General features: G+C 49.7%; 4 protein-coding genes and 1 long non-coding RNA gene across 7 annotated transcripts in view; 4 read left to right on the top strand and 1 right to left on the bottom strand.

Annotated features, from left to right (window-relative positions):
- Positions 1-1,877, top strand: part of KRT4 (keratin 4) — a 6,352-nt gene extending 4,475 nt beyond the window's left edge. The window contains exons 5-9 of the mRNA XM_007518311.2: positions 1-75; positions 341-466; positions 628-848; positions 1,062-1,096; positions 1,193-1,877. The exon at positions 1-75 is cut by the window's left edge and continues 90 nt beyond it. Coding sequence (XP_007518373.1) covers positions 1-75; positions 341-466; positions 628-848; positions 1,062-1,096; positions 1,193-1,374 — 639 coding nt within the window. The 3' untranslated portion in view covers positions 1,375-1,877. The remainder of the gene's footprint in view (positions 76-340; positions 467-627; positions 849-1,061; positions 1,097-1,192) is intronic.
- Positions 1,878-7,015: 5,138 nt separating this feature from the next.
- Positions 7,016-18,438, top strand: KRT3 (keratin 3). 3 transcript variants are annotated; one of them, XM_060195308.1, is made up of 10 exons: positions 11,710-12,378; positions 13,325-13,545; positions 14,125-14,185; positions 14,350-14,445; positions 15,619-15,783; positions 16,213-16,338; positions 16,633-16,853; positions 17,183-17,217; positions 18,055-18,153; positions 18,190-18,438. In XM_060195308.1, the coding sequence occupies exons 1-10, from the start codon at positions 11,755-11,757 to the stop codon at positions 18,375-18,377; spliced, it is 1,836 nt and encodes a 611-aa protein (XP_060051291.1). In that variant the 5' UTR covers positions 11,710-11,754; the 3' UTR covers positions 18,378-18,438. The 3 variants fall into 3 exon arrangements, with proteins under 3 accessions (XP_060051292.1, XP_060051291.1, XP_007518269.2); XM_060195309.1 differs by lacking the exon at positions 11,710-12,378 and adding an exon at positions 7,016-7,110 and having other exon boundaries at positions 18,055-18,438; XM_007518207.2 differs by having other exon boundaries at positions 18,055-18,438.
- A 9,133-nt stretch (positions 18,439-27,571) lies between these two features.
- On the top strand, positions 27,572-36,300 carry LOC103109174 (keratin, type II cytoskeletal 2 oral). Its single transcript, XM_007518209.2, has 9 exons — positions 27,572-28,217; positions 29,677-29,897; positions 31,417-31,477; positions 32,850-32,945; positions 33,521-33,685; positions 33,793-33,918; positions 34,810-35,030; positions 35,247-35,281; positions 35,640-36,300. Exons 1-9 carry the CDS (start codon positions 27,594-27,596, stop codon positions 36,110-36,112), a joined length of 2,022 nt encoding a protein of 673 aa, XP_007518271.1. The 5' UTR covers positions 27,572-27,593; the 3' UTR covers positions 36,113-36,300.
- A 9,696-nt stretch (positions 36,301-45,996) lies between these two features.
- On the top strand, positions 45,997-55,272 carry LOC103109269 (keratin, type II cytoskeletal 3-like). Its single transcript, XM_060195307.1, has 9 exons — positions 45,997-46,788; positions 48,599-48,819; positions 49,853-49,913; positions 50,844-50,939; positions 51,135-51,299; positions 52,336-52,461; positions 53,076-53,296; positions 54,552-54,586; positions 54,914-55,272. Exons 1-9 carry the CDS (start codon positions 46,030-46,032, stop codon positions 55,228-55,230), a joined length of 2,001 nt encoding a protein of 666 aa, XP_060051290.1. The 5' UTR covers positions 45,997-46,029; the 3' UTR covers positions 55,231-55,272.
- Positions 51,478-55,027, bottom strand: LOC132539515 (uncharacterized). The gene is made up of 2 exons (XR_009550849.1): positions 54,892-55,027; positions 51,478-51,787 (listed from the first exon to the last, which is right to left on the bottom strand). It is a non-coding gene; the product is annotated as an uncharacterized LOC132539515 (long non-coding RNA).
- Positions 55,273-68,715: the final 13,443 nt, after the last annotated feature.

Consider the following 68,715-nt stretch of genomic DNA (forward strand, 5'->3'; position numbering starts at 1 on the left):
GCTGAGGTGCGCGCCCAGTATGAGGAGATCGCTCAGAAGAGCAAGTTGGAGGCTGAGTCCTTGTACCAGACCAAGGTGGGTGCTGGGAAAATCTCCCAAGAGGTGGTGGTGACCTTGGGGGCTCTGCTTTTTGTGTTTGTACACAGCTAATACACTTTAAGGGGTGTGAGAGGAGTGTTGATTTCTGGACATTGCTGCTACAGCCCTGGCTTGAGAGCCCCTGGAATTTTTTTTTTAGCATCCCTACTCCTCATGGCTCTTCTGGCTGAGTCCCCCTGGGAGTAGATCCCACCCAGGCAGGACCCCGAGCCCTGGTTCCCTGTGTCTCCCTGGGTATTAGGTACAGCAGCTCCAGACTTCAGTTGACCAACACGGTGACAGCCTGAAGAATACCAAGAGTGAGATCGCAGAGCTCAATAGGATGATCCAGAGGCTGCGGGCCGAGATCGAGAACGTCAAGAAGCAGGTGAGTGTCTCCTCTTTCAGGAAAGATATCAGAGTCTGGGTAGATGGGCAGGAAGACAGACAGATCTTGACATCTACACACAAGCAAAGTGGGCACTGGAGGTGGCAGGAGGCTTGGCAGCAGGACACTGATGGTGATCCACCCCGTTTCCTGTCCAACAGTGCCAGACTCTGCAGGCGTCTGTGGCTGATGCGGAACAGCGTGGGGAGCTGGCTCTCAAAGATGCCTACAGCAAACGCACAGAGCTGGAGGCCGCCCTGCAGAAGGCCAAGGAGGAGCTGGCCCGCCTGCTGCGTGACTACCAGGCCCTCATGAATGTGAAGATGGCTCTGGACGTGGAGATCGCCACCTACAGGAAGCTGCTGGAGGGCGAGGAGTGCAGGTGGGGTGTGGAGGGGGGACAGGCAGGGAGAGGGTCAGTGCCCGGGTTTACACCTCTGCAGGGTCACTGGCACCTTGCAAAGTAGGAGGGTGAAGAACACAGAGATGATATTCAGACCTTCTAGCTGGCTGCCTGGGGAAGGGGTGGGTGCTTGAGAGGCTGATGGAGGGCAGAGTGAGTCAGCACTTTCTCCCTCCCCCTTCTCGCCTCCAGGATGTCTGGAGAGTGCCAGAGCTCCGTGAGCATCTGTAAGTATCTCCCACCCTGCCCTGGCCCTGGCCCTGGCCCTGAGTGGCCTAGCAGTGGACTCTCTGGAGTAACTGTTCTCTGTGCTCTACCTGCAGCCGTGGTGGGTGGCAGCATCAGCACTGGAGGCCTTGGTGGAGGATATGGAAGCAGCTCAGGCCTTTGCCTGGGCGGTGGCTTTGGCTCTGGTTCTGGAAGTGGCTTCGGCTACGGAGGCGGTGTCCACAGCAGTTCCAGCGGCAAGATGATCTCTACCAGCTCCACCTTGAAAAGATATTAGAGGGGAAGGGCTGAGGCCCCCATGGCCCTCTGACCAGCCAGCTCTCTGTGCTTCCGTCACCCTGGCTTCCACCTTCCCTTTCTGGGGATTGTCACCTCCACGCTCCCCCCTGGGTCCTCTCTGAACCCAGCTGGTGTTCTCCGCCAGGTTGTGGACTCTGCCCTCTTGGAGTCTGGTAGCTTCATCTGGATCTGGGTCTGGAGATCCACCTGACATGGGGAGGGATGCCAGCAGGTGCGTCAGCACCTATGGACTGAGGAGATGCTCACAGCTCCATCTGCAGAATTATCTGGTCACATCCGTCCCCTCCCAGCCCAGTGCTATCTCCCACCAGATCCTTGCTACCCCACTCCATGGGGGGGGGGGGCAAACTCACCCTCCATCACTTGGCAGTGGCTGACCCTGGAGGTCAGGTCAAGAGCCACTCAGCTTCCTATTCAAGCTTCTCTCTCTTCTTTTGTCTCTCTCCTCGGGAGTTTTCAATAAACTGCTTTCGTCATTCATTCTGGGCAGTCGTCTTTGTTCCTGGGGGCGAGAAGTGTGGGAGGCTGGGTCTGGGGACTCTGTGCTGATCCAGGTCCTTAACTAGTCTTTTTTTTTTTTTTCTTAGTTTCTTTTTCTAAACTGCCTGGATTGTTGAGGGGGGGTGGGTGGAGAGTGCTATACGTGGAGCTTAAAGGCCACCAGCAGAGCAGGCCATGCCAAGCCTGCAGGAAACCTCCAGGCAAGGGTGGGATGACAGGAAGGTGGAACAGTTGGGGTCTCTACTGAGCACAGGACACAGGAGCTTTGGGGGAAGCTGACAGTGTGTGTGTGTGTGTGTGTGTGTGTGTGTGTGTGTGTGTGTGTGTCTGTCTGTCTTGTTTCTCACTCCAGGTGTGGGGTTAAACATCCCAGGACCCAGAGGTCTCCAGGAACTTGTTCCAATAACCAAAAAGGTCATGGTTGTTGAAGGGAGCAGTGGGAGATTTATTGCTTCGCTTACTCCCCATGTCCTGGGTGGCTCTGTCTGTCTGGGTGGCTACTCTGAGGCTGAAGAGAGGGTGGGCCAGGCAGGTCTTCTGGAAGGTGGAGGGTGAGACCACTCAACTGGGCCTGGTTCTGGTGATTCTGGTTGGTGACATGCGGAATGAAGGAGACAGTCAGAGATGGGGGATCCTTTGAGGATGCCCTTTTCCTATGCTGGACACACCCCCAACCACCCAGAGCAGCATGGCATCCCCTCCTCCAGAGTAAAGGCTGGTCTAGACCCTCCTAGGGGGCATGGAGCATGAGCGGTTATTTGGCCACCCAGCCTGCCAAGGAGCTGGTTCATTCAAATGCGAATCCCTCCAGCAGGTGCCCATGGCAGCCCTGATTGTGTGCAGATGGCAGAATCCAGGGCTTGACCTCCCTCAAGTCCCTGCCCATACAGCCTTCCAGGAGGGCAGGCTGCAACTGCAGGGCCAGGCAGTGAAGGGTTAACCTCAGAGGCTGCCACTCCCAGGCCTGAGAGATTCCACCCCACAAGCCCTGCCCTAGTCTCCCCATTGTCTCAGGGCTCACCTGGTGTGTCAGAGCAGGAAGTCTTCACCTGTCAGGTGGCTCTGCCATCTTCTCACCACTCCTCTCCTTCCCACCCTTTGCCCCACTCCTCCCCTGGGAAAATACTGAGCCAGCACTTTGCTGAGTTTCTGGAGTGAGGAGGAGGAGTCAAGGAGGTGAAGGGGGTGAAGCAAGTCGCTGGTTGTGGTTGTGTGTGCGATTCAGGCTGGGGACTGCACAGGCTAATGACTTTCTCATGTCCTCTGAGCAAAGGGAGCGTGGGAGCAGCCAGCCCAGTGGCACTGCAGGTCTCCTGGGCCCTGGTCAGTGGCCATACCACACAGCTGGGCTGTAGGTTGTACCTGTGCCTCAGAAGCAGATGTCTGTAAGCAAGGGGCTAGGTCATGTGTGTGTGTTTCTTATTTATAGAAGAAAGCTCCTGTTTTACACAAAAGAGGAAGAACACTTGTTTCAGTCTCTGTTTCCAGTCCAAGGGTGAGGCCCCTGGCTTTGATGCACAGGTCTGTAGTTGGTTGGCTTGTCAAAAGGGTTTATTTGGAGTGTGAGTGGGAATCTATTTCAGAGATAATAAGCAGCACTCTCTCTCAGATGCTTAGAATCTACATGTTTAGGGGAGCTGTGCACCCACATGCTACATTGCGAGCCCTCCTTATGAGGATCCCCCCCCACCCCGGCTGTGGGCCCAAGTCTCTTAACTTCAGCTAATTGTTTCCAACACTTCTGAAGTCTCCTTCCTTTGCAGCTCATAGCACCAGGAGGACAGAGTGAAAAGGGAGAGAAGGCTGCCCCATGGAGGGATCTGGGTTTAATTCAATGTTGGATGTTAGATTCCAAGACCAGAGAGCCTCAGATTAAGGCAAGTTCATTTCTTGGGTGTGGGGTCAAGGTTGAGCAAGGCAGCTGCCTGGAAAAATAGGTGGGGAGCTGTGTTCCCCATCACAGTTCCTTGGATCGTGGGGTTTCAGGCCCAATGGCGTGCCAGTCTAGGACAAGGGGAAGTGGCAGACTGAGGGAAGAGGCTCTCTTGGAACTAGTCCACCATTCACTGTGCTGAGAGAAGGGATGGAGAGTCGTCTACTCCCACAGGGAGAAGAAGACCAAGGGTAAGGCTGGGGCTGTGAATGGTGTTGGGCCCCAGGACTGAGGCTTGTTGCTGCCACGGGATAAAGAGATGACTGTTGCATTTCTTCCCTCCATGCAGTGGGCAAGGGCAGGGGATGTGATGTCCTTTGGTGACCCCAAAGCAGCTCAGCATCCTTCAAGGTGAAAGGACAGAGAACGGTGCAAGAGGAGGCTTAGAGATAGGAGGACCTGGCCTGGCTGTGCAGGACCCTGGCTTGGCCCACACTACCTGACTCTTTTGCAGCTTGGCCTTGGCGTTCCAAGACTAGACTGGCTCAGAACAATGTGTGTCTGAGGGGGCAGGCACTCTAGGACACCTGCCTGCAGGGTGTGGCCATTAGGCCCAGGATGTGCTCTGGACTCTGCACCTGGATCCTCGTCCTGCGTCTGCAGTGCTGAGCCTTGAGGCTGCCCCGCATCTGTGTCCGGACGTGCTTACCAAGAGGAGGTGTTTCCAGGGACTGCGAGGCTCCTTGCCATTTCTTCTCCCTCCCACGGAAATCATTTTTGCTGATTTCTGCTGATCACCTTCTGCTGGGGGTTGTGAGCAGCCACATCTAAGCCTCCTCTGGCTGCTTACACAGGAACTTGAAGCTGGTTCCTTGGATGTGGGTAACATGTGCACTCAACCGGGTCCAGCCTGTTGGGAAAATGAATTTGTTTCTTCTGAAGCGGCCATGAAGGTGGTGCAATGTATGGACAGTGGGACTTGGAAATCTGAGGTCCTGAGTTAGATTGCCAGTGTCTCGTGTGCTGGAGTGAGGCTTTGGTTCTCCGCCTCTCTCCTGTGTTAATCAATCAATGAATCAATCGATTAAGTATTTTGAATCCTCAGCTCCACCTCCTTTTTCTTATTGCTTCACTGCTCCAGGCTGACTTTTTCACATAGCAAGAGAGATACCTACAGAGATGGAGAGACAGAACAGCACAGAAGTTCCCCTCAGTGCTGCAGTGTTCTCAGGTGGTGCCTCCATGTTGCCCAGGGGCTTGAACCCTGGTCTCACACATGACAAAGATGGTGCCCCCCCCCTCCCCGTGAACTATCCCTCTGCTCTCTTCCCCACATGAAATCATCATCAACAGCTCTTCCCTTCTTCAAGTAACTTACTTGGCAACTCTCTATTCTTTATTTTTATTTTTTTGTGGGGTGGGGGCTCTCCCAGCAAGGACAAAGTGAGATTTCTGTTATTTGCAACTCTGTCCTGAGCAGGTGTACCAGACAGTCATCATTCAGCACAAACACAAGAGAGCCACTCTCACAGGGCAGAATGGGATACAAGGGCTCACCCAGGCTGAACACCCCTTCCAGGCTTCTTGTCCCCATGGAGCTTCTCTCCAGGGCTTTCATGGGGGCTCTTCAGTTTGTTCTGATGGCAGGACCTGGAAGTAAGCTGTCTAAACCAGAAGGCAAGTTTCGGTTTTGAAAGCTAAGGAAGGTGGAGCGGTCTCAACATGCCTCCCTGGGGTCCCTGAATCTACTGTCTACACAGCAGCCAGACTCATCCTTCCAGCCATCAGCTAATGTCCCTTGTCAAAACCCTAACTCTAGGGGGAGATAGTATAATGGTTATGCAAAAATGATTCTCATGCCTGAAGCTCCAAAATCCCAGGTTCAGTCCCATGCACCACCACAAATCAGAGCTGAGCAGTGCTCTGGTAACAAAACAAAACAAAACAAAACAAAACAAAACAAAACAAAACAAAACAAAACAATTCTTACTGAAGGCTCTCTCATCATGAAATCTGACTTTATTCATCGACGGGGCAGCCCAGGCGTTTGCCTCCCAGCTGCCTCACACCCCATCTCTGATGACTCTGCTCCTCCCCATCTGCTTTGGCCCTGCTGGCTCCATGCTGCTCTTTAAACAGTGCCCACTCTTCTGCCTCAGGGCTTTTGCACTTGTGGTGGCCCCTGCCCAGATGTGTGACTGTTTCACTGTGTTCAGATTTCTGCCTTGGTCTCTTACCACCCTCTACGAGACACTACCTAGTATTCCCCCCCCCCCCCCCCCCCCGGTTAACACACACACATACCCTGCATCACCCATTATCCTGCTGAGTCTACTTGCTGGTGTCCTTTAACCACCTGGCCTGTTGAGTGTTCTTTTTTTTTAATTTTTAAAAATATTTATTCTCCTTTTTGTTGCCCTTGTTGTTTTATTGTTGTATTTATTATTGTTGTTCTTGATGTCATCATTGTTGGATAGGACAGAGAGAAATGGAGAGAGGAGGGGAAGACAGAGATGGGGAGAGAAAGATAGACACCTGTAGATCTGCTTCACTGCCTGTGAAGCGACTCCCCTGCAGGTGGGGAGCCGAGGGCTTGAACTGGGATCCTTACGCCGGTCTTTATGCTTTTAACCCACTATAACCCACGTGCACTTAACCCACTATACTACCGTCCAAATCCCCCTTGAGTGTTTTTTAAAGCCTAGCCGAGCAGGGGCTTTATCTCCTCTGTGCACTAGTGAATTCCTGGTGCCTAGATCAGTGCTTGGGAACAGCAAGTGCTCAGTAAGCACCCCAGCATAAACAGATCCAGGGAGGGGTGGGTGCCCTGGCGATGGTGGGCAGTGGCCCCGTGAGAAGGAGCAGAGTGGCACGGCAGCGGCAGCAGCAGGTAGGGAAGCCAGATCCAGGAAGCCCTTCCTGGGGTCAGGGCGGTGCTGTGCTGGCCTGGGCAAGCCAGGAGATTTGATGAGTTGCTCTCTGCAGGGATCCTGAAGAGTAGCCTGCACCCTATAAGGCTCAGATTTCTCACATTGCAGCCCTGTGACTCACTGTTCTCTCCAGGGAGAAGTACTTAGGGTACTTTAGTTAAGCTTAAAATCATCTGGGTGTTGGGGATAAGTGTAAGCCAACTCTGTTTTTTTGTTTTTCTAAAATACGCAGAGTCCCCCCAGTCCGGAGGGCTGGGCCTGGTCACCAACAACTGTCACTAATGGCTACTTCCCCTTCACCCTGTGCATCACACAGGCCTCTCCAGTCAGAACCCATCCCAGTGTGCCATGTGCTCCCAGTCCTTGTCTACTTTCCTGTTCCCTTGTGGACAATGTCTTTTGGTCACAGGTAAGGGTGGGTTATGCCTCTCTTCCACTACCTGCTACAGTGTTCATTTAGTTTTCCTGAGTCACCAGCTGCTTCCTAGTGGGGAGGGTGACCCTAGGCCTAGGTCTCACTGATGACAATGGTGGTTGTAGCTTTGCTTCTCAAAGATTCTTCTCCCAGTTTATTCTCTAAAAGAGTGATGAGCCTGGCTCAGAAATCACTGGGCTTTGGCCAGGGCTGATATCTGTCCCAGTGAGGTGCTTAAGTTCACTATGGGCACTCATTGTCCTGGACTTAAGGTCTCTTATCTGACTACACAGTACCCACATTTCTCCCCGACACAAAGCTAAGTCCTCATGCTTCATTCCACCCACTCCCCCGGAGCATTTTCCTATAGCCTCTGTTCCAGCTGGGCCTGTCTTGTTAATATATCAGAGTCCATCCTGTCTAGTGTCAGCTGAATGTCATGTATTAAAGGCCATGGTTGCTCATGGCGTGTCTGGGAGCTCTGGAAACTAGCATCACAACCAGTACACTTGTGGCTGCTCTGCTGAGACGCTGTGATTGCTGCCTCTGTATCCTGATGCTGGGAGCTAAACGTCAGAACTTCCTCACTGTCTGGGGGCCCAAGTGTCTCCATCCTTGTGTGCTCCAGGAAGATCAGCAGCTCTCTCTGCAGCCACCCCTTTACCTAGTCAACAGCAGAGTCCAAGTCTCAGAAGGGTTTCTGGATTTGGCCCCAAGAAGGTGGGGGGGGGGTTTTTCACAATATCAGAAGTGAACAAATGCAGGAAGGTGTTCAGATGTGTTCTGTAGTCAGGAGAATCAAACTCATCACAGACCCCTGCAAGCGTCAACCCAGCTTTGACCTAGCACGTTATGATTGGGCCCTCCTCAATCGCTATCGAACAGGCCATGGCCGGTGCGCCGCTATGTTCCATCGCTGGGGAGCCAGAGACAACCCGAACTGCCCCTGCGGCTACAGACAGACTATGACCCACATAGTCAACGACTGCCACCTCTCCAAATTTAAAGGAGGTCTCGAAACTTGACATCAGGCTCAACCTGACGCTGTTGACTGGCTACGGAAGAAGGGCAAACGCTAGAAGAAGAAGGAGAATCAAAGTCCACCATGTACCACTCTGTGAGCCCTCTTTGAAGCTCACCTCCTATGCTGAGCCTTCCTGGCTCACGACTGCCTGGGCCAACATGTCTTCCCTCCTGCTTCACTGAGTCCTGCTCTCTCCTTCCAAGTTCTAGCTCATGTCTCTTCGCAGAAACTTCCTGAGGGGCTCCATGTAATTCCATTATTTTTCTGACTCTTCTTGCTTTCTCCCCATCTGTAATGGAGCACATGGCTGTACAGGGCTTGTATTGTTTGTCTTGTCTGATGGTGAACTCTTTGCAGACCATTCTTCCTACTGTATCAAGGCTCTGTGAACACTTAGGTTGACTCACTGGCTTTCTCTTTGTCAGCGTGGGGGCTGAGGCCTGTCTGCCCTCCCCCCCCCAACTCTGCACATTTCCCTTGAGGTCTCAATTGGTGAGTTGCAAATAGAATCATCACTTTATCGAGCTGATTCTTTTGACAGGCCAGGGCTGAAATCTCTTGTGACTTGGAAACAAAACTAGCCCAGAATAATACTGATCACTGACTGAACTTCTGTGGAGTGCTAGGTAGTTTTTAGGCATAGCAACAGCTTCATGCCATCAATAACTTCTTTTGATAGATGGGGAGACAAGTGCATAGATTCATTAAAGATCTTGGGTCTGATCGCACTCTTAAATATTAAGAGGAAGAAGCATGGTTTGACTTCTTTGTTCATTTTTTATTTGGTTAAGAGTAGGCTACAAGACTGTAAGATTACTGTGTAGAGCTCCACACCACACCCACCACCAAAGTTCTGTCTCCCCACCCTTGACCTCCCAAAGATAACCACCATCAATCATTCTCTCAAGGCTTAGAAACAGTTTGCTTCTGTTTCTTTTCCTTTTAAGTTCATATAGACTAGATCCCTAGATTTCAGGTATGAATGAAACCATTCGGTAGTTGTCTTCATCGCTTTACTTATTTCACTAAGCATAATTACCTCCAGTTCTACCCACGTTGTCCCAAGGAACACAATATCATCTTTTTTGATTGCAGAATTGTATACCATGGTGTATATATTGTATAACTTTAGCCAGTCATCTGTTGATGGGCATTTCGGCAGCTTCCACTCTGGTTATTTATTGTGAATAGTTCACCTATGAACATAGGGGTGCATATGTCCCTTCAAATCCGTGTTTGTGTGTTCTTTAGCTAAATGCATGGCTGAACTTCTGTGATACATTTTCTATAACACCTGAGGTTTCATTCATCCGGCTATGTGGGATCCAGAAGGACAGAGAGCATTGATCATCACATATGGTCAAAGATGCTGAAACACAGAGAACGCAGAAGCCTCGGTCATGGTTAGTCATGGGGAGGGGCCAGGCAGTACTGGGCTTGGTTTATTCCTCAAGTGCTGGATCCTCAGAAAGATCAGAGAGGAGGATGCCTATGTGTGGCCACCCTCTGGGCCAGGGCTGATTTCACATTCCATTATGGCTTGGGTAGCTGCTGTGGAAGGTCAAGCAGATAGGTGAGACATATTGGAGAGGGAGTCCCAGGACCATGAAGGAGTCAGATTTTGTGGCTTGAAATGTCAGTCAGTTTTCACTTGACTCTATGATCAACTGAGTTGACTCTGCAACATTTCCCCCCAGGCAGTGGAGTGATACACATTTTGCATACACATTTTCTTACATCTGAACACCAAGTCTGAGAGGGCTGGATCCCTCAAGTTATGAAGAGCTCAGTGAGCTTGGGCTTCCTAATGGAATTAGCCCTTGGCCAATCTTATTTGGTTATAATCTAGTATACAGGTTTCAGTTCTACATTACAGCACTGACTGATTAACTCAGTCAACCAGCCAAGTTTTATGAGAGCTGATTGTTGTCAAAACATTGTGTCAAGAACCAGGGGATCTGGTATAAGAACAGAACTGCAAATCCTTGAAAATTCATGACTATTTCAGTAGAGGGGCCCAGTTACTGGATAGCCTATCAGTACCTTACAGGGAATAGAAGGACCAAGTGGGAGAACCAGGCTATTGAAGAAACTGTCACTTCCTCTGTTCCTGGGCCATCCCCAGCCTGCCAGTGAGTGTAGATAAATCCCCTGTTGTTCCTTCTTTGCCCACGCTGAAGCAGAGCCTGCTGAGGTCACATCATTGGTCCAGTCCACAGTGCAACAGACAGAATGGAAAAAGGCTGATCCTGGAGAGACAAGTAGCTAGCCTGGAAGCCCCAGAGTGGTGCAGGCTGGCTTTCCTCCTGGAAGAGCCAAGTCCAGGTCATGGGACTGAGGGATTCCCAGGCTTCTCAAATCAGACACAGTGCTGCTAACTCTGCCAGGGCAAGGGTGGCAGTGGTGACTGAGATACTGGGTACTGAAGCCACAGACCTCCCAGGAACATAGCCCTCAGCCAGAGTGGTCCTGGCTCTCACCCCTTGTCCCATATATCTTGCTCACAACTGGGGGTCCAGGAACTTGCTCTTTAAATACTGGTCAAACTGGCTGCAGAATTGATTGATGTATGATTCCCCAGTTCCCTGGAACTTGGACTAAAACTAGGAAAGTTCCCCAAATGTGACGGCAGGAGAAGAAGTCAAAGTATGTAGAAGCATATATTTCTTTCCTTGGGAAGCTTTCAAAACACACACACACATGAACACACAGTTTTGGCAGGTTGAGTTTTACTGGTGTCTCCTAAGGCATGTTTGCGTTACCTGCCCCTCTCCTCTGTTGCCTCTGGAAACACAGCCTGGGAATGAGCAGGAACTCGGGAGGCAGATCTGTGAGAGCTCTGGGCTTTGTTTCCAGGAGGGGAGGAAGAGAGCTCATCACTTGGTCTCCAAATTTTTCACAGGGTGAGAAATAGAGGAGACACCTGCATATACTGAGGATGGAATGAATGGTGTCACTCCTTTTAAAAAAAATGATTATTTATTTTAATGAGATACACACACACACACACACACACACACACACACACCCCAGAGCACTGTTCAGCTTTGGCTTACTGTGATGCCAGGGATTGAACCTGTGACCTGAGAGCCTCAGGCTTTTGAACAACTATTATTCTGTAGCTGTCACTTCTTTTATTGAGACACTTCCCAAGACCTTGGTGGACTTCCCTGTCTCTGCCACCCAGACCACCAGAACTGAATCTGGCTCTGGCTGGTGCAAGGGACCATCTGTCGACAGATGGCTGCTGAGCATCTGATGGGGAGGAATGTGCCTTCTGGGTCCCTTCAGGCACAGCGAGGCAGCAGCTGTGTCTGAGTGTGGGGCCGAGCCAGGCACCGCCCCCTGCCAGGTAAGTCTGCCACCTTAGCACTTTTACCATTTCAGATTATTTTCAAGGTGTGTTTAGTAGCCTGGAACAAACTTATTGCCTTGGAGGCAAACCCAACCCACAACTATTTGGGATTATTTCTCCACCGCTTGAGCCCAGCAGCCTCCCCAGATGTATATAAAGGGATTTATTCTGCACAGGTCTTCAGTTCCCTTCCCTCTTCCTCTGACTGTCACACTCCCTGCTTACCTTTTGAACTTTTCCTCCACCAAGCCCTCTCACCATGAACAGACAAGCCTGCAAGACGACCTTCAGCAGTGGGGGCCGGGGCTTCTCCGGCCGCTCAGCTGTGGTCTCCGGCAGCAGCAGGATGAGCTGCGTGGCCCGCTCTGGGGGAGCCAGCGGTGCAGGGGCCTGCGGCTTCCGCAGTGGGGCCGGTGGGGCCGGCGGCTTTGGCAGCCACAGCCTCTACAACCTGGGCGGCACCAAGAGCATCTCCTGCAGCGTGGCTGCTGGCTCTCGGGCTGGGGGCTTTGGGGGTGGCCGTAGCAGCTATGGCAGTGGTTTTGGGGGTGGCTATGGAGGTGGCTTTGGTGGAGGTTTGGGTGGTGGCAGAGGAATGGGAGGTGGCTTTGGAGGAGCAGGTGGCTTTGGTGGGGCTGGTGGCTTTAGGGGAGCTGGTGGCTTTGGGGGCCCAGGTGGCTTTGGTGGGCTTGGTGGCTTTGGTGGCCCTGGTGGCTTTGGTGGTCCAGGTGGCTTCCCCGGGGGAATCCAGGAAGTGACCATCAACCAGAGCCTCCTGCAGCCCCTTAACGTGGGGATTGACCCCCAGATTGGGCAAGTGAGGACCCAGGAGAGGGAGCAGATCAAGACCCTCAACAACAAGTTTGCCTCCTTCATCGACAAGGTGATGAAACTCTTGCCTGGCCTCCCATTCCTGGGTGGATTTAGACACAGCGTTTAAGTTCTGTCCTGTGAAGGCCAGCAGGCTGGAGGGGCTGAACAGCACTCAAGGGCCTGGGAAGACCTTCAGGGCAGATGAACTTGTCTGTATGGGCATGGGAGTAGCAAGGACCATATCCCCAAGTCCTGCTTGAATGATGCCTTTTTTTTTTTTTTGTCTTTTCTCTTCTCTTCTCTTCTTTTCTTTCCTTTCCTTTCCCTTTGTTTTCTTTCTTCTTTCCTTCCTTTCTTTTTTTTTTTTTTCTTTCTTTCTTTCTCTCTCTTTCCTCCTTTTAGCCATTTGCCTTTTGTAGGCCTGGGCTGGCAGAGCTTGTACCCACAGCAAATGTAGGGCCCACTGGCAGGAAAGGGCTGGTCCAGACTGGGGGATTTTCAAGCATAAGCTGCCCTTTGAGGCATCCCAGGAGGCCCATTCCTTCCATGTCACTGTGCCAGAAAGAGGAGGCACACTCCAGAGAAGGGATTAATGAGGCTTACAAGGAACCTTAGTCTCAAGGGGCTGCAGGGAGCCTGGCCACTTAGACTGCACTCCAAGCAGTGTATTTACAGAGAAAAGAGCTTGGTGATCTCCAGGCCAGGGTGGCTCACTCTGTTGTTTCTAACCATCACATCAATTATGATGTTTTAATCAGTGCCATTTTGGTTCATTCACATCCTTTGAAGGAGTGGAGCATCAGTGGAACCTTAGCTGAAACTATGCCACTGAGTTTAAAGGCTGGTTTTGTAGAGTGCAATATAGTTGTGGAGTTGGGGAAGTCCTCCTGAGAGCTGGCTTCCAGGCCTCTGTGCTGGGGCTGGGGAGGCGCTCTGTGCAGGTACCTTGGTCAGTCAGGCCTCTTAGCTCCTCTGCTCCAAATGTTGCCTCTTGTTCCTCCCACAATGTGCTGCAGGTACGTTTCCTGGAGCAGCAGAACAAGGTCCTGGAGACCAAGTGGAACCTGCTCCAGCAGCAGGGGACCAACTCCATCACGGGCACCAACAACCTGGACCCCCTGTTTGAGAACTACATCAGCTCCCAGCGGAGCTACCTGGACGGTGTCTTGGGGGAGAGAGGCCGCCTGGAATCAGAGCTGAGGAACATGCAGGACCTGGTGGAGGACTTCAAGAAGAAGTGAGTGGCAGGGGCAGAGCAGGGGCAGGAAGAGTACATGGTGTACCTGGTCTCTGAACCCCCACTTCTTTACATTCTTCCTGCTTGCTGGGCAGAGGGTCACTAAGCCTGTGTTCCTTTCCTTGTCTTCGGGGAGGACAGCCCACTTGATTAATTTTGACATCACTATTGTTATCTTTTTTATTTTCTTCTTCTCTCCATTTTTTTCTTCCTTCTACTTTCTTTCTTCATAAAGAAAATTGTAGTAGGAGTTGAGGAAGTTTTTCCTCAATAGCCAGGTTGGTGGCTCTTTGGTCTCGGTCCCTGAGGGAAGCTGGGCCAATGCCCTGTGCTCTGAGCAGCCATCTTGGTTTGCCTGGACAGAGGTGTTTTTCTAGGATGTGAGACTTTCTGTGCTATAATTGGAACTGTCTCCTTGGTCAGTCTGGAACAGCTGCTTCTCCTGACTGATATGAAGGCAAAACAGAGGAATGGCTCATCTGAGAATAGTGGGCTAGGGGCAGAGGGTTGCAAGAGGTAGATTTCCAGAGACGCAGAGAGTGGTGGTGCCACTCAGTCACATCCTTTTCACCCGTACAGATATGAGGATGAAATCAATAAACGCACAGCTGCTGAGAATGAATTTGTGACCCTGAAGAAGGTAAAGGCTGCCTGTAAGGGCACAGGTTTTTGGCAGCTTGGGGGACCTCCTTCCTTTACTGCCACTGGGCTGCTAAGTTCAGGCAGTTGGGAGCAGAGAAAGAAAGCCAGATCTGTATCTGGAAAGATCCCCCAAAACATCAGTTCATGCTTCTGCCTCTCTAGGATGTGGATGCAGCCTACATGGCCAAGGTGGACCTGCAGGCCAAGGTGGACACCCTCATAGATGAGATCAACTTCCTGAGGGCCCTCTATGATATGGTGAGGAAACTTCCCCTTAAGAAGGGAGAAGGGTTGGGAGATAGCTCAGCCAGGAGTACATGGGTTTTCCTATGCTCTTGGCCCTGTTTGGGTTTGAACCCTAGCCCCACACAGAGCATCATGGACAGCACTGGAGTGGGGGGGGCTCTGAGGATAACAGAGGGGTGCTAAGGTGTTCTCCTCTCTCTAGAAGTCCAACTCGCTAGCCACTGTGCCAAGGAGCCACCTAGGTGTTTCTCTTCTCTTTCTCTCTCTCCCTCTTTTTCTTCCTTACTTCCTTTTCTTCCTTCTCATATTCCCTCCTTCCTTCCTTCCTTCCTCCCTTCCTTCCTTTCGTTCTTTCATTCTTTCTTTGTTTCTTTCTTTCTGTCCTCTTCCTCTAAATTACAATGAAAAAAGTAACCCTCAGAAGGTGTTCAGTGGTATGGTGCATGTGTGAGGCTCTGAGTTCATTCCCTGGTGGTGCTTAAAAAAAGAAAAGAGGGGCCAGGTAGTGGCACACGTGGTTAAGTGCACACGTTGCAGTGCTCAAGGACCCAGGCTCAAGCCTGGTCTCCACCTGCAGGGGAGAAAGCCTCACAAGTGGTGAAGTAGGGCTGCAGATATCTCTGTGTCTCTCCATCCCCTTTCTCAATTTCTTTCTGTCTCTACCAAATAATAAATTAATAAAAAACATTTAAAAATAAAAAGGAAAGAAAATAAAAGAAGAGGAAAGGAAAGAAGGGGGCAGGCTGAGTGCACACATTACAGAGCCCAAAGACCTGGGTTCCAGCCCCTGGTCCTATCTACAGGGGAAGCTTCACAAGTGGTAAAGCAAGTCTGTAGTTCTCTCTCCCTCTTGTTCCCTTCTCTCAACTTTCTCTGTCTCTATCCAAAATAAACAAACAAGTAATATTAAAAAAAAGGAAAAGGAAAAAGGGGGAGAGTGAGATATTTTCAGATTGGTGACGGGCATTTTGACATCTAAGGACCCAGGCAGACTGAGCCTGAAGGGGAGGCCCCTTGGTGAGCTTTAGCAGGACAGGGCTGCAGGCATGGGGATTTCTGAGGGGTGGAGGAGGGAGATGAGCTTTCCCCAGAGAGTTAGTGAACAGGATACTGATGAGGAGTCTCTCTGGGCCTCTTATGCTTGTTGGGATGCCCCAGAGTGAGCAGTTCCCCCTGTGTCTGCAGGAGCTGTCCCAGATGCAGAGCCACGTCAGCGACACCTCTGTGGTCCTGTCCATGGACAACAACCGCTCTCTGGACCTGGACAGCATCATCGCCGAGGTCAAGGCCCAGTACGAGGACATCGCCCAGAGGAGCAAGCTGGAGGCTGAGTCCCTGTACCAGACCAAGGTGTGTGCTAGGTACCTCTCAGAGAACCCCACTGAGGCTCTCAGGAGGCTGTGTCCTGTGGGTCTGCTGGGTGGTAAGCCCTGGTGGTTAGTGGGTAGACCCCAGCTGGTTCTTCTCTGGAGACATCCCTCTAGTGCTTGTTGGGTTGCAGAAGGTGCTTCCCACCAAAGGGAGGGAGATCCATAACTCCACTGTCCCCACTGCCAGGCCCGACTATAGCTTGCTCAGAGACGGCAGGGTGGGAGAATGTTCTATCATGCCATCCCACCTGCCGTCCCAGAGGTGTCCCTGCCAATACATAACTCAACAACATTTTAACTAGTGCTCACCAAACACCTCAGGGTGAGGTGGACCTCAGTAGGAACAGAGAAGCAACTCAGGCAGAGCCGCAGAGCTGCACCAATATGCCTCTCCCCTCCTGCTCCCCAGCTTGGGGAGCTGCAGTCCACGGCAGGCAGACACGGTGATGACCTGAAGAGCACCAGGAGTGAGATCATGGAGCTCAACAGGATGATCCAGAGGCTGCAGGCCGAGATCGAGAACGTCAAGAAGCAGGTGGGGAAGTGAAGGATGCAGGTGGAAGCTGGAATGAGTGCCTGGGGTCATCTCAAGCAGCACCTCCTTCTAGGAAGCTCAGAGACCAAGCCAGTCTGGGTGGCTGCTAATCCGGGGGGGACTACGTCTGTGGACGGAGACAGGCTAGAGGTGCCGGGGGAGGCTGGCTGCTGCGGCCTTTAAAGCGCCTGCTGTGGGGGTGACCCAGTGTAAGGCTCAGAGCTGAGGACTCTCAGACAGCACTCATCTCTTCTCCTGTTTCTCTCTACCCCAAATGTCTCTCCCCCCGCCTAGAACGCCAACCTGCAGGCCGCCATTGCTGAAGCTGAACAGCGTGGGGAGCTGGCCCTCAAGGACGCCAATGCCAAGCTTCAAGAATTACAAGCCGCCCTGCAGCAGGCCAAGGATGACCTGGCCCGGCTGCTGCGGGACTACCAGGAGCTCATGAACGTGAAGCTGGCCCTGGACGTGGAGATCGCCACCTACAGGAAGCTGCTGGAGGGCGAGGAGTGCAGGTGGGCTTCAATTCCCTCTCCCCACGCCTCTGGCTTGTCAAATGTTGAGGGTCGGGGAGGTAAGCAAGTGGGCGAGAACTCAGGGCTGCTGTGTACAGAGAAGTGTCACCCTCCACGGCTTTGCAGAGAAGCTTTGTTATGACCACTCCCTGCTCAGGCAGCCACAGTGCAGCTGCAGCCAGCATGGGCCTCCATGGACGGCAGAGACAAGGACTAATCTGCCGGGCTGGCTGCTGAATTCACTCTGCTCGCTGTCCGCCATCTTCATTCATGGGGCTTGTTGGAGATTTGCTTGGCAACAGGGCTGTTTCTCTTTCTTTCTTGTACAGGATGTCTGGAGAGTGCCAGAGTGCCGTCAGCATCTGTAAGTAGCTAAAGTAACATTGGCATTGAGTGCTGCTTCTCAATTGAAAACTAAACCAAGACAAACAATTTCTGTGGAAGTTGGCAGGGGTTGAGGGTAGAGAGGGACAAAAAGATGAGCATTTGCAACTGTACTGGGCTCAGACTCATTGGTCCCTGTGATGGGACAGGGAGTCTGCGAATGGGAGGGGTCTGTTAATAGGAGGAGTGTCAGGAATTGAGTATAGGGGCCAGGTGGTGGTGCACCTGGATAAGCGTACACATTAAGTGCACATAGACCCAGGTTCAAGTCCCTGGTCCCTGTCTGCAGGGGGAAAGCTTCTTGAGTGGTGAAGTAGGGCTGCAGTTGTCTCTCTTTCTCTTTCTCTGTCTCCCTCCCCCTCTCAATTTCTCTCTGTTTCTATCCAATAATAAATAAGTAAAAATATTAAAGAATATGAGTTGAGTATAGAGGACTGGGTGGTGGTGCAGCTGGTTAAGCACACAAATTCCAATGTGAGAGGGCTCCAGTTCAAGACCCCAGTCCCCACCTGCAGCAGGGCAGCTTCACAAATGATGAGTCAGTGCTGTAGGTATCTCTCTGTCTCTCTCCCTGCCTATCTCCCCCTTCCCTCTTAAATTCTCTGTCTCTATCTAAAATAATAAAAAAGCGTTAAGCACAGAAGAAACCATTGGGTGTCTTTTAACCTGACCCAAGTGAGGCTTTGCGACATCAGGATGGAGCACAAGAGTTGCCTTGCGGCCTGCCCATCAGCCCTGGCCCCCGGTGGGGGGTGTCAGTAGTCACAGCTGCAAACAGACCTGGGTGGGAGGGGGCTGACGGTGGTCTCTCCTGCAGCCGTGGTCAGCAGCAGCAACACCACGTCGGCCAGGGCTGGCGGCTACGGTGGAGGCATCGGAGGAGGCATCGGAGGAGGCATCGGAGGAGGCATCGGAGGTGGCATTGGAGGAGGCATCGGAGGAGGCTTTGGAGGAGGCTTTGGAGGAGGCTTTGGAGGAGGCATCGGAGGAGGTCTCGGAGAAGGCATTGGAAGCATCCGACCAGGAGGGGGCGCCGGCAGCGGCTTTGTCCCGGCCAGGCTCAGCGGCGGGGGCTTCAGCTCCGGCAGCAGGGGCAGCACCGTCAAGTTCTCCCAGTCCTCCCAGCGCAGCTCCAGATAAACAGCGCTCACCTGCACGCTCACCTGCACGCTCCCCTCAACCACGCCCCTGCCCTCCAGCACCGCCCCGCACCCCGCGTGGCCCCCCTCCCTCGCTGGGCTCCTCCAGGCAGAGCTCCTGCCCCCTGGCTGCGGCCTGTGCCTGGGGCTGCGGGGCGCTGACCTCAGCCCCCCACTGTCTGTGACCCCTGATCAGCACAATTCTGATGTACATAACCCGCAGCCCCCTCTGCTCACCTGTTCTGTCGCCAATAAAGTGTACTGTTCACATCTGCAGTCTCTTTGCCCTAACTTGGATCCCCAGGGACCAGGCTGGACCCCCGCAGAGTTGGGGTCCTACTCCTCTCAAACCACCCTCCGTGTGTGCGTGTGTGCGTGTGTGCGTGTGTGCGTGTGTGTGTGTGTGTGTGTGTGTGTGTGTGCCACCAGGGTCATGGCTGGGGCTAAGTGTCTGCGGGATGAATCCACAGCTCCCAGTGACCATTTTCAATGTCTTCTCTCTTTTCTTCTTTTTATTTATTTTCTTTATAGAAGTTGAGAGGGAAGGGGGAGATAGAGAAAAAGAGCAACGCCTGCAGCACTGCTTCACTGCTGGTGAATCCACCCCTCCCAATGCAGGTGGGGTATCTGGGATTTGAATCTGGGTCCCCTGTGCCTGGTAATGAGTGTGCTGTAACAGATGTGCCACTGCCTGGACACCATCTGTGTGGGGTCTCAGTGGAAAATATTTGGCTCTTGATTCGTTCTCTGAGCCCTGAGGAAGCAGAGAGGGGCTCACTGCAGGAGACTAGGAGACTTCACAATTCTCAGAGGGATGCCTGGGACATGCAGACCACTATCTCTTCCTTACTTACCTTCTCTCCTTTGGGGGAACCTAGGACAGCCTTGTGTTATTGAGGAGCTCGGGGACATAGGGTTTCTTCCCTTGGTGCGGGTTCCCCCTCCAGTTGTCCTCTGGATAGTCCCCATCTCATCAAGGCACATCTGGTTTGAAAGTGTGAGCTGCTGGAGCCCCAGGGCAGCAGGCATTCCTGAGAAATCGCCAGGTCACAACCACTGACCCTCAGTCCACTAGGGCTGGTGGTGCTCTGCAAAAGGGTCCCAGGTCTGCAACACTTCCTTCTTTGAAGCTCATAGTTGAGGCTTTGAGAAGTCAAGCTGGCCTGAATCTGGTCTGCGTTTCACAGCATGTGCACTTAACCTGCTGCGATACTGCACCCCCTATTACCATTTTGGAGGTTGGTTACTTTCCAGGAAACTCATCCTGATTCTGAGAACACTCCTTCCTTTTTCCTCAGCAGCTAGGCAATTTCTTTGTAAAAATCTGTGCTGATCTGTCAAGTGCTCCTAAGTCACTGGGCACGGATTTGTTTTCTTTATTTTTATTTTTTAAAATTTTTATCTTTGGGAGTCGGGCTGTAGCGCAGCGGGTTAAGCGCAGGTGGCGCAAAGCACAAGGACCGGCATAAGGATCCCGGTTCGAGCCCCGGCTCCCCACCTGCCGGGGAGTCGCTTCACAGGCGGTGAAGCAGGTCTGCAGGTGTCTATCTTTCTCTCCTCCTCTCTGTCTTCCCCTCCTCTCTCCATTTCTCTCTGTCCTATCCAACAACGACAACAACAACAATAACTACAACAATAAAACAACAAGGGCAACAAAAGGGAATAAATAAATAAAATAAAATATTAAAAAAATTTTTTATCTTTATTTTCATTTATTGGATAGAGACAGCCAGAAATTGAAAGGGAAGGAGAGAAAGAGAGGGAGAGAGACAGAGAGACACCTGCAGCCCTGCTTCACCACTCATGAAGCTTCTCCCCTGCAGGTGGGGACCAGGGGCTTGAACTCAGGTCCTTGCTCATTGTAACGTGTGCTCAACCAGGTGTGCCTCCACCCAGTCCTGATTTGCTTTCTCATGCCTGACTTTTCATTCTTTAAAAAAATATTTCTTATTTGTTTTGGATAGAGACAGGGAGAAATTGAGAGCAAAGGAGGAAATAAGGAGAAAGAGAAATACCTGGGCTGTTTTACTGTCTGTGAAGCTTCCCCTCTTCAGGTGGGGGCTGGGGGCTTGAACCTGGGCTCTTGAGCACTATGATATGTGTGCACCACCAACCTGCTCCTTTAACTTAAAGTAGGGAGCTAGTTGATGCAGTGCTCCCCATTCTCTCTCTCTCTCTCTCTTTAAATATTGTATTTAATTTAATGATAAACACACACACATAGAGGAAGATATATAGAACACTGCTCAGTTCTGACTTATGCAAGTGCTGGGGATAGAACCTGGGACCTCGGTTGCTTAGGCATGTGAGCCCTTTGCAGAACAATTGCACTGTTCCCCTCCCCCACCCCGTGTTGTCCATTCTCTTTCTAACTCTAAGGCATATTCTTTCTGTATGCATGTATTCATGCCTGTTTTGTCATCCCAGGACTTCACTACTCTGAATGAATTTTTTTCAGATAGAGACATAGACAAAGGGACAGAGGGAAAATTCCACCACACCCAAACCTCCTCCAGTCCAGTGGGAGATGGGCTTGAAGGCGGGTCGCAGGCATGGCAGAGCAGGTGAACTAGTTAGGTGAGCTACTTGCTGTCTGGAGGTGTTTTTTTAATTGCAATTATTTACTACTGAGAAAGAGAGAGAGAAAGAGAGAGAGATAAAAAGAGAGAGAAAGGGAGAGAGAGAAAGAGAGGAGAGAGAAAGAGAGAGAGAGAGAGAGAGAGCGCTAGCATTATTCTGGCACTTGCAGTTCTGGAGATCCAGCTAGGATCCCATGCCCTGTGCTCTACAGCTGAACCCCCCCCCCCCCCCCGCTCCGGTCACCTATAAGGCACACTGATTCTCCCAGAGGGGACTCACTAAGTAAGACCACTGACAGACTTGTGTGCCTAGATTCTAAAGTGGGGCTCGGGGTCAATGGCCAAGCAACTCTTTTGCTCTCTCCATCATGTTCTGCAGCTCTCTTCCTGAGTGTGGAGTGGTATATCCTCCCACGATGACACATCAATGCCCCCCTCCCTAACCCAGTGCCGCCATCTCTGCTTGCCCCCTCCCGGGCCCTTCCCTATCCTGAAAGGATGTTATAAACAGCACCCTCCTGTTCTAAGAGCTGGCTGACACAGCCCTCAGTGTGAGGAGTCAGATTGTTGCCATCTCTCTCCTCCGGGCTGCAGGCTGCAGGTCAGAGCAGGTAGCACTGTGATGTTGACACAGCCACAAAAGACCCAGCTAAGGAAATCAAGGGGTTGTTTCTACAGGCACCTACCGATGGATAATCCAGGCTCAACTACTGCTGATGGAGGTTCGCATACAAAACTCTGAGTGATTCTTTGATAAACTCTGTGTGACTCAGCTGTTTGCCTAGAGTTGGTGGGTACTTATCAGCCCACCATTAGGAAGTGCCTCTTTTGGTCTCTGGGATGTGCTTTCTCTCTGCCTTTTAAGCTTTCTGCTGACAAAGATAAAAAAATGGGACCTCAGTCTTGGGGTGATGGAGAAAAATTCATGTGTGTTCTGAAAATGCTTTTACATACTTTCTCTCTATCTTCTCGACTCTCCTCATATGCGCCTGTGGGCTGCTCATCCCACAGTGCATAAGCTGAAGGTAGGCACGGTGACACCATGGGCCCAGGCTGAAGTTTAGTTGAGGGAGGTATGATGGGAGCCGTCTGACACCTGGGGATCCGTGGAGACTTCCTCATATGGTGGCAGATTCACCTACAGTTGGGGCAGAATAGGGCGGGAAAGGAAGGGGCCAGATGTCATCATGACAGTGGTTCCAAGTAGAGTGACTTCATTCCTCCCTGGGAAAAGAAATTTTTTCTTTTTCTTTTTTTATTTTCTTTCTGCTATCATAACTGGGGGTGCACTAGAAACACCTAGGGATGAGAGGGTTGTTACTAAACATCTTATAATAACGCACAAGGTAGCCCTGCTGTAAAGAGCTATGTCACTTGAAACAGCATTTGGAGCTGCTGCATAGCAGGCGTGCCCCAAGGCAGAGGTGGCTTGTGCCCTCATCTGCTGCAGGAAGACTCCTTGGAACAGGTGAAGCTGGTAATCGCCGAGCTGCACTGAGAGCCTTCTAAATCTGAAGGGAGGTTACTCATCTTATTTTTGGGACTCAGTGTCTGCACAACTCCACCATTCCTGGCAGCCATTTATTTTGCTAGGAGGTGAGAAACAGAGAGAGAGGGAGAGACAGAGAAAAGAACTGCTCCACATTCATGAAATTTCCTTCTTGTAGGTGGGAAACACATGAGTTCTACCTGGTAAGCCACCACTTGGCCCTGGGAAGTCTGTTTTCAGAAACTTGCTCCATGTTAACGTGGAAATGCCCTTTCACTCTGGGAAAAGACACAGGAAATGGATCAGGCAAACACTGCAGCTTTATGTGGGTATTTCCAAGACCTGCACTAAGGCTCTGGGAGGGATGTGGTCCAAACGGGGCTGCTCTGTGCCTGGGAGAATCTGCCAGCCTTGCCAGGTGTGCTCCCCTGCCTCTAGCTGCTGAGCAGCCCAGACTGCTCTGTGCAGAGCCCTCAGCTTCTCAGGGTCCCCATGTGGCACAGAATGGCAGCATTCCCATGGGACTCTGTTCACACCTTCCTGCCACTTACCATGTTTTGTTAAAATGACTGGCAGGGGCTGGGCAGTGGCACACTTGGTTAAACATACACATTATCATGCTCAAGTTACCTGGGTTTGAACCCCTCCTCCCCATTTGCAGGGAAGACAATTCAGGAGTGGTGAAAATAGGGCTATAGGTGTCTATCTTTCTCTTTCCCTCTCTATCTACCCCATCCCCTCTCAATTTCTCTCTGACCTATCAAATGAAACAGATCCTCTGCCAGGAGTGGTAAATTTGTAGTGCTGGCACTGAGCCCCAGTGATAACCCCAGTGGCAGTTTAAATAAATAAATAAATAAATAAAGGGCTGGGCAGTGGTGCACTTGGTTAAGTGCACATATCACCAAGCTCAAGGACTTGGGTCTGAGCTCCCACACCCCACCTACAGGGAAAGCTTCACCAGTAGTGAGTCAGGTCTGCAGGTGTTTATCTTTCTCTCGCCTCTCTAACTCTCCCCTCCTCTCTCCATTTTTCTCTGTCCTACCAATAAAGTGATTGACTTCAGCGTCTGTCCAGTGTTCACACCACATTCACCTGGAAGTTAATTGAAGGGACTGAGGCACGTCTTTCTCTGTGCTTCTCTGTGCCGGGCACACAGTGGGCACTGAATCTCACCAAATCTGGGGAGGGCATGAAGAGGATGGGGTCAATGCTGATGGGCAGCTGTTGTCTTGGCAGGCTCAGCAGAGGCAACATGATTCAATAGCCCGCTTTTGTTTGGGCATTCCGCACATATCATCTCCTCTAATCCTTGTAGCTACCTGAGGAGGCAGGTGGCAATTATCCTCATCTTCCAGAGAAGGAAGTGGGGTTTAGAGAGGCAGAGTGACATGCCTGGCACCAACAGAGGAAGTGGACAATTTGGATCTCAAATCCCAGGCCCACACTCATAACTACTGTGCTATGTGTCTGGACAGGGCCAGGGACTTCTCAGCCTTCCTGGGGGCTGGCTCTTGGCCCAGTCCTGTCTTGAGGTGCCGGCAGCCCTCAGGAGCCCCGAGGAGCCAGACCCTAAACCTATGTTAGCAGGAGTTAGGGGGGGCACATTCAACTTCTCATCACCTGTCATCCTTATGCCGGTCCTTGTGCTTTGTGCCACGTGTGCTTAACACGCTGCGCTGCCGCCCCACCCCCCCTCTAACTTATATTCTTAAACCACCAGCACAAGTGTGTGCATGTTACATATCCTTCTTTAAACAATGATTTATTAACTAATGAGAAAGAGAGGGAGAGAGAAGCAGAGCATCACTCTGGCACATGCAAGGCCAGGTGTTGAAGCTGGGACCTCATATTTGAGATTCCAATGTTATGTCACTGAGTTACTTCCTGAGGCTGCTTTGTATTCTACTGATCATCCATTGTTCTGATCATTAAAGCTGAATCCCTCTTTAAGAAGAATAAAGACATGGGGGGAGGTGAAGAGTATTTTAACTAAGTCTGGAGAGAAGACCTGAATTAGAATAAATGACAATTGCTATTAGAGTAACACAAGGATTTAGCTATACCTGTATGTTTACCTCTTTATCAAGCTTTACATGCAAAAGGAACTTCCTCTATAGGGTGATACAGTTTTACTATTCATTGGTTAAACAGAGCTATCTCAGGAGTGATGAGTTTTTATTTTGACATGGTGGAAAAGGAGAAAATGACTTAGTGGTTCACAGGCAGCAAAGCCAGAATAGTTTTGAGTCCACAGGCAGCATAGCCAGAATGACCATTCATTTTTTAAAAATGTATTTTCCCTTTTATTGCCCTTGTTTATTTTATTGTTGTATTATTATTGTTGTTGTTATTGATGCTGTCTTTGTTAGATAGGACAGAGAGAAATGGAGAGAGGAGGGGAAGACAGAGAGGGAGAGAGAAAGATAGACATCTGTAGACCTGCTTCACCACCTGTGAAGCGACTCCCCTGCAGGTGGGGAGCCGGGGGCTGGAACTAGGATCCTTACACCCGTCCTTGTGCTTTGAACCACCTGCACTTAACCCGCTGCATTACCGCCTGACTCTCCATTCATTTTCATTCTTTGTAAAAAAAATAATAATGATTTTCCTGAAAATCCACATAGAAAAGGGGATGTATCCTGGAACATGATGGCAGAGGAGGGCCTAGAGGGGGTTGAACTGTTATATGGAAAACTGAGAATGTTACACATGTACAAACTACTGTATTTTGCTGTTGACTATAAACCATTAATCCCCCCAATAAAGAAAAAAAAAGAAAAAGAAAGGGGGACATGCCCCTCACCCCCTCATCTGCAGCAAGGAGTCTGCTCAGTTTGAGCCACTGTCTCGTGACTCAGTCCTGCATTCACAACGCCATTACCAGCAATCCTTAAGCATTCTCACTGTAGCTAGGGGCAGGATGCTGACACACCTGGTAGAGTGCACATATCACCATGTTCGAGAACCGATGTGCAGTCCCCTGGCCTCCATCTGCAGAGGGAAGCTTCGAAAACAGTGGAGCAGTGCTGTAGGTGTCTTTCCACCTCTCTCCCTCTCTAAACCACCTTCCCCTCTAAAAAAAAATTACTGCAGTTAAGCACCAGAGAACACCAACTGCTTGGTGACAGTTGTGCCTATTTCCTAGGTCAGGAAATAAGGATCCAGACTTCTCTGCTGCTTGGCAACCTTCCTATGGAAAGCTCTAGCAGACAGGGAATTAGCACTCAAGACTGCTGACGGTAGGTAAGTAGGCAGCCCATTTAGATGCCACTGATCTGAAAGATCCCTGAATGAATAAAAGAGTTCTTGCCAGAGATGCTAACTCTGGATGCTTTCAGGAGCTTCAGTCCTCTGCTTGAGAAAACAACCCCGACCTGCTAAATCAGGTGGTGCTTTGGCAGGTGCAGGAGATGTGGATTAGGGGAACCAAACCCAACCCGTGCTCTGGTGATCTGCCCACGTCTCTCTCCATCACTCTCACCCAGCCTGTGCCAGGGTAGCAGGTGAGCCACTGGAAGGAGGGAGGGGAAGGCCATCAGAGGCACTGACTAGGGCTGTCTTCACTTCAGGTTCTTCCCAGAGAAGACATTTCATTTCCAGCTTTAAAAGGAAATCCAAAGAATGAACTGACAATCCAATTCATGGATGAAGAAAATGCCTCAAAGAAGAACCCAGCACTCTCATACCTGAAGCTCCGAGGTCCTAGGTTCAATCCCTCACACCACCATAAGCCACAGTTGAGCAGTGCTCTGGTTAAAACAAAACAAAACAAACAAAACCCAAAAGTAAATAAAACAAACAAAACAAAAAACAAAAGCAAACAACAAAACACAGAATCCTTTCTGTAGCATGTGGATATCAGGAAGGGCAATGTTGATTTAAATGTTCACACTAGATATTTGAGTCAAAAAAGAATCTTGCAAGTAGGGTACAATTTTGATTTTATAAAAAGGAAAAGAAAGGTTCACAGAAGTTGTTCAAGAGAGAGGCAGATAAGGACTTTGAACGTAGGTCTTTGGAAGTCCATGAGGACAGGCTTTCTGCTTGGCCCTGGCCATCACTATTCGTGTGCAGCACACCGCAATTTTCCAAGGACCCTGACTTACATCATATCTTGTTTACTGCTCCACTACCATGCGCCCAGCCCCCAGTACCCAGGCTCTCTGGAATACTCAGAGTCCAGACCACAGTCTAACCCCCCCCCACAACATGAAGATTACCTGGAGGGATGGTTAAATGTATAGACACTCTGGCTCTTCCCTGGAGATGTTTCTTCCCGGAGACTGGGATAAGCCCTTCGTCTAGATGCTTCTGTACTAGAAACCTGCCCTTGCTCAGCTAATTCACATTTGCCATGTGCTTACCCAAACTAGCTGCTGCTGATGTTTGATAAGGGGCCTTAAGGGGGCACTGCCAAGCAGAAGTATTGTCTGGGTCAGGGTTTATGGTGGGCACACTGCACTTGCTGCCTCCACATATGACCTCACTGTCCCACGGGTCAGACACCTGTCTCCAATTAGTCTCTCTCCCATGATGGATGTTTCTTGGCTTAAATGGCAGCTGGATCAGAAGATGACTTTGGTTCAGATGGAACCAGAGTGGACCTTGTGGGGTCACTGTACCCCTGAATGTTTCTCTGATGAGGTGGCAGCAGATGACATGGCACTGGGCCGTATGCAATGCACTGGCACTGCAGAAAGGGCCCTGGCTCGCCTGGGAGGGACTGTCCACGACTCCCTGTGTAATGGGGTTCAGTGGCTCCTAGTCCCCTGGTGTCAAAACCCTATTCATCCTTCTGGGTCAGGTGCTGCTTGAGTTCCCTGCGACCCTTGAGGAAGTTGTTCAGAGGGAGGAGAGTTTCTAGCTTTTGTCAACTGAGGCAAGTTTGGGTGATTAAGCTAAGAAAGCAAAGTCATTTTGCTCCTGAGGATTATTTTTGAGGTGTGTTGGGAACCTCGAAGCAACTTATTGCCTGGGAGGCAGACCAAACCCAAGATGACTCTCAGCTAATTGCCTGCCTCTCCTCCTGCCAAGCCAGACTTCTTGGTATATAAAGGCCAGTCTCCCCTGGTGTCTCCATCCTCTCTGCCTTCATCCCTTTCGGCCCTTATTAAGTGATTTCTAGCCTGCCTTCTTCCCTCTCACCATGAACAGACAAGCCTGCAAGACGACCTTCAGCAGTGGGGGCCGGGGCTTCTCCGGCCGCTCAGCTGTGGTCTCCGGCAGCAGCAGGATGAGCTGCGTGGCCCGCTCTGGGGGAGCCAGCGGTGCAGGGGCCTGCGGCTTCCGCAGTGGGGCCGGTGGGGCCGGCGGCTTTGGCAGCCACAGCCTCTACAACCTGGGCGGCACCAAGAGCATCTCCTGCAGCGTGGCTGCTGGCTCTCGGGCTGGGGGCTTTGGGGGTGGCCGTAGCAGCTATGGCAGTGGTTTTGGGGGTGGCTACGGAGGTGGCTTTGGTGGAGGTTTGGGTGGTGGCAGAGGAATGGGAGGTGGCTTTGGAGGAGCAGGTGGCTTTGGTGGGGCTGGTGGCTTTGGGGGAGCTGGTGGCTTTGGGGGCCCAGGTGGCTTTGGTGGGCTTGGTGGCTTTGGTGGCCCTGGTGGCTTTGGTGGTCCAGGTGGCTTCCCTGGGGGGATCCAGGAAGTGACCATCAACCAGAGCCTCCTGCAGCCCCTTAACGTGGGGATTGACCCCCAGATTGGGCAAGTGAGGACCCAGGAGAGGGAGCAGATCAAGACCCTCAACAACAAGTTTGCCTCCTTCATTGACAAGGTGAGGACAGTCTGGAGTTGCTGTGGAAGGTCTGGACTGATCAGAGGGTGGTCTGAGGAGATGCTAGTGGAGTTTGTCAGGCTTAGAGCCAGGGTACTGGCTTGTCTTCCTTCTGCCTTGAGCTCTGTAGGACAGAGAGCTTGTCTCTAGTGTTTTGTATTTTGTAGCTACAAATTGGGGGAATGACTTCAGTTTCTGATCCCTTTCTACAGATGTGACCAGAGAAAGAGACTAGGGTCCAGAAAGGCTCTAATCTTTTACAATTATGAACCATTAGCTGTGGAGACAGCATAGCAGTTGATACACAGACTTTCATGCCTGAGGCACCAGGGATCCCAGGTTTAATCTCCAGCAGTAACACAAGCCAGAGCTGATAATGGTCTCATTAAAAAAAAAATCACAGGACATTAGCTATGACATGATTATAGCTGATTTCTAATTAATCTTGAAAAGTAATTGATAATCTAAGCTAGTGGGCAATCATGCTTACATCAACATAAGTCTTGAGGCTACCATTAACTATTGAGTACTGGCAGCTGATTTAGCCTCCATACGCTTGTGCTGCTCTGCCTCAGTGTGGATATGTGTGGATTGGCCCACGTTGGGTTGGAGAAGCTGTGCCCAGGACAGAAGCTAAATCCAGGCCAGCTGTCAGCTGAGTTAGTGAGAGGGGAAGCAATTAAGGAAAAAGAAAAAGACCTTGTTGATTATTTATACTGTCTGTTTGGAGGTGAAAAATGTTTCCCTTAAAAGCAAATATATTGTATATAATCAACAAATATTAATTATTAACATTACCATTACTATCTAAAAAAATATAGAGCACTACTCAGTTCTGGCTTATGGTGGTGCTGGGGAGTGAACCTGAGTCCTCTGAGCCTCAAGCTTGAAAATCTGTTGTGCTGCCAATGGTGCTAGTTCCCTGGCCCATGAGTGACTTAATTTACACTGACTTGCTGTAGTTGCAATCTGAAGGATCCCAGTTGAGTAGGACTGTGCTGGGTTACTTTTAGCATGTCATGTAGTGGCCACCTCACTGTCACCAGCTTAACTAGGTGCTCTGAGCCTCAGCCCCTTTATCTCCCAAATGGAATTAATAACACCTCCTTTATAGGTGACTGTGAGGATTAACTGGATAGACTATATGAAATAGTGGGTATGGATTAAGCACTGAAGATGTTTTTTTCTCCCCTTTATTGGGGGATTAATGTTTTACAGTTGACAGTAAATACAATAATTTGTTCATGCATAAAATTTCAAGCACTGAAGATGTTCTAGTTCTGTCTTTTCTAAATCCTCACCCTTCCTAAATTAAAAACAAACAGCCAAACAAACAAGTGGAAACAGAAGTGACTGTAGATTGGAGAACAGGGTTCACTCTGTACACATCTGCCTCTGGGTGGGATAATCTCGCCTGCCCATCTCTGGAGCTGACCTCTTTGCTCCCTCCTTGCTGCAGGTGCGTTTCCTGGAGCAGCAGAACAAGGTTCTGGAGACCAAGTGGAATTTGCTCCAGCAGCAGACCACAGGCTCCGGCTCTGGTCCCAACAACTTGGAGCCTTTCTTTGAGTCCTACATCAGCTTCCTGCGCAAGCAGTTGGATCAGGCTGTAAATGAGAGGGGGAACCTGGAAGGAGAACTGAAGAACATGGAGGACCTGGTGGAAGACTTCAAAAAGAAGTGAGGGCCCTGACCACCTGGGGAGTTTCCCCTTCTGGGTGATTCATGGGGAGGCATAAACCCATGTTGGGGATTTGTACTGTTTGCAACTCTGCCTTCAGTCAATACTGGAGAAACTTACTGAGTGAAGCACCCTGGGGAGAAGGGGGTGAGTGGGTGGGGACACAGACTTCTAGGTGGCTGATTGGTACATATCTATCAGCTTCTAGGACCAGCATAGCCTGCTGGACTCTGGATATGCAATGATAAATGAGCCAGATACCTTATCCTCCTAGAACCCACCATTTAAACAGGTTTTAAACTTTATTTTAAAATTTATTAAACGTTTTGTATTAGATTTAATATGAATTTATAAAATTATAAAATAACAGGGGTACAATACTGTACTTTTCCCACCACCAGAGTTCAGGATCCCCAATCCCTCCACTGGAAGCTACAGCAGTTCTCCTAAGCTTGCAGATAAGGTTTAACTATTATTTCTACAACTGTCTGTCTATATTTGTATATATTTGCCCTTTTTCCTTCTATGATCCCATGTTCTCTTCCTTTCCAAATCACACACACACCTATTACTACATCCAAATGTACGTCCCTTCCTTCCTCTTCTGTCTTTGGGTCCTGATGGAATTGGAGCTCAGAGCCCTCTGGCGATCTTCCCCTAACATTTCCCCCTCACTGGGAGTATGGCCCAAAATTCTTTATGGGGTGCCGAAGGTGGGAGTTCTGGCTTCTGTTATTGCTTCTCCACTAGACCTGGGTGTTGTCAGGTTGATCCATACCCCCAGCCTGTTTCTATCTTTCTCTAGTGGGGTAGGGGTCTGGAGAAGTGAGGCTCCAGGAAGCAGTGGTGAGGTCATCTGCCCAGGGAAGTCAGGATGGAATCATGATTGCACCTGCAATTTGGGAACCATTCTTCAGTTGTCATTAAACCCAAACTCTTGGCAGGATATTTGAGCCATTAGGAGGCAGAAATCTCACAACCTTGATTCCTTCAGAAGACATGAGTTCATTTTCAAGTACTCATAAGAAGCTAAGTCTGGAGAAAGGAGAGGGAGAAACACTCAGGCAGAAAGGTCTGGCCTGAGCAAACACCTCCTTGGGTATCACATGGGCATGCTTAGCCTTGTGAAGTCTGTCAGAGGCAGGCAGGCAGTTCTCTGTAGTCTCCCCCCACACTTTGACCAGGTCACTTGGACTTGGAGGAGGGTGAGGTTTGGCCTGAGCTCTGAAAGAACTTTAGGTAGGACTGGCTACATAATTTCAGGGGCTTAAAGCAAAATAAAAATATGGGCCCCTGTGTAGAAATTCAGACTTTCAAAATGGCGTCAGCAGAGTGTGAAACTGAACATGAGACCCTTGTGCCCAGAGTCCTGTGTAACCGCACAGGCAGGTCCCAGGCCTGTGAAACTGGGCTTCTCTCCTCCTCAGGAGACTCTGCATGAGAGCTTGGGATCCCTATCTTTTTTTTCTTCCCCTCACTTTTGAGGTGTCACTGTTCAAACATGTCCTTTTATCCCAGGTACGAAGATGAGATCAACAAACGCACTGCGGCAGAGAATGAGTTTGTGGGGCTCAAGAAGGTGAGGTGGCTGGGCCTAGAAGAGGGCATCCTTGTGGGCACTGCCCATGGAGAGCAGGGCCGGCTGCCACAGGGCACAGCAATCCTGTGCTGTGCTCGAGGCTCCCACCTTCCTGGCGTCTTTGAGAATGATGCATTTGATGAAGGGGGCCTCTCTGAATGCACATCTTACAGTAGGCTGACCAGTGATCTCACAGTAGTGAGCGGTTAGTGAGGAGATGATGGACTAACACAAGCGTCTGTTGTCTAGTTTCCACTAAAGTCTTCTGTTTATATTTACTTCTTTATTGATTTAATTTTTCACCATGCCTGTCACCAAAGGTGTGTGTCTTCATGCCCACCCCCATACATAACTACCATAGTTCTCTGACAGAGAGAAACAGGTGAACAGTTTGTGTTTTCCATATTTGTGTATTTAATTGTCTGTATTCCGCATATGAGCGAAGCCATTCTGTAGCTGACCTTCACCTTACTTGATTCAGTGAGCATAATCTTCTCTAATTACATCCTCTTTATCGCAAAGGACACAATATCATCTCTTTTCATTGCTGCACAATACTCTGTTGAGTATATATCCCATAACTTTTTTACCCAGTTATCTGTTGAAGGGCATATTGGTTGTTTCCAGGTTTTTGGTATTGTGAATAAAGCTGCTATGAACATGGGGGTGGATATATCTCTTCAAATCAGTGTTGTTATATCTTTTGGGATTGCAGGGTCATATGGCATTTCCATTTGTATTTGTTTAAGGATTCTCCATACTGTTCTCCAAAAATTTTCAGTTTATACATGTGGTCTGGATGTGACAAATAGTAATGACCAGCAAACACCCATGGCTTCTTAAATCAGTCCCCATTAAGGCGAAGAAGTGAGAGGAATACCTCCACTTCTACTCAGGAGGTTTGGATTTGGGTCCTATGACTGAGTCACATACTAGAAAGTTGTGATTTGGGGGCTGGCAAGATGGCACAATTGGATGGTACAGTTGTTTTGTCCTGAGTATGGCCCAGGCTTGAGTTTGGGCCCCATCACACTATGGGAAGCTTTGGTGCTGCAGTGTCCCTCTCTCGGTCTCCTTCTATCTGGAAAAATCATATAGTAGCAGTGGTAACCAAAAAAAATTCTTTTCTAGATTAAATCATGGCTTATATTTTGTTTTTAAAAAATGGGGTTTGGTTGGTCAAAACAACAACTCTGAGTTCCTTCCTTCCTTTCTTGATCTCTTTCTTTTTTCTCTTTTTAAAGGGAAAATGGGCAGCCACAGTTAGGGGGAGGGTGGAGGAGGGGCTAGGTGACGAGGGCAGAGGAGAGAGTCCTGGGCAGTAGGGAGCAGAAGGTGATGCTTCTTGATCTCTGTCATCCTCCAACACCAGGACGTGGATGCAGCCTACATGGTCAAGGTGGAACTGCAGGCCAAGGCGGACAGTCTGACAGATGAAATCAACTTCCTGAGAACCCTTTATGAGATGGTGAGTCCCAGCTTTGCCAAGCTCTGCCATCTTTCTGTCTGCATCTCCCTAAGCATGCTTCTTTCCTCAAATTGGGAAGTGGACTGTCACCTGGATGTACACCCACAAAACCAGTAGTGGGGGCTTAGGGAATACTGACTCAGCTCCCCAGCCTGCACAGACCTGGCCCACAGGACCATCCCCGACATCTCTCTCTGATGTATTCCTCCTCTGTCCTCAGCCCATCTTGTTCTAGACTCTCCCTCTGGCTCCTAGTCCCTTCAGACTCCTCCCCACTGCTGCCTCATGGACACCTACATAGCAGGGTTCACTGGCTAACACTTTAAGACAAACCGCCTGATTATATTCCTGCATTTCCTTTTCCCTTTAGTCTTGCTATCTGGCATCCTTCAGGCTTTGCCAGGCTTAAACCCAAGCTTACTGTTCTACTGGTCTCACGTACAGCCCCATTGTTGCAGGGGGTGCTAGTGGTGGTGGTGGGGAATCTCTGCTGGCTGGAGACTATTGGACTTCTTCATTTCCGGCACCTCCTATGGTCAGGCCATAGTGGGAGTGACCATGCGCATTCCCTGCAGGAGCTGTCCCAGATGCAGAGCCACGTCAGCGACACCTCTGTGGTCCTGTCCATGGACAACAACCGCTGCCTGGACCTGGACAGCATCATCGCCGAGGTCAAGGCCCAGTACGAGGAGATCGCCCAGAGGAGCAAGCTGGAGGCGGAGTCCCTGTACCAGACCAAGGTGGGAGCCTTCTCTTTGCCCCCATAGTCTTGGGTTAGACCTTGCTGCCCTTCAACAAGAATGCTCCGACTTGGCCAAGTCATCTTAATGAGTTTCTCCTCTGCCAGCTCGGGGAGCTGCAGTCCACGGCCGGCAGACACGGGGATGACCTGAAGAGCACCAAGAGTGAGATCATGGAGCTCAACAGGATGATCCAGAGGCTGCGGGCTGAGATCGAGAACGTCAAGAAGCAGGTGAGACCGTGCTTAGCAAGAGATCCCTGAGGCCTCCTGGGCTGGAGAAGAGAAGCCACAGCTGTTCCTCTCCCTCACGCATCTTCTGTTTCCTGTGGTGTCAGATGTGGGAGAACAAGGTTTCTAGAAAGCCCCCTTCTCACAGATATTGTTTCTGGAGGCTGAACATTCTAGAAGTCTCTCTCCTAGGGGCCAGGTGGTGGCACATCTGGTTGAGCATACATATTACAGTGCTCAAGGACCCGGGTTCAAGCCCCCTATCCCCACAGGTAGGGGGAGCTTCAGGAGTGGTGAAGCAGTGCTGCAGGCACCTCTCTTTTTTCTCTCTGTCTCCTCCTTTGGCATCACTTTCTCTCTGTCTCTATACAATATGAATAAAATAAAATAAAATAAAATAGTCTCCTAAGGAGAGATGGATGTCCCTTGTGTTTTGCTTAGCACTTCTTACAAGTCCAGGGGTGGCTGTAAACATTTAGCTTCCATTAGGACCAGCCCCAAGTGAACCATTTATCAGATGTTTTGCCTAACTTTGATTTTTATTCTGGTGGATTTGTATTTCTGGAGTAAAGTGGTAACTCAAGAGGGTTTTTAACAGCCTTGTAGCAAACAAACAAACAAAAAAACACCCAGAGATTTAGCAGGCCACAGCTATCATTGCAAGCCTAGGAAAATCACCCATGTTCTCTTTCTTCATGAGACATGAGTTAAATCCATGGGCCAAAGGCGAGTGAGCCAGCTGCAAAATCGGCTTCTGTTTTCTGAGAACGGCATATTGGGGTCTCCAAGGAAGGTGGGGGTAGAGGAGGTAGGTGGGGGGAAAAGACTGTGAGAAATCAGCTGTTTGTTTCCTGGTGAGTATACCAATTGACCTCTTACCTATTCCTGCCCCAGAACGCCAACCTGCAGGCCGCCATTGCTGAAGCTGAGCAGCGTGGGGAGCTGGCCCTCAAGGACGCCAATGCCAAGCTCCAAAGCTTGCAGGCTGCCCTGCAGCAGGCCAAGGATGACCTGGCCCGGCTGCTGCGTGACTACCAGGAGCTCATGAACGTGAAGCTGGCCCTGGATGTGGAGATCGCCACCTACAGGAAGCTGCTGGAGGGCGAGGAGTGCAGGTGGGGGCCTTCATGTACACAGTGGCTGTCATATCAAACAGCTCAGTGTTGTGGGGCAATCCAGCCATGGGGAGAAACCTGGAATGATCTTTCTGCTCTAGAAGTTCAGCCCTGGGGTAGGGCAAATGGGAGGATGGGCCTCCCAAGATTATGATCCCCTCCACTCATTGGCTAGTGACTTGTTGCCTAGATAACCCCCATCTTCTCTTTGTCCAGGATGTCTGGAGAGTGTCAGAGCGCTGTGAGCATTTGTAAGTAGTCCTTCCTTCTCTGGGGTGACTAGGAGGGACATTGTGGGGAGACTCATGCAAGGAGGCCAGACAGAGCCTCAGGCCTCAAGTCAGGGCCACACACTCTGCCCTCAGTGTGAGCTGGTGACCTGATAGGCCAAGCTCAGACCCTGTACTTTTGGGAGGTGTCCTTGACTGAGGAACCAGAATCCTCTGTAGCTGTTGTTGCTGCTGGTTCTTGTTCTGGGACAGCGTGTTGCTACTGGTGGGGTAACCTCGGAGAGGTTCAGTGCCTCCCTTTTTGACCTGTGGCCTAACGGGGGAGGGTGGGGTTCAAGATCTGGGCCTTTCCTCTGAATTGAATTGCCTATGTCTGCAGCCGTGGTCAGCAATGTCACCACCAGCAGCAGCAGCTCTGCTGGAAGCCGTGGGGGCTTTGGAGGGGTCAGTGGCAGCAGCAGTGGTGGCTACAGAGGCGGCAGCAGCAGCAGGGGCAGTGGCAGTGGCAGCAGAGGCAGCAGTGGAGGCTACGGAGGCACCAGTGGCGGCAGCAGCAGTGGAGGCTACGGAGGCACCAGTGGTGGCAGCAGCAGAGGCTACGGAGGCACCAGTGGCGGCAGCAGCAGTGGAGGCTACGGAGGCACCAGTGGGGCCAAGGGCAGCAGTGGGGGTTACCAGAGTGGCAGCAGGCTGGGTGGTGGAGGCAGCAACTCCATGGGTCAGAGTGGAATCGGCTCCAGCTCCAGTGGCATCCAGACCTCTGGAAGCAGTGGCTACAAGTCTGGCAGTGGGGGCAGCAGCACTATCCGCTTCTCCCAGACCACCAGCTCCAGCCAGCACAGCACCAAGTGATCCTCCATGGCCACCCCCTCCCCCAACACACACACCACCCCTCATCCACTTCTCTCCCAGCCTGCAAAAGTATTCCCCACTCTGCTTGGAGCCTCACCTCGCTTTTCCTCAAGTTCCCCGGAGGAGGGACTACACTTCTTCCCAGATCCTTCACCCCCAAGGCCTTTCTGGGATCTGGGAAGGCCAGTCATGAGAAAGGATGTCCTTGGAGGAGCCCTGACTTGGGAAGGAAACACCTGAGCTCACTCCTATGGGAGCCTCTCCTCCCAGCCTGACCTGTCCTCACCTGGCCTGGCTCCCTCTCTCACTGGGGCTTGATTGCCTGATGTTGGCTCTCTGTCATTCTACCCGAAGAGGGCAGGCTAGACGGCAGATTCTCAGGACCATTGGTCCTCAGGGTGCCCTCCTTACATTTGGGCATCATATCCTGATTCATCTGTCATTCTAATTCCCTGATCTGTGGATCCCCTGGTGATGATCAAGTTGTACTTTCTTTTCCCAATAAATTGCACTGTAGTTTATGCTCTGGGACTTGTCTTTCATTCAAGGAAGCACAGAATAATCTGGTGTCCAAGGGTGGAGGGAAATCAGATGTGGTAGGCAGTGACTATCTGCTGGGCTAGCATGAGGGTGTTTCTTCCCGGGCACGTTCTCTCTGGGTTGGAGAGAACTCGACTGGAGCCAACCTGGGCTGCTGCTTACTCAGTGGTAGAGAGACCAGAACTCATGGCGGAGCGGGAATGCAGTGTGTCTTTATTGATCAGAGACAACGTTTTTATATATTAGAACTGAAGTGGCAAGTTGGCAAAGGAAATGGCTAGGAAAGGGGGTGGAGAAAAGAAAAGAGCTGGCTAAGGTAGAAACTCCCTTAGCAACTGTTGTGAAGGTTTTAACTGGTGGGATTAATTAATACCCTGCAGGCAGGGTGGGTCTCGAGGTAGAAAGAAGGTAGATCAAAGGTGGGATCTTTCAGGTAAAAAGATGATTATGTAAATAGACCATAGTATCAGCAATGGAGGATGAAGCAGAGTAGGTGGGGGTGGCTTAAGGCCTGACAGCTATCAGGGGTACTAAACACTGAGTCAGAGTCTCTAGTCTGGGAGCTTCAAGGGGAAGGGAAGAGGGATCCCTGCTCCTGGCTGGATGTGGGAGTGGGATACACTCCCTGAGCACCTCCAGGAAGGGAGAGTGGGGGGTTATGGGAGGGGGTGGTCAAGAGGGGAAGGAAGTCTTTGGATGAGCATGGACCTCTGTGTATGCTTCTCAATCAGCAGAGGAAACCCTAGAAACTGGGATGCCAGGGGTTAGGTACCCCTTCTAGTACACGTCATATCTCTACTTCCAAGACCCTGGAGAGTGAGAAATGGATGCAGATGTGCTCTGAGGCAGGCTAGTAAGGCAGAGGGGGGGGGTTTATTTAATTTACATCTTTGGAAGCTTGAAAAAGGAGAGATGCTGGCCCTTTAACTTCCCTCACCCTCTCAGCCTGTGACTTCTCTGACAGGGTAGCATGCAGCTGAGGCCTCAGAAACAGAGAAGCCATGACAAGCTGAGCAAGTCCCTACCCCCCACACCATCCTTGAAGGTGCCCCCACAACTTCTGGGAAATGACAGCCCTGAGGTTTAGCTCTCCTACCAACAAAGCTTGCTAACTATCTTTACTTTTTTTTCTCAGCTTCCTTCTATCCGTTTGCTTTTTAAAAAATTTTTTAAAAAATCTTTATTTATTGTTTATTGGATAGAGATGGCCAGAAATTGAGAGGGAAGGGGGAGATACATAGATAGAGAGACAGAGAGACACCTGCAGTCCTGCTTCACCACTAACAAAGCTTTCCCTGCAGATGGGACTGGGGCTCGAACCCAGGTCCTTGCACATTGTAACAGGTGTGCCACCACCCGACCCCTTTTATTCATTTGCTTTTTAACCCCTGTCTGTTACCTGAAATCTGGGTTGTCTCTGAAATTCTTCTACAAGCCAGCTCTGCCTCAGTGGGGGAATGCCTTTCCCTGGGGTATGCACACACACTCTTGTTTCAGCTGTTTTCTGAGCTGACCTGTCTCCTGCCTTAAAGGCAGGAGAATGGGTTGAACAAGTACTCCCAGGGTGAGAATGACTTGATGCATTGAAGTAGGTGAGCAGGGAAGTGGGGCTCTGTAGGAGGAGATGTAGTTAGAAAAACAGGCTTTTGGCAAGATAGTCTCAGGAATCTGAGATTGGATGACATTTTCTCCAGAGCTGGATTTCCCAGGATTATCCTAGAGCTGATGACCAAAGCCCAGGACAGTGTCAGACTCCTGTGTGGACTTCTGCCTCCAGGGTTTTCCTTTCCGGAACTAGAGAAACACATACTCTCTTCAGTGTAGTGGGTTCACCATTGCAAACCTGCTTTGAGCTTTTTGAGGCTTACTATGGGAATTACCATTACAGTAATTCAAATTATAAAAACTGTTAATGTTCTTCTCTGGGATAGAACTCAATTGTTATATATCTCTGCTTGTATAATGTTTTGTTTATGAGGTTTTTGCTCCCTCCACCATGTAATTATGACATAGTAATGGTAATAATAACAACAACAGTGCTGGGGATCTCACACATGTGCAATCCAATATGACCCCTCATATCTGTCAAAAGCACTGGCCCAGATGTGCTGGCAGGGGTGTTTACATGCACGGCTCAACCTCTTTTTAAAAAATTTTTTTATTTATAAAATATTGACAAGACCAAAAGATAAGAGGGGCACAACTTCACACATTTTCACCACCAGAACTACATATCCAATCCCTTTCCTTGATAGCTTTCCCATTCTTTATTCCTCTGGGAGTATGGACCCAGGATCATTATCAGGTGCAGAAGGTAGAAGGTCTGGCTTCTGTAATTGCTTCCCCGCTGAACATGGGCGTTGACAGGTTGATCCATACTCCCAGTCTGCCTCTCTTTTTCCCCAGTGGTGCAGGGCTCTGGGGAGGCAGGGCTCCAGGATACACTGGTGAGGTTATCTGCCTAGGGAAGTCAGGTTGGCATCATGGTAGCATCTGGAACCTGGTGGCTGAAAAAGAGTTAAGGTATAAAGCAGAACAAACTGTTGACTAATCATGAACCTAAAGGTTGGAACACTGCAGATGAAGTCTGGGGTCTCTGTTTTGGAAAAAGCCTTTTGACATAACTGTGAGCTCCTCTACTCTGGGGAACCTGCCTTATCCCTCACTGTGCTCTTACTTAGTGCTGGGCACAAATAGAAAGCCCACAGATGATGGCTGAGAGGGTGCTGAGTATTTGGAGACATGCCTGATTTTGTGGTCTGGTCTGTACCCTGCAGGGATGTGCCCACAGGAGTAGTCAGGACTGAGGGTTTCTGCCTGGCTGCTCTGTGCACTGTGCCTGGCCCTTACTCCCAGCTGGGTTTCCCTGCTTCCTGCACGGAATGGGTTCCTTCTGTGCCTCTGTCTACACACCCCGCTCATGCCACTGCTCCCACCATTTTCCAGGGTCGTGGGCTGTGGAAAAGACTTTGCCTGTGAATCACAAGAGGGTGTGAGAGTGTGTATTCACTTGCCTGACAGGTTGCATAAGGTGAAGGGCTTCACAAAGTCAAGGGCTCTGCACACGTGTCAGATACGATTAAGAGTGCGTGCTTGTGAGGTTGCAACTTGACTTTTTCTGTGGGAGCTCAGAACTTCCTGAACTGTACAGGCTGGCTGAGTGTTAGGGGAAGCTGGGGATCATCCCAGGCTGGTGACCTGTCTTCCAAGGCTGAGGGGTGTGCAGAATGATGTCCTCATTTGACCTACGGGCTTTGCAAGAGCAACAACTGTTACATGAGCCATGGGGTGGGAAAGCTGAGGGGCCAAGCAGCTTTTCAGGTGCCATGAGGGGCTGGGCCTTACCAGCTCCTCTGTGATGAGTGAGTTTGGGGTAGCAGGAGGAGCGTTCCCTTAAGGCTGGGTCTAGAGGCCAAGTCAGGCCCATGATTCTAACCGGGAAAGGAGTAATATGGTGTCTCACACACTGTCTTCTTTCACTGCCAGGTAGGTGGCTTAGAGGGGAAGGAGCAGGACTGTGTGTGTGAGGCTTTGGGTATAATCCCCCGCACTACAAATGCCAAGGCAGTTTTCTGGTTTCTCTCTAATAAAATAGACAAATACAGTATTCCCTGTGCTGGAGAAATGGTGCCAAGTGACCCCTTGGGGACCATAATTAGACATATGTTGGGTCCTGCTACCACACGCCTTGCCTCTCTACCCCACAAATCATTCTTGCCTGCCTTTTCCCAAACACAAGCAGAATCTGAGACAGGGCTTGATCCATGGGCTTCTGCCCTGCAGGCTGGGACAGACATAGGAAGCTACGCCAAGGTCTGATGTCTGCACGTCTGTTCTGTAAGCAGGCATTCTGTGGGACAGGACCGAGTCAGAGGCCTGGCTCAGCCACTCACTGCCCACAGACCCCTGGAGAGATTCCTTAGATTCTGAGCCCCAGTTTTCCTCATGGGTGGAACAGAGCTCAAACTTTTCTCTCTGAGGCAACAGTGAGGGACTGGAGGGGAGTCCTCAGCAGTGTCAGCTGCAAAGCCTGCCATCTGGCCAGCATCGATGCCTCACCTTTTTGTGGCTGTCACAGCCCCCAGTGAGCCCAGGCTGAGTTGATAAATGCATCCCTCTCCTTTCCCCCCTGACACCCTCAAACACAGAGAGCAGAGGCCTGTGAGCTCCATTCTATGTAGGATGTGCAGCCCTGAACCAGCACTTCCTGCTCCTGCCCAGCCAGCTTTCCATGGCACTGCTCTGACGGCCTCCTGGGCTGCTGGGCCTCGTCTTGGCTTAGCTGGGCTCAAGGTCACAGCTGCTGCTGGGGCCAAGACTTTCCTTGATGGATTGCATAGGCCTAAGCTGGGCCCCTCCCAGAATGGCTGGAGCTCCCCTGTTGTTGTTACAGAGCAAGTGCTCTCACTACAGCAGACAGGGCATCTGTCTACCTGGGACAGGAGACAGCCCTCAGCTCTTTTCCCACTCCCCGCCTGGGCCTCCAGGCCCAGTGTCATCCATCTGATGGTCCTTTCTCTCCTCAATACCTTCCCAGTTCTGCCCCCCATCCTGTCTGCTGCTCAGACCCAGTGCCATGACATGACTACTGTGCCCACAGCCCTGAGGGTCCATCCCTAAGTGCTGTGCTCCCTGGAGATGCTCTTATGCCTCTCTCTAAACCCTGACAAGTGCCAAGCTTCCCCAGGAGACGGGACTCCAGTCATGGCCAGCCTTAGAGGCACAGTCTTAGCTTAGATAATTTCTGGAACCATCCGTTCCACCCTGGTTTCATGGCTGCCAGTTCTTAGCAACATCGCCCCGCCAGATATTCGTCGGGATGCGGCATCATCTAAGTTCATTTCCCACGTCTACGCTCGACCGGACCTGCCAATATACACGGATATCTTCGCCCACCCTGTCCAACGCTTGACGTCTCGTCACCCAATCTGGTCCCCTACGCCTACACTGAACTTTTCTGTTCCAGACTCTTGGAAACAGAGTTGGCAGTCAGCTGAGGTAAAGAACAAACACCTCATCACAGACCCTTGCAAGCGTCAACCCGGCTTTGACCTAGCATGTTATGATTGGGCCCTCCTCAATCGCTATCGAACAGGCCACGGCCGGTGCGCCGCTATGTTCCACCGCTGGGGAGCCAGAGACGACCCGAACTGCCCCTGTGGCTACAGACAGACTATGACCCACATAGTCAACGACTGCCACCTCTCCAGATTCAAAGGAGGTCTCGAAACTTGACATCAGGCTCAACCTGACGCTGTTGACTGGCTATGGAAGAAGGGCAAACGCTAGAAGAAGAAGAAGCTCCAGTGGGGAGGGGATGCCTCTCCTGGGGCCCTTGTGGCTCCGCCTCTAGGACAGGCCCACCAGGATATTCTGGGGGACTCCCTGAATGGGCAGGCAGGTGGCAGGCAGCACAGAGAGCCTTCTTGTAAGAGGCTGGAGCGGAGAGCAGCCTGCTTTATAGTCTGCAGGTGGGGCGGATTAGCAGTGGGCTTTGCCAGGAAGAAGGGATTTGGGATGGGCCCTCATTAGAGTCTCAAACTTCCACCCCAGTTTCTGTGGAATTTGTGTTTGATGTTTAAAACACAAACTGGCTTCTCAGCACATTTGAAATGGGACAGGCCACTGGCAGCTGAGAAAGGGTGGAAAGCAATTGTTAATTGTTTCACAAAGCTTCCCTTTAATCACAAGGAGCCAAAGCAGGTATGTGGGCTCCTGCGTGCTCTGCGGCTGGAGCTGCCTCCTGGTCCTCGGTCACCCTGCAGTAGATGTCCCCAGGCTGGAGGTGTCCCCAGCACTGTGGGGGTCAAGGGCTGAGAAAATGGCAGCAAGGAAACCAGGACTGTGTCCGTGGGAGCTCCTTCTCCCACCTGTTACCACTTCTGGACCCTGTGCTTTGATGGATTCCACCTGAGCCCCACAGGTCTTGAGCCCTCCTGTGTCTAGAAGGAGGCTGAGGTCCCTGTGAAGACTGGTCACCCACACGTAGTGACTGAGTTGGGACAGCACCCGGGCTGTCTGACTCCTAATCTGTGTCCTGTTTGGGCCTGGTGTTTGCATTTTGGGGTCTCAGCTCAGCAAGATGCTTTGGGCAGGAAGCAGGGCTGTGGGAAATGGGCCAGACATTTGAAGGGGACGAATCACAAGTCCCTTTGTCACATAAATGCTTCATGGGAAAAAGAATGCTTCTCCCTCCGTGTGTGTGTGTGTGTGTGTGTGTGTGTGTGTGTGTGTGTGTGTGTGTACTATTATGAGTGTGTGATCTTTTGTTCTCCTGCCCTGCATCAAGCATGCAGAACATCTGGTGGTCTGAGACCACTGGATTCTTAGGAAGGGGGACCTGGATCTGGGTGAACTCCCACTTGACTTTAGGCTACACACACATTCTCTCTCTCTCTCTCTCTCTCTCTCTCTCTGCCACCAGTAATCTCTGGGGTTCAGTACCTGTATGGCTCCACCATTCCCATATCTTTCTTTATTTTGAGAGCAGGTGAGAGACACAGTGAGATAAAAGGGGAGAGACACAGACAGAGATACTTGTAGCATTAATCCACTACTTGTGAAGCTTCCCCCCTGCAGATGGACACTGAGGGCTTGAATAAGGTCTCTGCACATGGTAACATGGGAGACCTACAGGGTGTGCCGTGGCCAGGCCTCCTGGCTACACGCACTTAACTCACCTGACTTGAGGGGCTGTGTATACCTGAGGGAAACTGGAGCAGCTTGGGGACCCGCCTTAATGTTTGCCAGATCACTGGCTTAGACTGGACATTCGCTGGGTTAGCCGGTGGGGAGCCGCTTCCCTGCACACCTGGTTTCAGTTACAGAGGCCCCGCAACCAAAAGAGCAAAGTGAGCCGGAAGGAGGGCGGGGAGTTCTTCTTCTAGCGTTTGCCTAGAAGGGCGGGGAGTGAGGAGGCATTACTAGAGGTGCAGGTATCTGAGGAGGAGGGTGGGCAGGTGGGAGCAGAAGAAGGGATGGTGCCTCGAAGAGAGAGATGGCTTCCGGAGAGACTGGCTTCCCAGAGTGCCCTGCTCTCCCCATGTTGACTGTGGTCAGAACTGGTCTTGACAGCTGAAGCAAAGTGGGGGGGGGCAAGGATGTGAGGGCAGCCAACACCCACCCACAGCTGGCAACCAAGGAGTGCAGTGTCCTCTCCTTAGCTTTAGGGATAACCATCATTATCTTTTTCCCCTCTTCTTCTTTAAAAACTTTAATGGTGCTAAGAAAAGGAAAACTGAGAGATTAAGTGGAGTTTCTTTAAAAGTAAAGATGTTAGCCACTAATACATGATAAAACAGAATTACAGATAGGGCACCGGCGAAACTGGAGTTATTATTTCAGGAATCTGAAAAGATCCCATCAAAGGAATCCTGAGACCTTTCTGAAGGAACAATGTAAAGAATTTTTTCCCACTAGAATTAATACTGGGGCTCAATGCCTGCATGATGACTCCACCGCTCCGGGCAGCCATTCTTTTCTTGTTTTCTTTCTTTTTGATAGCGAATGAAGGATAGGAAAGAGAGAAAGAGAGGGAGACAGAGACACAGAGACAGAGAGACAGAGAGAGATGGATTTCAGGTGAAGACTGGAACCTTGAACCTGGGCACTTGCACACTGGTAATGTGTGTTCTACCAGGTGCACCACCATCCGGATCCTGATGTAAGGGCTTTTGAGAAAACAGTCGACTCCTAGACTATGATGTAGTTTGCAATTAACTTTCTAGTATACGTTGTGATGAAAAAAATAAAAGGAAATTTCAAGAAACTTTGGGTGGAAAAGAAACCTGGTTTTTGGAATCTAAGCCATCATAGGGCCATCCACAGCTACAGAGGGCGGTGAAGCCACACCATCACTTCCCCTCTCCTTTTATATAGTGATTTAATAATGAATAACAAGAGTATAAGAAAACAAGGGGTGCAATCCCACACAGTTACCACCACCAGAGTTCCATATTCTATCCCTTCCACTGGAAGCTTCCCTCTTCTTTATCCTTCTGGGAGTGTGAACCAAAATTTTTTATGGGGTGCAGAAGGTGGAAGGTCTGGCTTCTGTAATGCTTCTCCACTGGACATGGGTGTTGGCAGACAACCATCATTCTTTAAACTTTTCCTGGGGTGGGGGGGCAAGCTTCCTAGATGGTGCAGGTGAACACTCTCATGTGCAGCAAAGGAGGTTGATCCTGGGGTTTTATTTTATCGACACCAGGCTTATCACTGGGGCTCTGTGCCTGAATGATGAATCCATTGTTCCCAGCAGCTATTTTTTCTTTTCAAGAAAAAAAATTGTCAGTAGATTGGACAGAGAAAAATTGAGATGGGGGGGGGAGATAGAGTGGGAAAGAGAGAGAGATAGAGAAAGAGAGAGAGGGAGAGGGAGAGGGAGAGAGAGTGGGAGACATAGAGACATAGAGACACCTGCAGACTTGCTTCATTGCTAGTGAAGCTTCCCTCCTCTGCGGTGGAGAGTAGGAGCTTGAATCTGGACCCTTGTGCATGGAGATATGCAAGCTCAACCACCACTGCCTGCACCCTGGGTTTATTTTCTGAGTGGGAATTTGGAAGAGGCAAGGTTGGTAGTCTCTCTGGCCTGGGCAAAGTGCTTTATACCCACTTCTGCCTGGACTGGTCTTCCTCCAGCAGTCCTTCCCCAAAGCCCCTCTCCTCCCTGGGAGTGTTCCCCCTGTAGTCCTTTGCTGCGACTTCACTCCTTCTCAGCCCACTGCATGTCCCTATTCTGCTGGGACTGACCTGTATCTCCTCCTGAGCCTCCAGTTCTCTGCCAGGGTCCCCAGTCCTCAGTGCTTCGAGCCTCTTGTATGTGTCATGTGTGTCTCTTCTCTCTGGTGGCAAGAGCCCCAGAGACAGCTTCTGATCTTACTCTGGCTTCTGTACCCCCCATCTTTCTTCCTCTTCCTTCTCCAAGGTCTTCCTGGGGCTCTGCACCCCTCTCGTCACCTCCTGAGACTGGCCTGGTTGGCAGAGTGGCCCTTGGGGCCCAGAAGGGGTAGAGAATCGCTGACCTGTCACTCCCAGGATGGCAGCGTAAGTCTCCCAGGGATTATAGGCTGTGTCCAGTCCTGCAGAATGGCCCCTCTCCCAATATAAGCTGGTTTTAGGTGAGTAACCCTGGGAAAACAAAGCCATTTGGGAATTTGGGGTGATTACTGAGGTGTGTTTCAAGTTTTAGACTCTACCTCTAGCTGCCAGGCAAACCAAAACTGGTAATACCTCAATTAACTGGCTGGCACCATTAGCCAGCCAAGCGCCTGGGCCCTATATAAAGGCCACCACCAGTGCCAGAACCTCAGAAGGTCTCTGAGTCCTGCTCCAGCCTTCTGAATCCACACTTGCTTTGGAATACTTTGCTGTCCGCCATGAGTCGCCAGGCCAGCTACAGCCAGCAGTCCTGCCAGTCTTCCAGTGGAGGCCGCCGCCAGGGCTTCAGTGGCCGCTCAGCAGTGGTGTCCGGCCAGAGTCGGATCAGCTCCACCAAGACCTCCTCATCCTCCCGCTCAGGCGGCGGTGGCAGTGGGGGCAATTTCGCTTGTGCCATGATGGGTGGAGGTCTAAGCAGCCAGAGTCTCCACAACCTCGGAGGCAATAAGAAGATCTCCATCAGTGTGGCTGGAGGCAGCTCCCGTGCTGGTGGCTTTGGAAGAGGAATGGGTGGGGGCTTCTGTGGTAGAGCTGGGGGCTTTGGCGGAGGGTCTGGAGGCTTTGGCGGAGGAGCCAGAGGCTTCGGTGGAGGAGCTGGTGGCTTTGGTGGAGCCAGGGGCTTTGGAGGAGGAGCTGGTGGCTTTGGAGGGGGAGCTGGAGGCTTTGGAGGGGGAGCTGGAGGTTTTGGAGGGGGATCCAGGGGCTTTGGAGGGGGAGCTGGAGGCTTTGGAGGGGGAACTGGAGGCTTTGGTGGCCCAGGTGGCTTCAGTGGCCCAGGTAGATTTGGTGGCCCTGGTGGCTTTGGTGGCCCTGGTGGCCCAGGTGGCTTCCCTGGGGGAATCCAGGAAGTGACTGTCAATGAGAGCCTCCTGCAACCCCTCAGTGTGGAGATTGACCCCCAGATTGGGCAAGTGAAGGCCCAGGAGAGGGAGCAGATCAAGACCCTCAACAACAAGTTTGCCTCCTTCATTGACAAGGTGAGGGCATCTCAGGGAAGCTGGGCAGCGGGCAAATCTGACTCATGTGGACTGGTTTCTTTCTTCCTCAGAGTCTTAGGACTCTGGGGGAAGCACTGCAGGTTTTCCCCATTGTGGTGGCCCCTGGCACCTATTGGCCGGCCTGAGGCTCTTTAATGTAGCAGTGGGTGATGGGAACCTCTCGGCCCTGCCGGATGGAGCCCCTAAGCCTCCGCTGCCTGGCACCGTGGCTCAGCAGAGGTGCTGCCCTGACTGTCTGCTTCCAGCTTGCTTGCAGTGACTCCTGTTGCCCTCTGTACCCCCAATACAGCATACCTTCTTTGTCCATGAGGAACCATGAACAGCTCCTCTTTGACAGAGTGGCTGACTGTGTCCAAGCTGAGCTTGTAGCTGAGAGCTGAGGCTGTCTGCAGGGATGTGGAGAGTTCTGGGGTAGAGGGGAGGTTTACCACCTCCCAGGTAATTCTTGCATGAAGAATTCGTTGTGAGCACCTGCAAACACGGAGGCCATTTGACACTTCCACCTGTATAGTGAGAGTCAGGCTGAAACCAGACATGATCTGTAAAGATTTCCATGCCCCAGGCTATCCTATACATGATGACAGTTGTGTGACTTGAGGGTATTTGAACTTGGTTACCTGCTGAGGGTTTTTGCAGAAACTTTTGAGAATTATGTGTGGGGAAATCTTTGTAACCGCACGATGATAGGAGGCTTTAGATAAAGGGCTTCTAGAATTCTTTTTTCAAATTGTATGTATGTGAGAGGTCCCCATCATGTATGTGTGTCCTGGGCAAAGCTAAAAGAGAAAGGAGATACTGGTCTTAAAGACTTCTTTGAAACAGAAACTCTTGAAAGAACTTAGCTGGTAGTGGCCATCAGGATGTCTAGGTCAGTTATGCACAGAGAAGTAGGCAGTGCTGTCAAAGTGTCACCACTCCACAGAAGGTGGGCCTCTCCACCCCCAGCCCATCTCATCATCCTTAAAGGGTGGGGGGTTCTCAGGTCTTGGGGTCCTGAGTGCCCAGCGTAAGGCCTGGCCCAGGCTTGGTGCTCTGTAGACATTTGTTGAATGGCCAATGGTTTGCCATTTACTTCATCTGTGTGGAGCTGGAACTTGAGAACAGAAAGGTTTGGTAGCAAATGAAAGTGTGAGGTACGTTTATCCAGGCCTTCAATTCAGCTGAGCCTGCCATCCAGCCAGGCTTGACAATGGGGGCCTGGGCAGCTAGCCATGTCTGGAACCTGTCCTAAGACAAGGGATGTCTGAGAGCCACTTCTGGATGGTTCTCTCCATGTTCTCCTTAGTGCTGTGTCCAGAGCCTCTTTCTGGGGACTAGTCTACTGCAGGGACTGCAACCTCCTGCTATCTGTTGAGGATGAAATGACTGGGCAATGAATGAACTGATGAACGACAAAGTGGGAAGATCAATGAACACAACTAAGGAAACCTCAGTGGTCTTATTATTCACTTGTCAGCTTTGTGGTTACCCCTGGCCTCCAGCTCTGGCTTATGGTGATAGCTGGGACAGAATCTGGAACCCTGAAGTCTCAGGCAAAAACAATCTTTTGCACAACCTTTCTGCTATCTCTGTCCGCTGGCCTCCAGCTTTCTTATCTGGACAGGCTGGTTCTACCTCCCCTGCACTATCTCACCAATAGTGTTAGAGTCAAGCGGACCCAGTATGCAAATGCAGCCCAGAAGAGAGACAGGCCCACCTCCAGGACTCTGTTTCTGGGGATGTCATGAGATGCCAGGCCAGGAGTCAACCTCAGATAGCTCCCTGATGCTCCTTTTTCCCTGGATGGCAGGTGCGGTTCCTGGAGCAGCAGAACAAGGTCCTGGAGACCAAGTGGAGCCTCCTGCAGGAGCAGGAATCTGGTTCCAACACCAACACCAACAACCTGGAGCCATTCTTTGAGAACTACGTCAGCAGTCTCAGAGAGTTCCTGAACGGGCTGCACAGTGACAAGGACAGGCTGCAGGATGAGCTGAGGACCATGGAGGTGATGGTGGAGGACTTCAAGAAGAAGTGAGTGTCTCCTGGGCTCTAGGGGTGACAGGGATGGGACAGTGACTGGAGGCTGGGCTCTGCTTTAGCTCTGATACCACTTGCTGTCATCTCCTCTCACCTTTTCTGACGCTCAGTCATCTCAGTCTTTTAGACAAAGGCTCCTGGCTTATTTAGGGGTAGAAGCCGCTTTGGGAATCCAGTGACTGGATAAATACAGATAATTGTGGGCTTCTAAAACACTCCAAAGCTTATTCATGAACCTTATAGACTCAGATAACTGCTCACTACTTGCCCTGGATGCTATCCCTTTAAATTTCCCTCCAAATGTGAACTCGATTCCCCGTGTCCAAAGGCTTCAAAATAAGAAGCGGTGTTTCACAGGTAAGAGTGCAGGCTCTGGAGTCTGAGTGCCCTGTTTGAGTCCCATACTGTCACCTGCCATACACGTCTACAATTTAGTGACTGTTCCTTAGCTTCTCCGTGTCTTGGTCTTCTCGTCTGTACAGCGGAGGGAATAATAGTATTTGTAGGGCGGAGTGAAGTTTGGAGGAGTTTACTCAGTCTGACTCAAGGAGCAGGACCTGGTGCATTCTTAGTGACCCACTCTCGTTTTCATTCATCCAACAAATGTCTATTGACAGTCATGGGGGGGGGGGTTGCTGTACTTCCTGTACCCAGAGCCTTTGCCATGTACCCCTAGCCTCAACCTCCTGGCAGCTCAGTTTGGTCACATAGACAATCTTAAAAAAAATCCAGATTTATCCAGAAAGTACCCCAGGGTTAATCAGAATAGAGCACCCCACTAAGGAGAGGCTTAGTAACTGCCATCTACATGGTTAAGTGGTGCCGGGCATATGCTAAGTACTCTGCAAAGTCTGCTGAATGGTCTGGGTCTCGCCTGAACCCAGAAGGCTTAGTGTTTGCAGAGACAAAAGGCCTGGGCTCAGCCATCCAGATGAAAAGCCTGGTCTGCATTTTGGGAGGAACTCTGGGGCCAAGAGGCCAGCGCTCAGAGGAGGCAACCAGAGAGGAACTGACTCTTTGCTCACAGGTATGAAGAGGAGATCAACAAGCGCACAGCAGCAGAGAACGACTTTGTGGTCTTGAAGAAGGTGAGGGTCCCTCCCCCACTGCCCACCCTAGAACCTGATGAGTGGCTGGTTTGAAGGGTGAGGAGAGGCATATGTTTAGTTCTAGCCATTGGAGGGTCTTCTAGGTTGAGGGCCAGGCACAGGGAGGGAACCCCCTGACCAGGCTGGGAAGGGGGGGTGGTGAGCCTGGGCCTGGTGTATCAGGGACCAGAGGGGTCATCTCCCTGCTGACCCAGCAAACTCTTATTCTCTCTCTTTCTCTATTTGGCCTTGTGGGGCTCATGAATCTGATTAAACCTTGAACTGTGATTAGAAAGTGGACAAAAAGAAGAAATAGGTGTTTATTAAAGAGAATGTTCAAAAGAGCTATTTATTTATGTTGCCTTATTATGTGCATTTCCACCAATCTGGGTTATTTTTTCCCCTTCCTTCCTTCCTTTTTTTCTTTTTCTTTCTTTCTCTCATTCATTCATTCATTCACCCATCCATCCATTCATTCATTCATATAGACAGACACTCAACACTAGAGCATCCCCTGGTTCCACGAAACTTCTACATGATGTGGGGGCTTGAACTTGGGTCATGCACATGTCTAGCCTGCACTCTACCCAGTGAGCTATCACTCCAGTTCTCTAAGGAGCTGTTTAACAATAACCTTTCAGTGTTGCAAACTGAGGTTTCTTCTCAAACCCTACACTTTCTCTTTGTCCACTCTCAGTGTTTGTGGTCCCGATCCCTATCCTCCCCCCTCTCTCACATCTTCTGCTGCTCTTCCCTAGTAGGTATTAGCCATCTCAGTTAGGAGTGTGGGGCCATGTCTGCAATGTTTGGGTGGGCCTCCCCTCTCCTGGGGGCAGCTGCTGGGGCTCCTTCCTCCTGCATGTCCGCACAGTGCCCAGGACTGGGCTGAGCCCCTGGGCAAACGGAGGCAGTGACTGAGCTCTCTCCCAGGATGTGGATGCTGCCTACATGACCAAAGTGGAACTGGAGGCCAAAGTGGAGTGTGCGACAGATGAGATCAACTTCCTAAAGGCACTCTACGATGCTGTAAGTATGTCCCATTTGGACCTTACTAACCACCTGCCTTTCCTCTCCTGGACTCTGAGTGGTGTCTGCCCTTGTCACCAAAGTGACATCTGCCCACCCGCCCCTTGGTCAGTCTCAAGTCCTTCTGAGCTGGTGATGCCCCCTGGGGGTTTGGGGGTTCAGCTCAGGAATGGGGCTGTTTGTCTGGCCCTGTAGGAGCTGTCCCAGATGCAGTCAGACACCAGCGACACCTCTGTGGTCCTGTCCATGGACAACAACCGCTGCCTGGACCTGGACAGCATCATCGCCGAGGTCAGGGCCCAGTACGAGGACATCGCCCAGAGGAGCAAGCTGGAGGCTGAGGCCCTGTACCAGACCAAGGTGGGTGGCACCATCATGTGGACTTGGAGGGTCTTGTCTCCTGTGTTAAAGTGCCTGGTCGGGACTTCCAGGGGGCTAGTGGGTGGAGGGGCCAGAGCAGAGGAACTCCTTAACCTCCTATAATGTATGAGAAGCCCCCCCTCCACCTTCCCAACAAAACACAATGCTAGCCAGAGTGTCCATAGGACCAATGATGAGAAGTCTTTAATTTAAACTCCTTTTGCTGCAGACCCTTTATTTTTAAATTAAATTAAATTAATTTTATTTATTTATTTCACCAGAGCACTGCTTAGTTTTGGTTTACAGTGGTTCTGGGGACTGAACCTGGCATCTTAGAGTCTCTGGCATGAAAGTCTTTAAGCATAACCATTATGCTGTCTCTCCAGCCCACTGCAGATCCTTGATTGTTAGGGATGTCTCCATGTCTCCTCCTGGTTCTTGCCAATGTGTGCTTCTCATTTGATGGCACCAAGGGCTTGAAGCAGTGCCTGGAACAGAAAAGGGAAGGGAGGAAGAGAGAGCAAGAAAGAGTGAGCAAAGTTAGACTCAGATGCAAGGAGTTCTGACCCTCTTCCTCCCAGCTCCTCAAATCTGACCAGGGCACAGAGAGCCCATTTACATCTGACTCTGGCCTTTGTGCCCAAGGAAACATAGCCTGCTGGTTCTGGAGGTGGTTCCCTGATCTAAAATATTTGTCTCCGAGTCCCAGTTCTGCTGCCTGACAGCTGGATGAGCTTGACCATGGTGTTCAAACAATCAGACTCAGCTTTCCTATTTGTATAACAAGGATGAAAGTCCCTTCCTCACTGGGTAGTGCGAGGTTTAACAGCCAGAGCACAGGGTCTGGGCAGCACCTGCTCTACAAAAGGCAGGGGCCAGGCTAGAGGCCAGAGCCCCTGAGCACTGGAGAGAGTAGCTGGGTTCTCCACCTGCTACCTTGCACATGTAGTATTGTGATTTCTCAGTCTTGGGACACAAAGGGGTTGGTTCGGGCCCTGCAAACTTCCTGAAAGTGTGATTTTTTTCCTGGACACAGCTGGGAGAATTGGAGAACACGGCTGGCAGACATGGCGATGACCTGAAGAGCACCAAGAGTGAGATCTCTGAGCTCAACAGGATGATCCAGAGGCTGCGGGCCGAGATCGAGAATGTCAAGAAGCAGGTGGGGAGGTAGTGGTGAAGGTGAAGAAGTCCCCCGCCCCATGGGCTTCTGCTCACACTGGTCAGCTTAGGGATCAGCATTCATTGCAGGGAACTCAAGCCCCAGTGTCAGGCAGGCTGAGTTTGACCAGGTCCAGCTCTGGGCTTAGTTCTGGACAAAGACTATGTTGGCTGCCTGGTGACTGAAGACTGATGTGAGGCAGAAACACACAGTTCAGAGGTGATTCAGAAACCTGTCTGTGTGATCAGGGAAGTAGCTAAGGAAACCCACATCTAGATTGCCCGAGGCAGTGAGAAAACTCTATCATTCAGGAGGGCTTCTCAGGGGAGGAAGACTTTCAGGTGTTCATTTTCTTCCATAAAAGAGGAGAGAGGTACATAGGGAACCTGCCCTCTTCTGAGTTAGGGTTGGTCTTTGGGTCCATGTGTTGCTGCTAATTCCAGCTCCCTAAGTGTCAGAGTCTAAGTCCAGGCCCCAGTTTTCACCTCTGTGGGTGGCAATCTTCTCATCTGATCCATGTGAAGAGACCCCTGTGCAAGTACTGAACACCCAAGGAGGGCTCCAGGGAGCCACCCACCTGAATCTAAACTCGACTTCTGATGTCCTACACCCAGAATGCCAACCTGCAGACGTCTGTGGCTGATGCCGAGCAGCGTGGAGAAATGGCCCTCAAGGACGCCAACGCCAAGCTCCAGGAGCTCAAGGCTGCCCTGCAGCAGGCCAAGGAAGACCTGGCTCGGCTGCTGAAGGACTACCAGGAGCTCATGAATGTCAAACTGGCCCTGGACGTGGAGATTGCCACCTATAGGACCCTGCTGGAGGGCGAGGAGTGCAGGTGGGTAGTAGTGCTTCTGGCTCCAGAAGGCCCAGGCTTTCCTGTCCGGACCTGCTGCGCTCGTGCGTGTGTGTGTGTGTGTGTGTGCGTGCATGTGTGTATTTATGTGCTGATGGAGATGGGGCCTCCAAACGCTGCAAGACCTCCAGGAGAGTCAACTGCACGTAAAACAGCATGTAAAAACGGCACAGTGCCAAAGTAGCACTGTGTCTCTGTTTGGCTTCCTCAGCTCTTTCCTGCCTCACACTTTGGCTATAAGACACTTGCCCACCAGAGGAGATGTTATGGATGCAAATACTAGCTCCTAGGCCATTGATTAATTAATTTATTAACTTACTGTTGCCTCCAGGGTTATTGCTGGGGCTCCATGCCAGCACTACAAATCCACTGCTACTGGTGGCTCTTTTATCCATTTTACTGGATACGACAGAGAGAAATTGAAAAAGGAGGGGGAGATAGAGATAGACCTGATTCACCCCCTGTGAAGTGTCCCCCCTGCAGGCAGGGAGCCTGGGCTCCAATTTGGATCCTTGTGGGGGTCCTTGCTCTTGGCACTATGTGCACTTAACTGGGTGTGCCACCCCCTGCTTCAGCCATTTCTTTATGAGTCCCTCTAATGTCAGGCTTCTGAAGAGGGTCTCTTGGAGTCTGAAGCCTAGCCCCAGGATGCTGGGGCAAGTGGCTTCCAATATTCACCGAGTAAAGAAGATTCAAAGAAGTGGGGAGAGGATGTGTAAGGACAGGGGTAATCCTCTGCTTGGCCCCTCTCCAGGAAACACTACTGGGAGAGTGTGGGTGAAGTTTGACCTCACCCAGTAGAAACAGGCATGTACTCATGATATAGAACTTTTGAGCACCTCTCCATTTTTTAAATGTTACATTTATTAATTTTTGTGGAACTAGGACCTTAGGCATTCATGATTTCATTGCTCCCAGGTTGCTTTTCTATTCAGATAGAGAGACAACGAGGGAGAGAGATAGAGAGATGCCAGAACCCAGGAATTTCTCTCTGTGCCATAGCACTTCCCATGTGGTGCTGGGGGTGGGTGGGAATTGGATGGAGCTGCATGAGGAAGGCCCTGGAGCCCCACCCAGTGAGCTATCTCTCCGGTCCCCAGTTTGTTTCTGTTTGTGAGGATCCATCAGGAAGGAATGTCTGGGGAGAGGCAGGGTTCTCATTACCTTTGCCCTAAGCAGGGGGTACTGAGGAGACGGGGGCTGTTCAGGGTGGCTAACAGGGCTTGCTTGCCCGCAGGATGTCCGGGGAGTGCCAGAGCTCCGTGAGCATTGGTGAGTACTGGGCGCTTTTCCCTCCAAGGCGCTGGGTGTCCGGGAACTATGCTTCTCAAATCCAGGGCCAGGCTGGTGTGGGCTCTCCAACCTGCAGTCCTGCTTAGAACTGTAGGGTAGTGGCAGGTGCACGCGCCCCCCCCCCCCCCCCCGCGGTGGTGACTCTGGGGACCCCAGAGAGGCCAGCTCCCCCTACCCCCCTCTGGCATCTCCACGGGTGGTTTCCCGGGGAGACAGGCGGGGCAGCCGGGTAGCTCCAGGGGTGGGGATAGAGGGGCAGACCCTTCCAGAGTCCCCCTCCTCACCTCCGATGACGCTGTTCTGCAGAGATGGTTCACAACACCAGCTCCAGCTCCAGCGGCGGCGGCGGCCTGAGCGGAGGAGCTGGTGGCCGCGGGGGTCTCGGCAGCGGCGGTGGCCGCAGCTGGGGCACCGGGCGCGGGGGCCCCGGAGGCGGCAGCTCAGTGGTGCGCGGAGGCTCCTCCACCAGCGGGGGCGGCAGCTCGGTGCGCGGGGGCAGCAGCTCGGTGCGCGGGGGTTCCGGGGGCTCCTGCGTGGTCAGCGGAGGCGGCAGCAGCACCTCACAGCAGAGCCAACGGTCCCAAAGCTCCTCTCAGAGCCAGCGGTCCCACCACAAGTTCTGAACCAGGTCTCCTGCCATCCTCCCCACTCCGCCCCCGCCCCCCTCAGCTCTGCGCGCTCTCCCACACCCCCAGGGGCTCCCCCTTCCCAAGGCAGTTTCTGACCTGTGCCCCCCACCCTAGCCATGCCTTCTCAGAAAGCTGGCAATGCTCCCCAGAATTTCCTGGGAGACTTGAGATCCTGCTGAAACTTCACCCGAATTCACAAAGCCAGGTCACTGCGCAGTCACCCCCCACAGGAGCTGGGCTGTGTCACCAGCCAGCGAACACTGACTGCATTAGGGAAAACCCCAACCACCCCTGTACCCCCAAACCCCCAGCACACTCCTGTTCCCCACTGTGGTAGTCAGGGAGCCCCCATGGGCCCCCTCTTCCTGCTGGTGCTTTGAGCTCCCTTCTTGATTCCAAAAAAAAACAATTCTTTGTTCTCTGTTCTTTATCTCCAATAAACCGCATTGTGTTTCAGACAAGGTGGCAGACTTTTTTTCTTGCTTTCTGAAAGGGGGTACAGATGCTGGCACTTGGATACAGGGTCCCTGTGACAGGCTGTCAGTGGCAACCTTTTCATTCAGGATTCCCACACTGGGTCTAGCCAGGTCAGGGCTCACCTTTCACACTTCACACCCTCAGCTCTGGCCACGGTCTGAGTCTGGAGGTAGACAGCCCAGAGGACCAGCATGGATTACACAGACCAACTCTCTCAATTGATCAGACTGCCAAATGCATAGATATTTCATTGCATTTTAAACGAGTCGTATGTTTAATTTTCTTGCTTTTGAATCTTTCCAACTGTGCTCAGAACTATCTAGTTATTAGAGTCAAGCATCTTCAGATGAATTTCTTTTCTGCTTTTATTTTTAATTTTTTATCACTACCAGGCTTATCATTGTTCTCAGTGCCTGCACAACAAATCCACCACTCTTGGTGACCATTTTTTACTTTTTCTTTTTCCCCTCCCTACCTCTTTCTTTTCTATTAGATAGGACAGAGAGAAATTGAGAGGGGAGAGGGAGATAGGAAGGGAGAGAGAAAGACACATGCAGACCTACTTCACCTCTCCTGAAGCTTCTTCCTGCAGGTGGAGATCAGATGAATTTATTTATAATAGTAACAATTACCATTATTATTATTATTATTATTATTTTTTACCAGAGTTTTTCTCAACTCTGGTTTATTATGGTGGCATTGGGAAACTTGGAATCTTCAGTGCCTCAAGCATGAAAGGCTTTTTGTATAACCATTATGCTATCTTCCCAGTCCCAGATGAATTTATGATAGTTTAATATTTTCAAAAGCAAGTCTAGTGATTCCAAAGTTTTTATAGCAAACATTTAATATACTCCAAGAGTATATTTTCACAGGTTTGATATGCTATGAGATGAGCCTTCAAATAGTGAGTTATGAGAGTTGACAAAGAACTTAGAGCAACCCTGTGAGAGGTCACTCTCCCCACCCCCAGTGCAGATTGAAAGCAGCCCCCAGAGTTCTTGGACAGAACACAGGCTCAGTGCAGGGCTGGGGAGGCCCCTCTGTGCTGCCCCCTGACTGCCCCCCCACCCCATGCATCTTGTGAGCAACAGACAGGTAGGAGAGAAGCAAATACAAATTCAGCTCAGAGACTCAGTGGGCCCTGGGCTCCACACTGACCTGAATATCTCACTAAAGCAAGCCAGAGTTATTTTGCTTTTTCATTGTATATAGAAGTTACATTTCTACTAAAAATCCTACCCACCTTAATTCAAAAGCCCTTTTACTAAAAAAAAAAAAAAAAAAGAAAAGTGCACTGAGCCCTGTTGTTGGGAAAATGGCTGTGTCACGATGCCTGCATGCCACAAAGCCTCAGTTTATCAGAACTGCAGTTAACGAAAATTACTATGTAATTAATATGAGGGGGAAAATGGATTGAATGTCTCAACCTTTTTGATGCACAGACCATAGCTCTGAGTATATATATATCTCTTCAATCTAAGCACTTAAGACTTCAAATTGGTAATCAGATTAAATTTTAACAGTGGGCTTAAACTGTTAATACATTTCTAATAATGACTTGTCCTTTGAAATATTAAATATCCTAAAAGGAGAACAGAAGCAACTGGTGGCATTACTTTATAAGATACAGCTATATGAAAATAGTATTAAAGGACATAAATTATGGTGAGGTCTTGTATAATACCGCAAATCCTAAAAATGGAATTTTCAAATTTAACCCAGTTGCCAAATAATTTGATTATAGCAATAACTATCTATTGCCTTCTTAAACCCTAAGGCAGCAGGAACCTTCCCCTTTCTCTATAAAGCCCATGTTTCTCCCAGGCCTGGAACCTCTAGGGTGGGGCTCGCTTTCCTGCATGCTTCTCTTAATTCATACAAGCTGATCCTGCATCTGCTGATCCCAACCTAATCAATGCAACCAGTACCACCTCGTCATGCTTCACTCCAGACTGTGTCCAGAGATGTGGAATGTCAACCCTTTAGCTTCACTACTCTAATGAGACCTTTCCTAGCTCACAGGACTCCTTAATTCCATTTCAGAATTAAGGCACAATTCATAACAAAACCTCAAAACCTGGACATAGACCAGGGCCCATGAGATAGGGCATATGTACATGTATCCATAAGTTAGGGGAAAATATAGACCTTAAAGCGAAAGTGCACAATAGTTTGCAGTGAGTCAATAAATGAAGCAAGCAAGTAGAAAGACCTAAAAAGACACCTTAAAGTACCTAATGAAACAGTTTCTACTTAGACCTAGATACCCTCCTCACCTACCTTCTATTACACATCCCTCAATCACTCCAAAGCTAAACTTGTCAGACAAAGTAAGGACTACAAAAGCTGAATAAGGGCAAGGGACTGGCATACTTTGACTCTTTAGTCACTATCAGGCCACCCCATCACCTGGGGCCCTAGTCAGGGAGTCCTTGGATTCCCACACAGACATGATGGGCCTAGACCTCTAGAGATCCCTCTCTCCACTATCACTGGTCGTCTCCATCAGGAAAGACATAATGGATCCCTTTGTGGGCCTCTATAGGACCTTGCCCTCAATTTGGGTCAACAATGGTAGGGAATTGTAGGGAGGTTGGACAACATATTTTATTTACCTCCTATCCAAGGAAAATGGGTCCTGAAATTAGTGCAGCCTGGAATGTTCCTAGCCAACACCACAGAATGCGAGCTCAGACTTAACGGGGATGTAGAGGTTACGTAGGCTCCTGAATATGGGTCCCAGATCAAATCGAAGGGGTTTGCAGTTAACAATATTTATATACTTTCCCCATATTTAGAAGCTACTCTTTCCCCTGATCCAGCTTTCTAGTCCTTTTTCCAACTATGACACCATCACCCCAGACAATAACCTGCATCCACCTACATATTAGTTGTCAGGCGCAGGCAGAAACTAGTAAAGTCATGGGCCCGTTGGAATATACCTAAAATAGACCTGCTAGCTTTTTTTGGGGGGGGGGTCTAAAACGGAGACCCCAAATCTTCATCTGCAGTATTCTTGCTTTTAGGTTCATGATTAGTCAACAGTTTGTTCTGCTTTATATCTTAACTCTTTTTCAGCCATCAGGTTCCAGATGCTACCATGATGCCAACCTGGGCAGATGACCCCACCAATGTGTCCTGGAGTCCCACTTCCTCAGATCCCTGCCCCACTAGGGAAAGAGAGAGACAGGCTGGGAGTATGGATCAACCTGCCAATGCCCAGGTTCAGCAGAGAAGTAATTACTTTCCACCTTCTGCACCCCACAATGATCCTGGGTCCATACTCCCAGAGGGATAAAGAATAGGGAAGCTGGGGGCCAGGTGGTAGCACAGAGGGTTAAGTACACATGGTGTGAAGCTCAAGGACTGGTGTAAGGATCCTGGTTCAAGTCCCTGCCTCCCCACTTGTAGGAGGTTCCCTTCACAGGTGGCGAAGCAGGTCTGCAGGTGTTTTTCTCTCTCCCTCCCTGTCTTCCCATCCTCTCTCAATTTCTTTCTGTCCTATCCAGCAACAATAGCAGCAATAGTAACAACAATAACAACAACAAGGGTGACAACAAAATGGGAAAAAATGGCCTCTAGGAGCAGTAGATTCATAGTACAGGTACCAACCATCAGCAATAACCCTGGAGACAAAAAAAAAAAAAAAATAGGGAAGCTATCAGGGGAGGGGATTGGATACAGAGTTCTGGGGGTGGGGATTGTGTGGAAATGTACCTCTCTTATACTATAGTATTGTCAATATTTCCATTGTATAAATAAAAATAAAAAAGTGTAGTTAAATGAAGTGGAATTGGTCAAATTGATAAATGGTAGGCAAGAATGTAAGTACCTACACAAATTCCCTTTCTTTCTTTCTTTCTTTCTTTCTTTCTTTCTTTCTTTCTTTCTTTCTTTCTTTCTCATGTGTCAAGTACGGTCCTCTTTAGCATAAAGAACTGACAGAGAATGACAGATAAGTAGAGAGTGTAGGGAATTGTGAGGATACGGTAGAGCTTGGCAGGACCCCCCCCCCCTTGAAAAGTGAGGGCCTGAGGGGCACAACCTATCCTATCATCTCTCTCTACTAAGAGGTCCAGCAAGGAAGGACTGGCCTCCAGGGTCTGCCCTGCCTATCAACCTCCCTGCCTCACAACAGCCCACTTCATTATTATCTACATAATCATTGTTTTGCCAGAAAGTCCCCTCCCTACTTCCCCACCCATTCCATTCCTTTGATCATATCTGATCTATCTTCTCTCTACTCTCAGGATCGCTTTGGCGGCTGGTTATTGATAACCTTGCTTTCTCGTTCCTTTAACCAATTAAACCTCTTGCTCAACAATCACTGGAAAAGTCCTGACCCTCCCCCAGACCCTTTGCCTCCCTACCATATATGGTATACACATGTCACTTCCTCCTGTGACCCCTTATAAATCCTGCTTTGCTGTTCAATAAACGGATTTTTGTGTACAACACATTCCCCTGGTGATCTCTGGTGGCGCCTCTTGCTACATAAGGAAAGACCCAGTCGCTCACCCCTGCTGCCCCAGGGCATTCCTTCTGGGCCCCTGGCATCTGGTGTGTAACAGAGCGGGTAAGCCCTAAAGTTTTTGCCCAGGAAGAGGCCTCCCCGCCAAAGAGTCTGACAGAGAACACACCTTATGTAGTTATGCAAGATCAGAAAAATTCCTTGTTTAGTAAACATAACTGCCAGAGACCCAGATGTTCACTAGTCTAGGAAAACACAACTGCAGTGTCTACAGACAAGGTTCTCTTTCTAGAGTGAAATGCTTACCTGGCGTAGTCTAATTCAGAGGGTGGGGGGCCTGGGGATGTCCCAACAGCAGCCTGCACCCAGAGGGGTTACATTCTCATCTCCTAAAAGAAAACCCAGGGTCAGGATGGTGGCCCAACTGTACAGCTCTAGCCTTGCTTGTATGAGATCCTGCGTTTGAGCCCAGACAATGTGCAACAAGAAGACAAAACAGAACACAGCATCATAAGCGGCAGAGTGGTGCCCTGGCTTCTGTGGATAAAAATGAAAGAAAAACCATTCACTGTTGGATACAAGTCCTCTGCCTTTCACCCCTGCCCCTTCATCCCCACACTCCTGCCCCTGTGCAGTGAGGGCTGTGCCTTTAGTCTAAGGACAGAGAAGTTACACCCAGCTTGTTTCAAACTTATCAAGAAATTGCCATGTTCCCTGAAGTAGATGTGCAAAGAAAAATATTTCTCTCTCTTTTTTATTTATTTATTTATTTAAAATTTTTTTTTTATTTAAGAAAGGATTAATGAACAAAAACATAAGGTAGGAGGGGTACAACTCCACACAATTCCCACCACCCAATCTCCATAACCCACCCCCTCCCTTCTCTCTCTTTTTAAAAAAGCTATTCTATTAAAAAAAACATTTTATTTATTTATTTAAGAAAGGGCTGGAGAGAAATTGAGAGGAAAGGGTGATATAGACTGGTCCACAGGCAGACACCTACAGCACTGTTTCACCTCGTGGGAAGCTTCTCTCCTGCACATGGTGACTGGAGGCTTGAACTTGGGTCCTTGCTCACTGTAACATGTGCACTCTACTAGGTGCACCACCACCCAGCCTCTCTTTTCTGTTTCTTCTGAATGGTTTTCAGTATACACCTGGGCCATATTTTTCTTCTCCCAATGATTTTCTGTCTAGTTAAGGGAAGCTGGATGGAAAGAGACAGTCTGATTCACAGAAATGTGTGTGTATATACAGTGGATCTACTTAACAAGTGCCCAAACCAATGCTCACCTGCTATTTTTTCTGGCACTGTACCAGCAGCTTCTTAGGAATCAGTCCATGTGACCTGCATAGAAGTTGGCAGCATTACGGAATTTACTTTTCAAATGAGAAAACCAGGGCACAGAGAGACTGATGCGCTTATCTAGGGCCGGAGCCAGGACCCAAACTGCAGAGCCTTTTGGCTGCCTCATGCAGCAATATATATATATATAATAAATTATAAAAAATAATACTAGATTTAAGTGAGGTCAGAGAAAGAAGGATGGATATGGGATAACCCCACTCATAGACAGAAGTTGAAAAATAAGAAATGAAGGGAAAACACAAAGCAGAACTTGGACTGGAGCTGGTATATTGCATCAAAGTCAAAGATTCTAGGGTGGGGGGAGTGTTCAGGTCCCAGGACATGATGGCAGCAGAGGACCTGGGGGGCAGTTAGACTAATGTGGTAAACCGAGAAATGTTACATATGTACAATCTACTATATTTTAATGTTGGCTGTAAACCATTAATCCTGCCCCCCCCAAAAGAAAAGAAATACAGTAGCAAAAAGGGAGTAATAGAATAAAGGGCTGGGGACTGGGGGAGGGGACGGAGTTCTGTGACTTTGGACCAAGGTCTCCCTGGGTGTGATCTGGGCCTGATGCTAAGCTGTGGAAGCCCCACTACCATGCTTTCTACCAAATCACATCAGGAAGATGAGCTTGCAAGGATTAATGATGCTAAGAGCCCAAGGGGTTGTTTCTACTTAAGCTCAACATTTCAGGAACCCACCTACTCTCAAATGGGGAGAACAACAGATTGTTAATTCCATATGTTGAGAGAGGATCCTGAGTACTCACAGCAGGGATCAAGGGAGATGTGAATTGAGGACTCTGGCAGGCTCATATCCACATCACCACCCCCTGCCTGTGGATCTGGAGTGCTGGTTCTGTCTGCCACTGTCAGGACCTGTGATTCTGAGTCTGTTCTCTCTCTCTCTCTCTCTCTCTCTCTCTCTCTCTCTCTTTCTCTTTTTTATCAGAGCACTGCTCAGCTCCGGCTTACGGTGATAGGGGTGATGAAAGTGATACTTTGAGCCTCAGGCATGAGAGTCTCTTTGCATAATAACCATTATGCTATTGATCCCCTCCTCCCAGTTCTCTCTTTAACCCAATATGTAGAAAGAAGCACCCTCTGCCCAGACAACCCCATTTCCCACCCACACCCACGGGACCTCAAAATTTCTCTTGGAATTTAATCCAAGTCTAATTTGCAGCCTTTCTTTCTTTTAGGCCCACACTTGCACAGTTGTGTTGTGGAGACCAGAGCTGGTAGCTTTGTGAATGAGTATATAAATTGGCATTACTGAATTACTGTGTGTTGGATGGAGGAGCTCAATGTATGTGGAGCAATATTATCTCTGGGACTCAGCCACAAGAATGTGCAGGCTGCTCAGAAACTGTGTGAGGACTTTTGGTCCAAGAAACCTGTTGGGCTGGATGAGAAAGAGAAAACAGGAGAGAGAGATAGAGAGATAGAGATAGAGATAGAGATAGAGAGAGAGAGAGAGAGAGAAGAGGAGGGGAAGGGAGAGGAGAGGGAGAGGGAGAGGGAGAGGAGAGAGAGAGAGAGAGAGAGAGAGAGAGAGAGAGAGAGAGAGAGAGAGAGAGAGAGAGAGACTGCAGGTGGCCTTGGGATTCTGTTAAAAGGATTCCAGCCCTGGGGTCCTGGCTGGTTTGAGGCCTGAAGAGGAGATAGAAACCACATTCATGGTTGCAAACAGCTGTCTGATCCCAGCAGCCAGGAAAAAGAGCCCCAGCAGCTCCCCAAGTACCCAGCACTGGCTTTCTATCCTCAGGTGGGACTTAGTAGAGATGGAGCTGAACTGCCCACACAACTGCCTCTGCCAGGCTGCAGGAATGGGGAGGCTGCTGGGAGCTCCTCACAGACATCCCCTGGCCAGTTTTTGAGTTTCAGTTCTAGGCCACCAGCCGTGTTTCTCCTTCACTTTTGCTTCTTGTCAAATGTAGGTCCTGGGCTGCTGGTCCCTGTGTGTGCCCAGGTCTGACCCTCGTTTGCTGGGAGGACGGAGCTCTAAAAGTGTGGGAAGCCAAAGCTCCTTCAAGGCTGAGGGCTGTTGAGGGACTTCTGTCTCCCTTCCTTTCCCAAGGAGCCCGGCCTGGGTCCCTACACCCCCACCATGCTTATGCCCCACCCTTTGATATCTATCGCCAGGCCTGGGAGATGCAGGGGGAGATGGGGGGCTTCCCCTACTAGTCACAGCTACACCTGCTCTTGAACCCTGCCCTGCTGCTGTCCTGGCCCGATCCACTGGCTGATAACTGCCCCAGGCCTCACCCTCTTGACAGTGGCAGGTTTCGGTGACTGGGTGACAAAACTGGCAAGCTGGAGACCTCAACTGACTTCCCACTTTCCTTTTAAGGAGAGTATGGGGCAGTGGGGATGGGGCGAGTTGTAGGGTGGGGTCCAGGGCCTAACTCTCTCCACAGGGACTCATTTCTTCTCCAGAGATGTGGGCTCCAGAGGGGTGTCTGAATTCAAATCTTGGCCCATCACTTTGATGGGTGTGCTCGTGGGCAAGTCACGTTAGCTCATTTTTGTGCATCAGTCAAACAAGGATGATAACATCTTCCTTATCATGGTGGGGGTTTTGCCTTAAGGAGCCTCTCCATACTGTGGACTTACACAGTGCATGGTCTGCTGAAAACACTCAAGAAGACTCAAGAGGAGACTTTATCTGGGGCCGGGCAGGGGTGTGCCTGGTTGAGCACACATCAGCAGGGGCAAGCTTCAGGAGTGGTGAAGCAGTGCTGCAGGTGCCTCTCTTCCTCTCTTTCTTTCCTTCTCTATCATGCCTTCCCTTCTCAATTTCTCTCTGTCCTATCAAACACACACACACACACACACACACACACACACACACACAGAGAGAGGAAAGAAAAAGGAAAACATGGCAACAAGGAGCTGTGGAGTTTACCTGGAGGCACACGCCCCATTGATATTTCTGGTGACAATTAAAAAGAAGAAGGAGAAGGAGGAGAGGAAGAAGAAGGAGGAAGAGGAGGAGAAAGAACAAGGAGAAGAAAGAGAATAAGAGCAGCTGTGGACTAGAGGTGGCTTGTCTAAGACAGGTGACCAGCAGAAGCAAGGGAAGAGCTGACACCAGCTCTAGTGACAGTGCATTTTAGGCTCACCATCTCTCCTGTCCTGGTGTTTCCACAGAGCAGAGGAAGCTGAGGGGGATGTGATAAGAAGGTGTGGAGGCTTGTGGCTGCCCACGGAGCCCCTCCCTGCCCCTCCTCTCCATACCTTTCTTGCTCTTTCCCACCGGCCACTTTATCCCACTGCTACAGCTGTTGGCAGGTGTGTCTCAGCCCCAACTCTTGCAAATAAATACATAAACAACTTATTGAAAAAGTGCAAAGGAAAGAGACATTTAAGGCATTAGTATAAAGATCTCAAATCTTTGGTGGGGTTAGGTGGTGACACACCTGGTTGAGTGCACACATTACAGTACATAAGGAACTGGGTTCAATCCCCTGGTCCCTACCTGCCGGGGGTGGGGGGGAGTTTCACAAGTGGTGAATCAGGGCTGCAGGTGCCTCTCTGTTTCTCTCCATCTCCTTTCTCATTTCTCTCTGTTTCTATTCAAAATAAATAAATGAAATATTAAAAACCAAGAAAAACTCCTCAGATTTTTAATAATCTTATTCACTACGTCACTTTTAAAAGACTATTTTCACTCCTATAGTCCTAACTTCTAGGAGTTCACAGCACAGAGGCTATTTTGTATTAAGTTTCTTTCACTTAGCTTCTGATCATAGTTTTTTGGCAAAACAATATGCTTTATCCCTGACCTTTTATTTTTTTTTAATCCATTTTTGAGAGTAATTCATCTTTTTTTTTTTTTTTTTTGCCTCCAGGGTTTTGCCTGCACTATGAATCCACTGCTTCTGGAGGCTATTTTTTCCCTTTTGTTGCCCTTGTTGTTTATCATTGTTGTTATTATTGCTATTATTGTGGTCATTGCTGTTGTTCTTTGATAGGACAGAAATGAATGGAGAGAGGAGGGAGACAGTGAGGGGGGAAAGAAAAATAGACACCTGAGGGGGGGCGGAGCCAAGATGGCGACTTTGGAGCTGCAGCTTCTGTGAGCTCCAAGAGGCAGCAGCTTGCAAACCAGGATCCGCTGGGTAGGGTAGGATTCTGGGCTGTCTGTAGAAGCGAGGTCAGAGTGACACGCTGGTCAGTGTGGGCTGGTCAGAGTGACAGTAAAATACAGTCCCATAACTCTCTCTTGGGCTGACAAATGGAGGTCAGGGGGGAAAAGAAAAATACTTTAATTATTTCTGAGCTCACCCCTCCCCACTCCAGACCAGCCCTCAGGAGCAGTGCAGCTGCTCCTAGCAGGCTCCCTGCTGAGCTACTTTCTTCACCAAGATTCCTGGTTCACTAGGGGTGTCATTCCAAGCCTCTTCCTTTAACTTCTCTTTCTTTTTCAAGTGGCTGGAGCTCTATTTGAGTGACAAAATACCTGACCAACCAGAGCCTCATCCCTGCCTGGGAAAGACTACCTGGAGGGTTTTTTTTTTTGCATACTTCTTACAATTGGCTGTCTTTGCTCAGGCTGCCTGCAGCCAATCGAGTGGTCCAAGCTGCAGACTTACTGTTAGGGGTTTTCTACTCTATTTTATTTTATCACTACTATTATTATATACATGTGTCCCTTTTACATCCATCTTCTTCAGGTTGACCAAAATTAACCTTTGTTGTTTTTTCCATTGCTAGGTGACTGGGTGTCCTGTCCATTGTGAGAGGAACTTGTTTCTCTCTACCTCTTCTCTCCACTCTCCTTTTTCCCTCTTCCTAGCTAAAAACAAACAAACAAACAAACAAACAAAAAAACCTCTTTCCATTCACTACTGTTCCTTTTTTCTTCTTTCTTTCTTCCTTTCTTTTTTATTCTTTTCTCCCTTCCTCCTTTTGTTTTCTGAATTCACTGATAATAGCCTGTGAATTATCTTGGAGAAGAAATCTGACTCAGAGTGGACTCTATGTGTGTGTGTGTGTGTGTGTGTGTGTGTGTGTCTTCTCTACTTCCCTTTCTATCCCTAGAATTTATAGTGGACAGTAGATCTGCATAATTGTCTATTCTTGCTTTCCCTTCTTTCCTGTATCTTTCTTTTTCTTTTGTTTGGTTGCTTTTTTCTTTTTTTCTTGGACTGGAGGTGTTGTTTGGCTAAATGGTATTGGTTGAACTACATCAATCTTTGCTTCAATTACTATTGTTGTAATCTCTGAGGTTGGTGACTGCACTTATCATAAAGGTCTATGGGCAAACGCTAGAAGAAGAAGAATAAAGGTCTTTAGTAGAACGTGGCTTGTACTCAAAACACAACAACTGAAGAATGACAGAACAGAAAAATAAAAATCACATTAATAAAAAGAATTGTTGAATGATGGCACTACAATACATTTAATCCATAATATCAATAAATGTCAATGGATTAAATTCATCCATTAAAAGGCACAGAGTGGGAGGATGGATCAGAAAACGCAACCCAACCATATGCCACTTACAAGAATCCCACCTGACCCAACAAGACAATCACAGACTTAAAGTGAAAGGATGGAAAACTACCATACAGGATAATGGACCACAAAAAAGGCAGGAACTGTCATTCTCATCTCTGACATCATAGACTTTAAATTAAATAAAGTAATAAAAGATAGGCAAGGCCATTACATAATGATTAGAGGATCAATCAACCAAGAAGATTTAACAATTATTAACATCTATGCACCCAATGAGGGACCTTCTGAATATATCAAACACCTACTGAAAGAACTACAAAAATATATTAATAGTAATACAATAATAGTGGGAGACTTCAACACTCCACTCTCACACTTAGACAGATCAACGAAGCAGAGAATCAACAAAGAAACAAGAGAATTAAATGAAGAGATGGAAAGACCAGACTTCCTGGACATTTTCAGAGTCCTTCACCCCCAAAAACTGGAATACACGTTCTTTTCAAATCCACACAGCACATCCTCAAGGATAGACCACATGTTAGGCCACAAAGACAGCATCAACAAATTCAAGAGCATTGAAATCATCCCAAGTATCTTCTCAGACCACAGTGGAGTAAAGCTAACATTCAACAACAAACAGAAAATTACTAAAAGTCACAGAATTTGGAAACTCAACAACATGCTACATAAGAACCGCTGGGTCAGAGAGGCACTCAAGCAAGAAATTCAAATGTTCCTGGAAACAAATGAAAATGAAGACACAAGTTATCAAAATATTTGGGACACAGCTAAAGCAGTATTGAGAGGGAAACTCATAGCCATACAATCACATATTAGAGAATAAGAAAAAGCTCAAATAAATGACCTTATTGCATGCCTTAAGGACTTAGAGGAAGAAGAACAAAGGGATCCTAAAGCAACCAGAAGGACAGAAATCACTAAAATTAGAACAGAAATAAACACATCGAAAATAAGAGAACCATACAAGAGCTCAATGAATCCAAATGTTGGTTCTTTGAAAAATTAAACAAGATTGACAAACCCCTAGCCAGACTCACTAAAAAGAAAAAAATAAGGGAGAAGACCCAAATAAACAGAATTGTAAATGATAGAGAAGATATAACAACTGACACCACAGATATCCAGAAAATCATGTGAGACTTCTACGAAGAACTATACGCCACCAAGCCAGAGAATCTGGAAGAAATGGAAGAGTTCCTGGAAACATATATCCTTCCAAAACTGAACCAAGAAGAACTACAAAACCTAAATGCACCAATCACAGACAAAGAAATCAAAACAGTTATTAAGAATCTTCCCAACAACAAAAGTCCTGGACCAGATGGCTTCACAAACTAATTCTACAAAACTTTCAGGAAACAGCTAATACACATACTTCTAAAGCTCTTCCACAGGAATACTCCCTTCCACCTTCTATGAAGCCAACATCACTCTGATACCAAAAGCATATAGGGACACAAGAAAAAAGAAAAACTACAGACCAATATCTCTAAAGAACATAGATGCCAAAATATTAAATAAGATCCTGGACAACCGGATATAGCAGTATATCAAAAAGATTGTTCATCACGACTAAATGGGATTTATCCCAGGAGTGCAAGGCTGGTTCAATGTACATAAGTCAATCAATGTCATTTACCACTTCAATAAAAGCAAACCCCAAAACCACGATTATCTCAATA

The sequence above is a fragment of the Erinaceus europaeus genome, chromosome 7 (genome assembly GCF_950295315.1).
Source record: "Erinaceus europaeus chromosome 7, mEriEur2.1, whole genome shotgun sequence".
Classification (NCBI taxonomy): domain Eukaryota; kingdom Metazoa; phylum Chordata; class Mammalia; order Eulipotyphla; family Erinaceidae; genus Erinaceus; species Erinaceus europaeus.

Coding starts and splice junctions, on each gene's coding strand:
- KRT3 (XM_007518207.2), top strand. CDS start 11,755: ATGAACAGACAAGCCTGCAAGACGACCTTCAGCAGTGGGGGCCGGGGC. Junction 14,186..14,349: donor AATTTGTGACCCTGAAGAAG/GTAAAGGCTGCC, acceptor CTGCCTCTCTAG/GATGTGGATGCAGCCTACAT. Junction 16,339..16,632: donor TCGAGAACGTCAAGAAGCAG/GTGGGGAAGTGA, acceptor CCCCCCGCCTAG/AACGCCAACCTGCAGGCCGC.
- LOC103109174 (XM_007518209.2), top strand. CDS start 27,594: ATGAACAGACAAGCCTGCAAGACGACCTTCAGCAGTGGGGGCCGGGGC. Junction 33,919..34,809: donor TCGAGAACGTCAAGAAGCAG/GTGAGACCGTGC, acceptor TTCCTGCCCCAG/AACGCCAACCTGCAGGCCGC. Junction 35,282..35,639: donor TCAGAGCGCTGTGAGCATTT/GTAAGTAGTCCT, acceptor CTATGTCTGCAG/CCGTGGTCAGCAATGTCACC.
- LOC103109269 (XM_060195307.1), top strand. CDS start 46,030: ATGAGTCGCCAGGCCAGCTACAGCCAGCAGTCCTGCCAGTCTTCCAGT. Junction 46,789..48,598: donor TTGCCTCCTTCATTGACAAG/GTGAGGGCATCT, acceptor CCTGGATGGCAG/GTGCGGTTCCTGGAGCAGCA. Junction 51,300..52,335: donor AGGCCCTGTACCAGACCAAG/GTGGGTGGCACC, acceptor TCCTGGACACAG/CTGGGAGAATTGGAGAACAC.